A 72,089-nucleotide genomic window follows, 5' to 3' on the forward strand; every position below is an offset into this window, starting at 1 on the left:
AGGGCTTGATCCATCACCGTTATTTAGCTCACTGCCCCATCCCAGCTCAGAACATGGCTATATGCAAATTAGTCTGTCCCTGGCCCAGTGCATCATGGGAACAGGGCAGACCAAACTACCAAGCCAATTCTTCACCAGAAAGGATACAAGCTACCGGGGACCGGTTTCTGGCATTTCAGCCTCGTCATTGCTCATTGCACCATCAGGATTCAAGCAAGCCGGGCCGACGACGCCTGAAATGGCAGAAACTGGTCCCCGGAAGCTTGTTTCCTTCCCAGTATAAGAATTGGCTTGGTAGTTTGGTTTGCCCTGTTCCCATCATGCTCTGGGACAGGAACAGACTAATTTGCATATAGCCAAGTTCTGAGCTGGGATGGTGCAGTGAGCTAAAAAACGGTGATGGATCAAGCCCTGATCTTTGGACTGGGTAAGAGTGGTCTGCTTAATTCAGGCACTCTGTTCATCACCACCCCCTTTTCTGAATCATTTTGTCCACCATAAGCGTGGAAGGGTATACTCAGATGTGAGTCCCTTGCTCATTGCACCATCAGGATTCAAGCAAGCCGGGCCGACGACGCCTGAAATGGCAGAAACCGGTCCCCGGAAGCTTGTTTTCTTCCCAGTATAAGAATTGGCTTGGTAGTTTGGTTTGCCCTGTTCCAATCATGCACTGGGACAGGAACAGACTAATTTGCATATAGCCAAGTTCTGAGCTGGGATGGTGCAGTGAGCTAAAAAACGGTGATGGATCAAGCCCTGATCTTTGGACTGGGTAAGAGTGGTCTGCTTAATTCAGGCACTCTGTTCATCACCACCCCCTTTTCTGAATCTCTTCGGCTGAATTAAGCAGCATACATCCCCGCCCCTCCCCCCACCCCCCAGCACCTTGAGACCCTTACGGGAGAGTATCGCACTTAAAGTCCCCCGATTTAGTGATTGATTGACATATGATATCCTCTTTCCATCATCATAAAGGAAGCTGACATGTTTGGAGGTATCATTAGAATTCCCTCCCTAGTTACTACACGCTTGTCCTTCTTAAAGAAATTCTTGCTTTTATTAAGCAACTTCCATTTTTTGATTAACTAATTCAAAAAGCAAAATTCAGGAATCTTTCATATTCTCACATATCCTATTTGCTAACACTCATCCTTTACCAACCCGATTCACACCACATTCCAATTAGGGCTTACTATGTATTCCTTTCCGCAACCAATACCAACATGGTTCTTGTCTACTGACCACTTAGAGCTTATAACACACTCACTTGTCTGACCAATGCCAGTGCGAATTTTCGTGAAATCAGTATTATTCCTCCTACTGACCCTCCCTTCATAATCTGCACATGTTACACATCCGCTGTCTCAACCAATACCAATGTGGGTCTGTGTGACGTCAGCACAACTCCTGCTACCGACCCTCCCTTCACAAGGTAATATGATAATGCATTTTCTAACCTTTCTTTACCAAAATTTCTGTTAGGAACAAGGTAAAAACAGTGCTACTCTGTCTGCTCCACTAAAACAAAGAGCATTTTCTTCACTTGCTTCAAACAGAAGGTACTTCCTTTCACTATGAGTAAAATCCACTGTTTACCCTTTACTTAAGCTTGATGAAAACCTGTTACTCCTCTAGCGATACTCCTCCTTTGGGTAAGGCCAAAGTTTCACAGATAGACCCTATGCTATCACTCACACTCTACTCTTATATGACTTAGGGCCAGATGTAGGTAACTTCCATTTAGCGAGTCCTTAATAGCGATTATTACCAAATCGCTATTAAGGACTTGCTAAATGGAATGTAGGTAGGAATCGCTAAAATATTAGCGATTCTATTTTTGGGAAGTAAGGATGGATTTGAGTGTCAAAGATGGTAATATCTGGTTTGGTGATAGAGTTGTACCTCCAAAAACTTTGTGTTTCTCCATCATGGCCTTATGTCATGAAAGCCATTTTGGCATTGTCCGTTCTAAACGCACTGTTAAGGCCTCATTCTGGTGGCCTGGAATGGATGGGGATATTGATACGTTTGTGAGAAATTGTAAATCCTGTCCAGCTGCGGATAAATCATTGGTTACATGTAAGCCTCCCATGGGTACTATGGAAGGACCCAATTCGCCTTGGCAGCACATTGCCATTGATATTATGGGCCCAATAGGGAGTGATCAGAAGTATATCTTGGTGTTAATGGACTTATTTTCTAGGTGGCCGTTTGTTAAAATTGTAAATAGGGCTGACACTGATACTGTTTTGAAATTTCTGGACAAATCTTTCATTTTAGAAGGCATTCCTTCTGTGTTACTGAGTGATAATTGCGTTCAGTTCATGTCAGATAAGGCAATAAAGTACTTTCATAAATTGGGCATTAAACACAAAACTACTGCCTTGTATAACCCAAACAGTAACGGAATGGTTGAGCGCTTCAACCGGGTTATTAAAAACACTATACAAATGTCTGCTTGTAACAAAGATTGGGAAACTCAGGTGTTAAAAATGGTTTGGTCTTATAGAACCTCTATTTGTGAAGCTACTGGTTATCCTCCATTTGTTCTAATGCATGGTAGGAATCCACGTACTAAGTTTACTCCCGGTTGGTTGTTCAAATCAAATGTTGTTAATTGGTCTGAAAATCTTGTTAAGGAGAAAAATTCAGCTTCTCATCTCAAGAGTAAAATTTGGTATGATTCCCAGCACAAGGTGAAAAATATTGAGATTAAGGTTGGACAGTGGGTTAGAGTTAAAAAACCGGGCAAATCTATTAAGGGTGAAAGTTGTTTTTATGAACCTATGCAGGTTATTGAAACTTTGAATAATTCTGTTCGCCTCACTGATGGTCGTGAATGGAATCTTAAAAGGATTGCTAAGTGTGCTCCTCCTCGTGTCTCTAATAACAACTCTTCTAATTTGTTTGATTTAGAGGATTTACCAGTTTCTAATTCTACAAGCTCATCAAATGCAACCAACTTTGATAAAAATTTGGATCTTGATTGCTCCAGAATGGCTATTCCCAGTATTTCTGGTTTATTGCATCATGATGAGTCTTCAAGTGTGCCAAGTTTGGTCAATCAAGATGAGATGAATACCATTAGAAACTCTAGACGTGAAAAGAGGCCCCCTGTTTGGTTAGCTGATTATATTTCTGATAGTTTTCCTTTGTAGAATTCCTTTTTTTTTTTTATTGGAAAGGGGATGACCTTGTCTTCTGTACTATTCTAATTTTGTTTTAATTATTTTACATTTTTGTTCTGTTCCCTGGGGGATGTGTTATGTTGTGTAATACACCTTTAATATTGTACATTCCACATTCCATAGAACCTTCTGCATGTGCTCTCTCTTATGTGTTCTCATTTAGTTCAGTTGATGATTAACCTGTATCCTGCTAGGCTGTGTACCTGCTCGTTGTGGATTAAACCTAATTACAACCCTACAGAAGAGTCTGTCTTCAATACAACAGATTCCTTAACATTCCTTAATAAGAAATTGGTAATTCTGATTCATTATTAAGGAATACCTAGCCATTCATTCCCATGGGCTAGGAGGCCCGTAGGAATAATTGGGAAGAGATTCACTATTAGTGATTTGGTATTACAGAATCGTTAATAGCGGGAGGTATGTCAAGGGTGCCAGGGTGTCCAGAGGACACCCTGTTGCACCCCTGAAATGTGCATGTGTGCACATGTAGCGCACATACATACCCTAAGGGCATGGATGTGTGCCATAAAAAAAGCAATCAAGTGCTTTTTGTAAGGAAATCGCTACTTACCACCAACTTGAAGTTGGTTGTAAATGGCGATTCCTTAAGGCTGAGGTGCACTGTTTTTAGTTGCATTTAAGGAATCAGTATTTATGATTCCTTAAATGCAAGAGCACAATAAGGAATCGCTATGTTGTAATTGTTTATTTTGCATGTAGGTTTAAAGTCACCTACATCACACATGGCTAAATACCGGTCAGTAACGTTAAAATTCACAGAATTTCGTCATTACCGACCGGTATTTAGCCACCTACATCTGGCCCTTAGTCCTTAATATAACACCTACAGCCCTCCTTAGCTTTTAGGTATTATGACAACAGACGAGTAACCTTCCGTAGTGTGATTTCCTTACCACACTTTTCTAAATTCTAGTCCCGGAATACCCAGGTATCTTTGTACCAGTACTTCCAGACAACATAGAACGCAACACTTACTCTTGGTGTTAAACATATAGATAATAATCAATAGTCAGTAATCAATAATCACCAAACTAGTCAATAATAACCATAATCCTGCTACCAGAAAAACTGATCCAGTGGAAAATCCCAGGGATGAACAATTCACAAAACAGATATCCCAATTGGGCCCATGCTCATTTACTCAAATGTTCATATACAATCCCTGGGCAATATATGGAGGATTCAAGTTTTATAATTCACCTAAGTTCTAAACAGTTAAATTCTGTAAGCATACAAAGTTTGTAAATAAACTCAATACCTAACTCATCTTCACAATCTAACACTCTTTCCTCTGGTTGATGGACCATTAGTTAAGGTAGTTGATGGTGTTATTAACAACTATCTAACTAATCCACAGATCCTAGTGAAATAACCACAGACTCTGGGTAGGATTCATAAGCTTTATCTAAGATTTCAGTCATAAAATCGAACGCTCTTTTAGTATAGATTCACAGTGAATACTCCATCATTCTTAACCATGGGAGAGAAAATCTCATTTAGCAAATACATTCATTTTTAGAGACTTCATTCAACAATTCAAATGCAAAGAGTGGATAGATGAAGAGACAAAAGGCACAAAATAAGATACATCTGCAAGGAAATATGCACATTAAAGACAGAATGCCATTTACCAAATGAAATTCTTAAAACCACCCCTCTGGCCAAAGGACTGGTGGGGGTCTCATGAAACAGGATCAGGAGACAAAGAACTATAGGACAGGATTAGGACATGCATATACATACTAGACTTCTCTATAACGTCAGAGGCACTAGGGCGCATCCCTCTCTTACACTCTCTCTCTCTCCTCGATGTTCTTCCAGAATCTTCGACTGTAATCAGGCTGTCTTTGGATCTGAATCCTTCCAAGTCTGTTCTCTCTTATCTTCTTCTTGCAGCTATCTCCTCTCTCTCAGCATCGATGTGTTGATTATCTCTCTCTCTCTCTCTCTCTCTCAATTAACTTAAATCACTCCAGTTAGTCTTTACATCTACATGTCCTACCCTCAAAAGTTGCAAATATTGATGAAATACGGAATACGATTGGACGGGGCCAGGGGAGTTTTCGTCATACCATGCACACATATTCATCTTTACTAAGGTTCTTATTGATCCGCAAACCCTTCCCCTTAACTCATTCATTACTTTTAATTCTCATACATGTATTGTTGAAATATTATTAACGCTCTATACAGGCTCCATCGAAGAGCGATACATATCTTTGTTTCCCCATGTCTTCTGTCCTTGCTCTTTGGCAGTCTTTCAACTCTTTCGGTCATTAGGGTCACATTATGAATTTACTGAGCAAGCGCAACTTCTAGTTGTCAGTCGCCATTTTCTTTCGGTCATGTGCGACAGCAGGCCCAAACGCACAATATTAATAAAGAAATCATAAACAGATGTTAATTTTTTAAATGTATAGTTCTCACTGTTCACAACCCTCTTCTACTCTATCACATGTTATTATTATACTCTTGAGTAAATGCATTAGCAATAGGAGCTTTCTTTTAAGTTCAAGCAAGCATATGCCGGGCATGTGGCTCCTCGAGACAACATATTAGTTCTACTTGCGCATGCGTGAGAGTTTTCCCCCTCAAGCGGGTTATTCATGTTATTTTCTACTTAGTTCTGGTTTGCACATGCGCAAAGCATTTTTCCGTTTTAAAGCGGGTCTTAGTTGTGTTACATTGTATTCCACATTAATAAAGCATGCGAAAGAATTTCTCTCATGTGTTGATTTAAGGTGCATATTAGTCTTGGCTTATCTTTAATTTTAAATGGTTAGTGAAGTTAATGAAGGAGTGCTCCAAGCAAGTTTAGTTTTCTTGAATTCTTGCTCCATCACTAGTATGTACAGGGTTGTTTGAATGCATTTTCCTGCCTCTAGAAAAGCACTGACATACTCATTCAGGTCTCTAGAAACATGTTGACATTTATCAGAGTGATATGACAGGAGTTGGTCTTTTTTTGGCTCAGGCCTGGTATTGTGACTTCTGCCTCTCCAATAAACATAAGGCCTTATGCATGTTTATCGATGCATTACCTCTATTGAAGTCCATATAAGTCTCTGCATACCTGTTCTGGGAGTAGTTCGCAGATAGTAAAGTGTGTACTTCAAATTGATTGAGCTTCTTCTAAGACACATTCAAAAAATGTACCATGTGAAACCAGGGTAGTGTAGTATGTATACAGTTGTTTGAATGCATTATCTTGCCTCTAAAAAGACAATGACACACTTATTGAGGTCTTCTTGTAAAAGAACTAAACACTTTCTTAAAACACTATTATGAGGATTGAAAACTGAGGAAAATGTTGAAAATAAAAAAAAGTTTAACAACAAATCAGAAACAAAAGAGACTTATTATGGTGAAAGAACTTCAAATTATAGAAAAGCATCATATCTGACAAGTGGGCAGAAACAGTATAAGATATAGGAAGAAGAAAATTTAAAAGTAGAGTAATTCAAAATGTATAAAAAAAAATATAAAAGATGAGCACCTTATAAGAAAAAGCAACATATTGAAATTGTAGTAGATGGAGCTTTTGTTTTTTTGTGTTGTATTTCTTTATTAACAGTTTAAAGAAGTCGCATCATGACTGTAGCGATATAGCACGAGTAACCTCAAAAACATCGGCCGCGGATATACAATGGCTGTAGAAACTGATCAGAGAACAACTTGAATGACACATGTTCCTTGTAGACATCTGTGTCAAAAGTATATGTTGGGGGAGTAACATAAAATAGAGGGGAGGACGTACTAGGAGAGGTGGTGGGGGTGTCTGTATTGGGGGGACAAGTAGACAAGAGTAGCTTTGTGGTTGTCCCTAATCTGGGCGGGAGGTGGAGTGGGGTCTATCCCAGCATAAGCTGCAAGGCAGTAGTGGGTCCTGTGGGGTGTGAGAATGAACAAGTGAACCAGTGTGGTAGGGGCCAGAGTGGTCTGGGATTGTTGGGTATGTAAGTGGTGCTTGCCGGAATCTAGGCAATTCCTGAGATCTCTAAGCCATCAAATTATGGAGGCTGGGTTCCCACGTGTTTTTAGTGCTGAGGGGAGAGAGGAGTGGGGGAGGAAAGAAGAAGGAGAAATAGGAGGGGAGGGAATAGGGAGGGATTGTGGGAGATGGAACGGGGAGGCATAGCAGGGCTGGGTTATGGGGATAAGTAATGGCAAGGGTATGGGATAAATATGACTACCGATAGAAAGGTGTAGAGGGTATGAGAGGGAAGGAGATAGGAGCGGAAGAAAGAAGGGGGAAGCGGGGATAAGGAAATGTGGCTGAGCAGAAGATGAGAGCAGGGGAGGGCCTAAAATATGGCGAAGTAGATGCATGAGGAGATATAATGGGTTGGGGATGAGGCGTGGGAGGTACAGTATAAGCTGAATACGTCCGGGCTATATGAGATAAGTGCTTGCGGAGGGGGTTTGATCCTGGATGTGTCCACGTCGAGTCAGTACTGGGGTGGGGGCTGGTAGGGGGAGGGGGTGATGGGAGACGGGTGGGGGAGGAGGGGTGTTACTGATGCACGGGGCAGCTGCTCATGCCGTTTTTCACTCTTACATGTCTAGCTGCCTTGCTGTGGTCAGAGTCAGATCCTCTCTTGTAGTGCTCTCTTTGTTGTCACCCTCAGTGTGTAAAATGGGAGCCCCCACCTGGAAAAACACATCAGATTGGTCCTGGAGGCTGTAGATGATTCGCTCATGAGCGGCTGTGTGAATCATAGCCAATAGCTGGGACTCTTGTGATGGCGGGCTTGGCGCCCACAATTGTCTCAGAATGCATATTTTTGCAATGGCCAATGCTGTATGGAGAAGGTGGCATTGTGGTCTTGAGACTTCAGGGGATTGTTGCAAGTCATGCAGAACAATGACAGTGGGAGTAAGTAGCAAATGCAGGGGCATAGTGATGCTCTGAACTTGACTTACATAAGACCATAGTGGTTGCGCTGAAGGGCATTTGCATATGATGTGAGTCATTTCGCAATTCGAGTTTGAGCATCTCCAGCTATTGGCGTGCGGGTGTAATCCTGCTCTGTGTAGTTTCATTGGCAACCAGTGCCAAGCTTGCACGATTTAAAATAGATAAAGCTTTTGAGTCAAAACAAAAAATATTTATCTTAATATTGAAGAGAATGAGAACAATTATATTTATGAAGGAGAAAAGCAAAACAAAGACTGGTTAATAGAAGTAACTTTTGTAATACTACTACTGGTGAATGGAAGCCTTTTTTAATGAAGAACGCTATTTTCAAGAGAACAAATTAGTAAATGTAGTTGATACAAGTGGTCAATGTCATGAGGTAAAAGATGGATCTCCATTTCAAAAAGAAAAAAGGTAGAAGAAGTCAAAGCTGAAGAAAATCAAGGAGGGCTTATGCAAGGTCTTTAATATAAATTGGATTGTAGCAGTATTTGACATGAGCCTATTGACATATTACAATAACTTTCATGCAAATATGCAAATAAAAGTGTTAAACTGAAGATTATGATATTGCAAGGACTAGATCCATGTAAAATAGGAAAATATACTAAGATGCAGGGTCATTTATTGACTCGTCTTTCCAGAAACGTGTGCCAAAGCATTTTTCAGCCTTTAAGAATGCTTGCTGCACATCACTCTGAAATGCAGAAGTTAGTATGGAGACTTCACTATGTACAATCTCCTGCATTATGTTTAAGTGACATGAATTCAGCTCTTTTGCATGGTTGTGTAGCAGATGTACAGAAAGCTTGTGATGATGTACAGTTTTGTTTTTTTGGTTCTGAAGAGGAGTGTAGAGAAATTGAAGACTTGATAACTTTAGGTGTAGTGGAACAAGACAAAGAGATTAGTATTGGTGATTTTGCAGGAGAAATTAGAAAGTTGATCACTGTTTCCTCTGAAAAACAAAACTATGTATTTGTTCTCGACATACTCACTACAGAAGTCAAACTAGGAATGTAGGTTTATATTTTAAAAATTGAAAGATAAAACAATAATAAGTGGCAGCAATTTGCTCTTTATTTGGGCAGTAATCAAGTTATATGTAAGTACTGTTATAACAAATTAGAAGAATAATAAAATGTCAGCTACACCAGTACATAACAACTTAGGGGCCGATTTCGATTTCGGTCAGTGCCGGCCGGATTCCTTCCCGACCGAGCCATTCCGATGGGCCAGGTCGGGAAGGAATTTGACTCGGATTTCCAGATTGCGGACTGCAAGCTCGGCTCACCTCTGTGTGACCGAGGGAGTACGATGGCAGCTATTCACTGCCTTTTCATGCCGGTCTGTCTTGCACGAAAAGGCAGTCGGAAGTTGTCTCCGGGGGAAGGAATCTGACTTGGATTTCTGGATTGCGTACGACAGACTCGGCTTGCCTCTGTGCGACCGAGGAAGTACGATAGCATTCAAAGATGGGAGCACACTCCTAACCTCTCCGCCGGATCGCCCCTTTGCATTCTGGTACATGCAGTTCGTATGACTTAAACAGTTAGGAAAAAGTTCGTAAGTGTTTCACCAAGGTTGGTGCAAGTAAGTACTTGGTATTTCCAGTATCTCTAGAAACGGCTCGTGTTTCGGGATAATATCCCTCATCAGTAGAGATCAGTTCTGGGGTGGCTGAGAAGGCTGCCAAACAACAGTCACAGGCTTTGTTGTCTCTCGGCGCGAAGGTGCATCTCCAATAGCTCGTCAGCTACGGGCGCTCGCAGGAGCCCTTAAAAGTATTCAAAGATGGGAGCACACTCCTAACCTCTCCGCAAGATCGCCCCTTTGCATTCTGGTACATGCAGTTTGTATGACTTGAAGAGTTAGGAAAAAGTTCGTAAGTGTTTCACCAAGGTTGGTGCAAGTAAGTACTTGGTATTTCCAGTCTCGGGCGATATCCAAAAACCTGGGACATGTAACGGGTCTAGAGATCATCAGTTTTACAAGTACCTACTTGCACCCACATGGGTGAACCACTCAAGAACTCCATGTACCAGATTCCCGAGGGGCGATCCGGAGGAGGGGCTAGCGGTGTGCGGCCCATTGCGATTGCTTATACAAATAGGCTCCCTTGAGCTTTGTGCCGACGGGCTCCTGGACGACGCACCTGCGTGCCGGTTAGGGCATCGAGGCCATTGACGGTTGTTTGGCGGCCTTCTCTTCCACCCCTAACTATTTTCTCTACTGATGAGGGAAGTGATCCCAAAACCCGAGCCATGTCCTGGTGATATCCAAAAACCTGGGACATGTATCGGGTCTAGAGATCATCAGTTTTACAAGTACCTACTTGCACCCACATGGGTGAACCACTCAAGAACTTCATGTACCAGATTCCCGAGGGGCGATCCGGAGGAGGGGCTAGCGGTGTGCGGTCCATTGCGATTGCTTATACAAATTGGCTCCCTTGAGCTTTGAGCCGACGGGCTCCTGGACGACGCACCTGCGTGCCGGTTTGGGCATCGAGGCCATTAACGGTTGTTTGGCAGCCTTCTCTTCCACCCCTAACTATTTTCTCTACTGATGAGGGAAGTTATCACGAAACCCGAGCCATGTCTCGGGCAATATCCAAAAACCTGGGACATGTATCGGGTCTAGAGATCATCAGTTTTACAAGTACCTACTTGCACCCACATGGGTGAACCACTCAAGAACTCCATGTACCAGATCCCCAAGGGGCGATCCGGAGGAGGGGCTAGCGGTGTGCGGTCCATTGCGATTGCTTATACAAATTGGCTCCCTTGAGCTTTGAGTCGATGGGCTCCTGGACGATGCACCTGCGTGCCGGTTCGGGCATCTCGGCCATTGACGGTTGTTTGGCGGCCTTCTCTTCCACCCCTAACTATTTTCTCTACTGATGAGGGAAGTTATTCCGAAACCCGAGCCATGTCTCGGGCCATATCCAAAAACCTGGGACATGTATCGGGTCTAGAGATCATCAGTTTTACAAGTACCTACTTGCACCCACATGGGTGAACCACTCAATAACTCCATGTACCAGATTCCCGAGGGGCGATCCGGAGGAGGGGCTAGCGGTGTGCGGTCCATTGCGATTGCTTATACAAATTGGCTCCCTTGAGCTTTGAGCCGACGGGCTCCTGGACGACGCACCTGCGTGCCGGTTCGGGCATCGAGGCCATTGACGGTTGTTTGGCGGCCTTCTCTTCCACTTCTAACTATTTTCTCTACTGATGAGGGAAGTTATCCCGAAACCCGAGCCATGTCTCGGGCAAAATCCAAAAAACCTGGGACATGTATTGGGTCTAGAGATCATCAGTTTTACAAGTACCTACTTGCACCCACCTGGGTGAACCACTCAAGAACTCCATGTACCAGATTCCCGAGGGGCGATCCGGAAGAGGGGCTAGGGGTGTGCGGTGCATTGCGATTGGAGTACGATAGCAGCTTTTCACTGCCTTTTCGGGCCGGTCTGTCTGGCATGAAAAGGCAGTCGGAAGTTGTCTCTGGGGGCCTCCAGCAGGGCCCCCATTGGTATGAGGCCACCGGATGGTGGCCTGGGAGCACCTATGCTGCCCATCCGTTGATCCCTGCACCAGGTGGCAGGCACCTTGGGATACCGGCCACAGGGTGCAGGGATGAACTGCACCCCTGCTTTCTACATTGCAAGCATGCTTTCCGGTCAGAAAGCATGCTTGCATTGTAAGGTATACGAATGTGACTGAACCCATCGCAGGGCTGTAACCGACGACAGCAGGTCGGTTGGTTACAGCTCCTGCCTGATGTCGGACGGACTTAGATCCGTCCGACATCGGAATAGGCCCATTAGAGTTGGTACCTATCCCTCAGGAACTGGCCGATTTAAATATATATGAGTATATTTTTATACAATCTGTACACCCATTCCAGGCCATAGTTCGTATGGAGCCTAAGCCAGTTTTACAAAAAGGTCTCAAAGGAAGAGTTGTTGCTTACCTTCAGATTTTAAGAATTTTTTTTTTAACTGTTGGTGTAGACAGAGAGGAAAATGAGTCAGTTGGTATTCTCTTTAATGGTGCACCAACATAGAGTAAAACAATCTAGCAAGAGTCTGTAGATATTAATAAACTGCAAAAATGCTAAATTATACCTGGTACAGAACAATATTTTTTATAAGAAAATAAATGTTGAAGAAGTAAGATCCTTTTACAAGATAAAACACTAATCTCAAGTGGCCAAATTGAAAAAGTGGACACATCCAGGAGTGAAGAGATTTATGAACAGTATATCATACATCCTCTCTATTTGAAAGAAATCATAAGAAACACTTTGAATTCTTTGAAATGAAAGAAGTAAAAGGAGCTCCCAGAGTATATGAGAAAAAGTTTAGAAGCTCATTGTTTTACACTGCTATTCCCTACTGGAGAAGGTAGACAATTTGATGAGCAAGCGGTACGGATTGCAGAATTAGAATACCAATCAACAAGATTGTCCTCTGGATATCCAAGATTTTGGCAGTGCATTCCATATATATATATTTCATCTTTGGTTTGAGAGTGGTTTGTCTGCACTTCCATATGCAGTGAACCATACATTAAAAACAGGAATTCATCTGCAACATGTTTCAGCAAAGGTGCTCATAAAGGAAGTTGAAAAAAGAGATGAAAATTTGGAATCTTAGTTAATCAATTTGATCGTGTGTTAATGTGGCACCAATGACTTTTGGTATCATAGTCATGGTGAACTTAAACACATGTTAAGAAACCAGGTACACCTACATGTTTTCGAACACTTAGTTGAAGGAACTAGTGCAGCTGAATTAGCTTGAGAAAGTTCACAACGTAGTCAAAGTTCTGGTCCACTGACTAAAGTTCTACTTAGAAATTACTCCTGTAAAATGACGAGCTGTTTTTAAAGCACTTCTCCATGATAATACAAGGGCATCTTTGGAAAGTATTGGGAATGTAAAAATTTAGTTAAACTTTCAATACAAAGACCATGTTAAGATTATGCGACAAGTAGGTGATGAAGATTATGGAAATATTCTTCAAGACATAAAAATTGGTATGTTGACAGAACAGGTGAACAAGCTTTAGAAAGTCAGCTACAGAGAAACTTGTTTACATCTGAAAAAAACTGAAGCACTAGTAATGTTCACTATGCTGCAAGAGCGTTTTATATTTAATCAACAACTTCTCAGACTGGAAAAACAACAAATTCTGAAAATCAAAGCTATTGACAACATCAAACACCAGGGAGTAACAATTCTTCCTACTGAGAAACTACATGCTAAATTGATTTCTTTGGAACAGTCTGTATCTAAAAATGCAAGATTTGAAAAGTGTTTACAAGTATGTTAAAATTGTTGAGTACTTTTGTGGAGTCATTTAAATATAGAATAAGAATTAGTAAATGGAGCAATGGGAAAAGTTGTTGATATTGTTAATTTTTAAAATAGAGATGGAATAGAGTTTTTGATTATAAAATAAGACCAGGTGATTGAAGAAAGACAGATTGGGCATATTGTTGTACATTGTTGGCTTATAAAGGACTTGTAAGTTTTAAGGCAACACATTCCTCTGTCTCTAGCATATGCAGTAACTATTCACAAATCTCAAGGTTTAAGTATGGACTGAATTTTGTAAATATTGGAAGTATTGTGTTCAAAGAAGGCGTTGTCATTGTTGCATTGTACTGAGTAAAAACATTGAGCAGTTAGTATTTGATAGATTTTGATGAGAAGGTCTGTGCTGATACAAACTGTGTAAGAGAGTACAATTGTTTAAGAATACTTTGTGCTCCTCATTTAGGTGAAAAACGATATTTGAGAAACGTATAGTGTGTCCATAAATGAAAGATATCAAACAGTGAAGTTCTAGATAAGAAAAGCATTAAAGGTAAAGTTGCAGGCAGGAAGTGTTGATGAGATTGTAAGGTACCAGTTGGAAAACAGTTTGGGAATCAAGCCTTATGTTAATGTGATTCTGAACGTGCTTTACCACATCTTCATCATGGAATCAAGGAAACCAGTGAAAAAAAACTTCTATTCTGCCCTACATCATTTATTTCAACAGTTGGTAACTGACAGAAGTAAAATGCATACTGGCTTCAGGCATTCAACATCTTTCAGATAAATGTACCCATTCATTGAAATGTACTCTAAACAAAGAACAAGATACACAAGAATTTCTAATGCTCATGCTTTGAGTATTACAAGATAAAGGAATACACATTGATAACTTATTTGGACTAAATTACAAATGGGACCATAAGTGCAAAGAGTGTTCAATTGCTTCTACCACTGAAATACAAATATAACAATTCCTATTCTTAACAATACCAGACTGCAAACAGTGTCTTTTAACAAAATGATTAAACCAGCAAATCAAAATATGACATGTTTGCATTGTAGATCAGATATGTTGTCTACATTACACATCCAACGATTTGGAACATATCTAATTATGATTCCACAACTCTATAGATCAGATGGAACAAAACTACAAACTGAAATTACAAAATTCAAAGCAGGTCAAATATCTATTTCAGGATGAACTTATACAACACTGGTTACTATTTTTCATGAAGGAGGTGCAGTAACATCTGGTCATTACAATGTGTTTTTGAAATGAGAACATCGGATAGACACAATGATACCAATCTGAAATTCAAATCTAGATTGCCTTCTCAACTAGCTAATTCGTATATATTATTTCTGTAGGTAAAGTTTTAAAAGCATCATTTGGCCTGTTGCAGATGATTTAAATAAAAAACTGAAAGTATTGGATTCTACCAGTATTTGTGATTAGTGTATTCATTATTATTTTGCATAATAGATAAAACATTTGCAAGATTGACTTGAAAAAACAAGTTAAATATATATTTCCTTCAGTACTGTACCAGGTATAAAATCAATGTGGTTTTAAAATCTATTTTTGTTAAGTAGTAGACTTAATATAAGTGGAAGAAAGTATTACAAAACTGTACTAAGTATAATGCATAATGATGTACAATGCATTTTTTTTATGCAACCCTTTGGTTGGTTTCTCCCACTGTTAATGATGATATCATGTTCAAATCACCATGCATGTTAAAGTTATATGAAATCTGGGAACAATAAAAAAGGGAAAATGACACTGCTATCTAATTAAAATAAAACATTTTTTAATGTAATATTACTGGGTTTTTTCATAACATGAACACATTTTCTCTTTCCTCATGGAAGCACTTCAAAAGACACGTCCATTCCTTGCTGCTCTGTATTATAAGGATAAAGTAATCATTGCAGCTTCTTCTCTTCATATATTTACTGAGGATACAATGTGGAACAGACATAGTCTAGCACATATAGGTTGCTTTACATGTGTTATTTCATCTCTACAAGACACTCTAGGAAGTCTAGAAAGATGCTGACTAATAGGAGTGGAAGAGCAATAATGGGTATGGCTCTAACCGGTAAGGCTGAGCCACTTATCAGAGAGAACAACACAACTGCCAATACTGATAATAAATTCAAAGTTAATGCAAAGCGGCGCAATACAATTCATCAATACGAACCTGCCACTAGTTAATAGTTTTTATTTTCAGAACATGATTTAGTTCACTTTTTTCTTTTTTTGCAACAAATTGATTTACGTACAACAACCCACAAGACACCACGGAGATATTTACAAAAAGAAGTTTTGAAAAAATACCACAATGACTAGCCAGCAATTTGGCTTATCTCACAACTCACATCCATACCTATTCAACCATACACCATTACACATTCAGAATTAAGTCACATCCTACAAACATTCACATACCCACACCTTGGTTACCTGAATCCCTATTTTTCTTAAATTAACAAACCAAGGAACCTACACCAAACAAAGAAACAATTTACATCAGGGATTGGTTGTGCACAAAATATAATTTTGATAATTTTGTTTCAAACCCACTTGTTTCAGGTGTTCTCTTCAGGACCAAATCCAGTCACCCACGCTGGAGACATGAACTCATATAACCAAACACATGTCACCTAAGCTGTGTTACACTCACTCACACAATATCTATAGAGTCATACAATCACTGAAATAGTACCTATATGCTCTTGGAATCACCAAACACTACATCTACACTAATTTAATCACACACACTACACATTCACTTATCCTAACACCAAAACACTACTATTTCAGTTGTACAATGATGCTGGTACTACACTTTTATTAATCTAAAAACAGACACTATCCAAGCAGCCATGCAATCACTAAGTCAGTACCCATGTATTGATGCAATCACTTAGATAGTAGCCATATTCACGTCCTGTCCCCCACATACAACCTACACATTTATCTAATCAACTAAACACTAGGCATGCCATCAAACAATTACCTAGGCTCAACTGTTCTACTAATTCAATCATCCAGACAATAGTCTTACACTTATCTAATTACCATGGTGGTGCCCATGTAGTTATTGAACAACCTAGACAGTATTGACACACTCATCAAATTATTCAGGCACTAGTCATGCATACAAACAATGTCGTAGATACTGCTCATGCACTCTTACAGTCACCCACATAATATCTATACACTCACTCAATCATCCAGGCATTAAATGAGCATTTATTCGTTTACCCTGGCACTACTCATCCACACAAACAACCTTCCAGGCAGTAGTCATGCACTCTCACAATCTTTTATGCACTACTTATCTACTCATCCAATCACTATCATATGACTCATACAGTTATACTTCAGCCAAACAGTAGTCACTCAGTTATTCAATAGCACAAACAATACTAATGTACTCATAGAATCAGTAAGGCCCTATCACATCCACTCACATAAACTTTCAAACACTAATCATGCACTCATGACATACACATTTACAATTATAGAAATCACTCTCCCAAACACATTTTTAGTCATCCTATTGCTTTCACAACGTACAATTTTACTATTTTCAACCATAATCGGTGTGTCCATAATAACCTTCTTTTTTTAACTATTTTGTGCCTTTTTTGTATTTTGTAACTATCTTATATTTTTTGGGGTGTTTTTGAGATTTTTTAAAAAAAAATATAAAGTTTAATATTTGGAATGTTGTCTTTATATAAAACTGTGAAACACAATGCTGGAAATCTGAAAAAAAATTAACTTTTATGGGGCATACGTATCAAATACCGTTATTGCGATTCTCAAATAGCGATTTTTTAAGAGAATCGCTATTTGAGAATCGCAAAACGGGATGTAATAAAAAATCGCAAATATTTTGCGATTCATTGGCATTCTTTAATTGTGATTAGCAAATTGTGAATCGCAATTAAGGAATACTTTCCCATTCATTCCTATGGGCCTCCTGGGAAGAAATTCTCAATTTGCAATTTGCAATTAGATCATCGCAAATTGAGAATGCAATTACAAGGGTGTCAAAAGGACACCCTGCTGCACCCCTGAAATATGTATGTGTGCACATGTGGCGCACATAAATACCCTATGGGCATGTATTTGTGCCTCATGGCACTTTGAAAAATGCAAAAAAGTGAATTTTTCAAATAAATCACAAATTACAACCAACTTGAAGTTGGTTGTAATTTGCGATTCCTTAAAGCCAAATCACACTTATTCTGTACTTCATACATTGCAATTAAGGAATCACAATTTGCGATTCCTTAAATGCAATCGCAAAATAGAGAATCGCTAATTTTGAGATTCTCTAATTTGCAATGCCCTTTTGGGATGAGACATCCCAAAAGACCTTTTCCCTTTCGCAATCATGCCGATTCTGGGAATCGGACCGTTTGCAAATGGGAAAAGGGCTTGATACATATGCCCCTATGTCTTTTGAGGAGACTAATGATAGCATCAATCACCTGCTCGCCAACACATAAAATGGTTTTGCACTTTCTACAGTGCACTCAAGTTGTGGTGTTGTAATTACTGCCACACCAGATGTAGAAGGCTGATCTAATTTGCCGTGTGCAGTTTGCTCCCTCTTCCAAGAGCTATAACCTCCCTTGCAAGGTAATGTGGGTGCATTGTCTCCAGGTGTCCCATATGAATAGTTCTTTTCTGATCCTCTGGAGCGCACCTTGCTGCATAGGGTACAGGTGACCTTCCTCGTATTCACCTTTTTCTAGCCTTCAGGTATTTTGAAAAAGGCACAAACAATGCTTTCCTTCCTTTTCGTTTATTGGTTCTTCAACCTCCACAATGTCTTTCAGCTCTTTTTCTTCTTGCAAATGTGCAGATGCCATGTTCTTTTTGCAAAGTAGTTGGTTAAGACACCCAAAAATAAAATAGAATTGGTGCAGATAATACAATAAGGTGACACAGATGCAGGCACTTCCAAAATAAGAAGAAAGAAATAGGTGTTGGATCATCCTTTTAACAGAATGAAAACATAGTTAACCAATCAAAAGCTTTCTTTTCATGTGACATAATGTTGCGACAGAGTCGCGTCCCCATCGTGTATACGTCACGCACCCGTAAATTGTGCTATTTTCATTTAAAAGTATAAATCACTATTAGAATTGATTTAAAGTATTTTAGTGAAAAGTAATTAACTAAAACAAATATATAAAGTTAGCACAGTGATATTTAAAACTTTTTTAAATCATGCCAGCGTCATTACCCCTACACAATCCTGGATATATGTGCCTGGGACTGTGCGCGTCACAATCGCGGTTCAATAACATAACTTGAAATCGCTTTTAATTTAACTTTAAAAAATCCTTAATTTAATTTCCTTAATTTAATTTCACTTATGTAGGTCTAATTGAGCATAATTAAGGTGTTTAAAAACTGTAACTGTATTCAACACAGTAAAAAACTATAAGAGTACGCCACCTCATCCAAAAATAATCATTTTAAATTTCTTAAAAATATTTTACAACTCCACTAATACTCTTGTTTTACATTCAGTAAAAAACATATTGCTTAAAAATATATTTTATTTAGGTGTAAATATGTATTTCGCACTTACCTTTGTATACCTGATTCGCACACTGAACGTGCTGGTATGCAACCGGTGCAAGACACAGCTTTTTAAATTTAAAAAAAGTAGACATTTAAAATAATGACACGACAATACTTCATTTACACTGTTAAAAGTAATCGTAGAAAAAATTATTTTGAAAAAAACATCATTAAAATAATCCCAAAATACTGTATAAAAGCAAAGGGTGGGGTTTTGAAATAGAAACTAAATAATATGTAAGCCTTTGTAGTGTGACAGAAATATATAACTTCTTTAATCCCTGTGGTGGCAATCAGTCAAAGTGTCCCCACATTTAACAAAAATTTATGTGTGTAAAATCCCAGCAGAATAAGATCAGAGTTTAGTATGAAATTCCAGCATCTAAGGTGAAAAGTAAACAAATCTTACTGAGGCTGGACTTGAGAATACAGCAGATGCATGGCAAAATTGCTTCAGAATTTAAAAGAAATAAATTGTACTTTAAATGAAGTACCAACATGAAAAGGTTCTGAAAGGTATTGGTGTTTGATATTGTGCAAATTGGGGAAAAAAGCTACACAAACAGATTTAACTATACCTGGTATAATCTGGTAGGATTATTTGAAAGAACTAAATGCACCCTATACTGCTGAGAGTAGTCCACTCTGAAAATTGCATATTTCATGATACCATAACAGAAAAATATGTAAATTGCTCTAGTAAATCAAATGCCCAATGTTCTGATAAGTTTCCCATGATCTTTTTACAAAATAATATTAAAGATTGGGGTACATTCTTCTTGCCTGAAGCAAAGAATTTTTTTTGTGGGTATACAGAGAGGAAGTATGTTGCTACCTATATGTATCAAGCAGTGGGGAACTCAATGGAGGTCTAGCTTTGGCTGCATGCCTGATGGTTCATTATTTAGTATTGCAAACATATGACACAAAAACAAAAACAAAAGGAAAACATGCCACCACTTAACTGACATGTCCATATTCTTGTAGTTAGCAGTCCAGCAAACAATAAATAAATGCATATTATGGCATATGCCATTTTTTTTAAACGCCATACAGTATAAGGATATTGTAAGCCATCGAGAAATTCCATGATCATATAGAAAAATGAGATCAAAGACAGAGTTCCTTAATACAGTGATGGAACTCTGAAGTTACGTTCTATATCCTTATCATTTACAGCAGGTGGGTACTTTTCAACTGTGCAATAGAGGGCCACATGATTACGATTCCCACCAGCTGAGTAAATCCTTCGTGTGTAGCTATTTTATCTGAAAGTGAATGCATTTTTGAGCATATGAAGAAACTTTCCATGTAATTACGACAATGAAACATGGCAACATCGTTAAACATGTGATTTATTTCATCCATTTATTTAATTACAGGAGTGTTCATTGCGCTGCTGACTTTATTTATTTTACAGGACATTTAGTTCCAGTCCCATCTCCATTGGAAGCTATAGAAAGTAAACAGATTATACTTACCTACTGTTCAACTTCTTAAACGATATTGCCAGGGGATGAACAAAAGTGGCAGGGGTCGCAAGGAGCAAGTCTGTGCTTTGTGGTTGGGGGTCCCTGGTGCAATATTCCTCTGCTGTTCTGATCATCAATCAACTGAACTGTTCTAACTGTGTCAATATGTTCTCTTACAGAGGAGGTCTAGAACTGATGGGGCACTCTGTTCAGCAACAGCACATATCTCTTAAATGTGTCAGTATTTATTCAGAGTCAAATCCTTTGAGGCAGTTCCGAAGTCACATACTGTACTCAAACAATTATTGAAAGTATTGGCTTCTACCAGTATTTGTGATTAGTGTCTTTATTAATATTTTGGATGATTGATAAAACTTTTGCAAGATTAACTTGGAAAAAAAGTTGAATATATATTTATTTTCAGTACTGTACCAGGTATAAAATCAATATGGTTTTAAAATCTAGTATTGTTAAGTAGTGAACTTAATATAAATAGAAGGAAGTATTAGGAAAATGTACTGAGTATAAAACATAATGAGGTACAATGCACTTTTTTTATACAACCCATTTGGTTGTTTTTCTCCCACTGTTTAATGATGATATCATGTTCAAATCACCATATATGTTGAAGTTATTTGAAATCTGAGAACTATAATGCAATGTTTGTTTTTTTATGTAATATTAATGTTTTTTTCATAACATGCTCACATTTTCTCTTTCTTTTTCTTCTCAATAGCATTCCTGGAAGCATGAGTCTCTTTCTTAGGCAGGCCTCATGGAAGCACTTCAACACACAGTTCCATTCCTTGCTGCTCTGTAAAATAAGGAGAAAGTAATCCCTGCACCTTCTTCTACATATATTTACTCAGTATACAATGTGAAACAGATGTAGTCTAGCACATATAGGTTGCTTTACATGTGATATTTCATCTCTACAAGATACTAACACACGCATTCATTTGTGGAAGAGAGGAGGACGTGAACCCACGCACGTCGCTGCTGTGCTTCCTGTTCTGCTGAGCCCCGCCTCCCTGCAGCCGCGATGTCCGATGCTGATGTTTTTCGCCGCTCTCTACCGTTCCGCCACATAGAACGCCGACACCCCTGAAGGTGAAGGCGATTCCTGTCACGGGAGTCGGTGGGCCAGAGAGACGCGAGTCTGGAGAGGTTTGGTAAACCCCGGGGACTACTGAGGCCACGACTTAAACCTCGACCGGCTGAGTGGAGTGAAGTGGAGGTGACCGCTGGGCGTGCCTCCTGAGACTGTTGGCGTTTTTCTTTCTTTTTTTTTTTTTTTTTTGCTGTTCCATCCGTGAAAAGCAGCGGTCACTGCGGCGATGACTCAGGTGCACTCGATCTCTGGCACTCGCCCTTTAAGTCTAACCTTGGGCATTACACAGAAATTTCACAGCCGTTTTTTCGGCACAGAACTTGATATTGAAGCGGACATTGAAGTGGTTCCCAGAGGCTCTTAGTTGGGCTCTTAATTGGGCGGAGGCTGCACTTTTTAGCGCTATCAAGCGCGATTATCAGCATATATTCTTCATATATTCTGCCCTCGCTGCAGCAATAAGGGCTTCTCTCTCTTTCCATGTAATAAGGGCTTCTCATTGTTTGGTCTAATTAAGTGGCCTACACACAGCTCCGCACTCGGGCTGCAGTCATGGTGGCTAGAGCTAGGGGTAAACAGGTCAAAACGGACTTAGCGAGAGAGCGAGAGAGCTCTTAAAATCTCCAACAGTGGTCAGACCTCTACCAGCGGCCAAAGGAGGGGAGAAAAAAGGTAGAAGGAAGACACAACAAGAAGTGCCCTAAAGCTTAAAGAGATGGAAGCAGCAGAAAAATACAGACAAAACAAATATAATGCCGTAAATAAGCTAGTTGAGGAAGAGGACTTGGAGGACTTGGAGGAGGAAGATGAGGATGTAGAGACATTACCTGAACTATCAGCAGAACTGAGTCTATTGGCTGTTGGAGACAAGGGTGAGGGGGACGGGGAGAAAGGGTGGATAAGGAGGTCAAGATGGACAGTACTGGCAACACTCCTAACATCGCTAATATTGCTAAAAATTTAGCTAAGGGGGCTGAGAGTCAACCAAGTCCCATGCAGTATCCCCTTTTCTCCAAACCACTGCTCCAGGAGCGTTTTACAAGTACACCAACGCGGGAAGAGACCAACCAAAGGGGGCAAAAGGTACAGTGGAGCAAGAGGATTCTAGCGAAAGGAGCATAACATACCCAAAAATACTAACAGCAGAGGCAGATGCAGGCTTGGAGGATACGTCAGAGGCAGTGCTAAATGCCAGCCCGCCCCCCCATACAATTCCACCACAATCAGTACAAAATTGGGTTTCTTCAACCTCCTGTGCCTCCTCATCTTGGGCTACATCTCAGCCCCACCCATGCTCCATACCGCAATCCCAACCTCATCACAGTCCTGCCAAGATTAAAAAGCCTGCTCAATTTGCAGTAAAAGCGCCACCTGTGAATACCGATTCCCTACCACCCCCCTTTTACGAGGCAGACCTGGGCCAAGGTGCACATTCACATGCGACCCAAGAAGACGAAGCATGCGCTCCCCCTAATGTCTCTAAAGTGCCTCTATAGAGGATATGCTTGCAACTATACTTAGTGAATTGAGGGATCTCAAAATCTCCCAAGCTCACGTGATATCACAACTTCACAACAGGCTCACAAAAATGGAGGAGTACTTTGGAAATCTCCCTACAAGGGTCTTGGGGGCCAAAGTTCGGGTCTCGACCCTAGAAGATACCTTAACTACGATCCAGAAAAACCTTCATGCAGCAAATAAAGAGAAATCTCAATTAGCGGAAAAGCTGCAGGACTTAGAAAATTATAATAGACAGTCAAATGTACGCTTAGTAGGTATCTCCGAAGGCCTGGTAGATAAGGATGTGGTAAAATGGTCAGAGTCCCGTTTAAAAAAAGCTATACCAGAGTTGCAAGGTGACTTAACGATTACAAGAGCACACAGAGTGCTACAGAGTGCTTGCGCATAAACCCAATAATCTGAAATACCCTCGGACAATATTACTTAACTTCTCGGACTATAGGGTGAAAGAGAGAATCCTAACTACAGCCTTCGCTAGAAGGTCATTCAATGCTGATGGAGTAAATGACTTTCGGATTTTCTCGGATATGTCAGAGGCATCTGCCCACAGACGCAGGGACTTTGTTAAGATGATCGACTCCTTCAAGGATAAGGGTGCTCAAGCCATGATCGTTCAACAGTCCAAATTGAAGGTGTTTGTCAAAGGGAGATTCTTCATTTTTACAGATCTGCAAGAAGCCCAGTCATTTCTAGGAGGCCTCTCTGCATAGTCAGACGTTGGATATTTAAATGTTTTTTTTGTTTGAGAAAGAAAGGGGTGGCTGCAAGGGGGGACAGGAAGCACACAAGAATGCAATAAAATGGCATCCACAAAGAAGAAAAGGGCACAGAGAGAGACGGAAGTGGGACACGGGGGTTACCGTCCACTCTAGGGGGGGTTGGGAGGGGGGTAGGTGAAGGGGTGTTGCAGGGGGGAAAAAAGAGAGTTCATATATTAAGACTTTATTTGCTCAGTTAGGGACACAGCCACGGCACGGGAAAATTTAGTAGGAAAATCAGTAGCAGTAGCTTGTTTTATGTTAATTCACTTTTTTTTCTACATGGGAAGGTACTTAAGATCTGAGATGAGGGGCTCTATTATAAGCACTGATTGGAATAATGTTTAAGTTATGGCAGCTTGTCTTAGATTGAAAAAGGTTGTAAGGTCTTACTTCTGCGTTATTTGCACTTTAATTGCTGTCTTTGCACAATGGTCAGATATAGAAGTTTATAGACTGTTGTCAATACCAGTGTTGTTTTTAAACATTCTTTTACTTCTGAGCTAGTATCTCAGGGTTCGCATATGCTGCACGTTTTCTGCACTTTAAGTGCTGGATTTCTACATTTGTCTGCTGCTTTTGGAATAGGTGATCTGCATATTTTGCAAAAAAGGTCATTTTGCCCTTTGAACTACAGACATGTTCTTTGCACTTTAAATGCTGATTTTTCCACAATTGCCTGATGCTTCTTGGAGTATTGGGTTGCGTATTTTGCACAAGGGGAGGTTTAAATCCTTCACTAATTTTTTTTCATATAATCCTTGTTTTAAGTATTATTATTAATGAGAAACATGCTGAAGTTTGTCTCCTTTAATGCAAATGGTTTGAATAACATTCGCAAAAAAAATGCTATCGAATGTTGGTTAAAAAGGCTCAACCCGGATGTTATTTATTCACAAGAAACCCATCATAGAGTCCAGGCCGAATCTGATAAAATTTTAAAGGGCTGGGCAGGTCACAGAATTTCATCGGTAGCTGGGTTGGCACAGAGGGGAGAATGCATCTTAGTAGGAAGGCATGTAGGCTTTTCTTTGGAAGGGTCACTTACAGACCCTAGTGGTAGATGGGCGCTCGCGTATGGTAAATTAAACCATGTGAATATAATTTTTGCCACAATATATGTACCAGTGCCAGATAACCCACTCCCAATTTTACAACTGAAACAAGCTTTGACAAGCATACCCGGTCAAATAATATGGGGGGGGGATTTCAACTTTTTACAGAATCCTTTAGTTGACTCATCTAAAAAAGATCGTCGCCAGAATAAACCCCAAGTTGCCATCGCCATACAAAGTTGTAAACTAGATCTGGATGTCATCGATTACTGGCGATCTTGTAATGCCCTCAAACGTGAAAATTCTTGCCATTCCGCGTAATATAATTTGTCATCTAGATTAGACTTCTTCTTAACATCATATGGGTTAGAAGTTCATAAATGTGCCCATCTACCAAATGCATTTTCAGACCACGCAGTACTCTATATGGAGTCAATAATAGGAAATCAAGAAACAAAGTCACCCAGGAGATGGTATTTTAATAAATCGATCCTCTCAGATGCACAATGGTGTACAGACATTGAGGAAGAGATGGATGAGTTTTTTGTGCGGAATAGCGGGTCAGCTCCAATCAATACGATCTGGGACGCATTTAAGGCCACTCTGAGGGGAATAATTACCTCCAAAGAAATACCGAAGCAGAGGGCAAAAAGGGAGGGGAAAATTAAATTACAGTCAAATCTTGTACAGGCGAACCAAGAACATTGTAGGGTGAGATTTTCAGTCTCGGGGCAAAAGGTAGCAGTAGCAAAGAGAAAAATGAAGGATTTATATTATGACTTAGGCGACATAAATAGTAATCTTTATGCCCAGAAGCTCTACGAAGAGAGCGAATACACAGGAAAACTCTTGGCATGGCAAGCCAAAGAAAATCAAGTCCGTAACAGGATAGAGCAACTTTTTGACCCCGTTACCAAAGTCCAGGTGAAGACTACAGCTTCTATTGGCGAGCTGTTCTTAAAAACATTATGAGGGAGTTTACCAATCTAGTGAAGGGGTTGCATTAGAATCTATTAGGGAATTTTTAGGGACACTCCAAATACCCAAATTAGGACATGAGGAGAAAAAACTGCTGATTAAGGACTTCACAAAGGCAGAACTCGATGAGGTAATTCGCTCTCTTTCTAGTGGCAAGGCTAATGGCGAAGATGGGCTTCCTGTGGAGTTTTTTAAAAAATTCGATGTAACTTTCCGTAAAGAGTTTTTGTTATTAACTAACTATTTATTACAAGGAGGATCTCCTCCGGACTCTTTTCACACGGCAGTGGTCGTTAGCATCCTAAAAAAGGAAAGGACAAGGAAAATACGAATTTATACAGGCCCATAAGTCTCCTAAACACAGATTATAAAATCTTTACGAAACTTTTAGCGAACCGATTAAATGAAATAGTAGGGTCTCTTATAGGCCCCGATCAGTGTGGCTTCATAGCAGGAAGGCATCTCCACACGAATACATTTTTATTGGAGGCACTGGATTATTTTAAGATTAATAAGGAGGAAGCACAAGTTTGGCTTTTAGATGCCGAAAAGGCTTTTGATCTGGTATCATGGGACTGTCTATTTGCGATCTTGCACAGTTTTGATTTTCCGTTTGGTTTTATTTCCCTCCTGAAACAACTTTATGAGAATTCTAGGGCACAGATTATTATTAATAATATAAATGTAGGGACATGTCAAGTTAACAGAGGCACGCGTCAAGGTTGCCCCCTATCGCCAATTTTATTTGCCCTATTTATTGAACCTTTGGCGATTGCAATTAGGGGGATAATGACCGACACAGTACCTGTAGCCGGAATGACAAATATAAAATTATATGCCGACGACATTGCCCTTTTTTTAAATTCAAAACCTACAAGTCAAGTAGAAATTTTAAAAATTGTCTCTGACTTTCAAAAGTTAGGGGGTTATAAGATAAATGTTAATAAAACGGAAATTATCTTAGCCAACTGCACTGTAGACACTTTATTGCCGGAATTTAGGCAGATTTATAATACCCGTCCAAAGAGATATCTGGGAATATTTATCTCTGAAATTTTGTAAGATTTATATTCATTAAATGATATTCCTCTGTTAAAAAGGGTTGGTTCGCAATTAGATCGCTGGAACCTACTGCCGTTATCAATAATGAGACGGGCTGCCTTAATTCGTATGTCTATTATACCTCTTTTTAACTTTCTTTTTAGTGCAGCCCCTTGCGCAATCCAGGTATCCCTTTTTAAAAAAGTGGATGCCATGATTTCCTCGTCTATGGGCAAAAAAAATTCAGAGACTAGCACTCAGCACTTTATATCTTTCATCTGCACAAGGAGGGCTGTCCCTCCCAAACATTAGAGAATACTACCACACTACTTTTGCGCATCACAGTTTTAGATTTTTTTTTTAGACGATCACGAAGCAGACAATTTTGGATTTTTTTTTTAGACGATCACGAAGCAGACAATTTTCTTATGAGGAAGATGTTGTTGGAATCCAAAATTACTGATCCCGTAAGAATTACGAAATACCCAAAGAAGGTCCGCTATAAGTCTCTACAGTGGCTATTTAAGCAGAAAACCCAACTCCTGAAATAATATGATATTTTTAGAACAAGTAGTTCAAATGATTTAATCAACTTCAGTATTGTAGAGGGGGGTCACCTGGACAAACATACTGCGAGACTTTGGAAGGAGAATGGCTTTGTAAAAATCCAGGGAATAGATGGAAATCCTGGGAGGAAATCACTAGACAGATCCACCATTCGAATATTATATTGAAATGGTCCTTTATTACGCTCAATGCTGAGTTTAGAGAGCTAGACATAAGTAATTTATTTCACAAAAGCAATATATCGGCAGCGTTAAATAGCCCAATGCAAAAGAAAATCAGCATTTGGATTAAAAAACTAAAAGATGACAATTCAATCGAATTGTATAATAAGGTCAGAGAAAGGTGGAAAAAGAGGGAAGACATTGAAATTAATAAATTAACGTGGGACAAAATTAATAAATTCAACAAATTCATTTTTCGAGGGGCTAATTTAAAACGAATGCAATTTTACAGTAAATGGTTAATTTACAGAACTCCCTCGTTTCTCCACGGTATATATCCCCAAGTTGATGATAAGTGTTTCCATTGTGAAGAAAAGGGTACTTGGAAACATATAGTTTGGGAGTGTTCTAAAATACAGGAGTTTTGGAAGGAAATAGGAAAATATCTCAGTAACATGATTAAAGTTAAGATTTCATTCGAAGAATTAACCTCTGTCCTTGGCTGCTCCCCGAGCCCTACTCCCCATGATGAGTCCCTCTTTATAGCATCACTGGTAGCTAAATCACTTATTTTGCAGTGTTGGCAATCAGAGACAGTACCAACCTTACAAGCATGGAAGGCAAAACTATCCAGGATTCAGGGAAGGGAAAGAAAATATGCACTGAGATCAGGGGTTGTTAGGAAATATGACAAATACTGGAGTGAGTGTTTGAATGTTAAACTGCTTTTGCTGGATACTGATTCTAACTACTTCCTCTTTTGATAGTCTGATTGATTGTTAAGATAAATACACTATGCACATTGCACTTTATGAATAGTTATTAAACTGTCCGAATTTGGATATGTTTTGATATTTACATTTTTTAGTGTCCGTTTTTTTTGGTTTGTGTTTCTTTTTTGTTTTTGTATATATACTGCACTTTGCACTTTGTTAACTCTGCTGCTGGAAGTGCCATGTATTGCTTATTCATTGTCTATGAACTCTCAATAAAAATAATAATTAAAAAAAGGTACTAACACACACATTGAGGTGTCTAGAAAGATGCTTGCACAAATAGGAGTGGCATGGGAGGAGACAATATTTAATTTTAGGTCATGTCTGACACTGTGAGTTCCATCTCTCTAAGGAAACAGGAGAGAAATGCAAGGTATAAAACATGTTACCTACTTTATTAACCTGTAAACTATTCTATATATTTCTTGTCAAATGTACACTGGAAGTGGCCCGTAAATAATGATGTATCTTCTTCAAACTGAAAGCATATTCTTTTAAGCTTCAATATGTGACTGCGACCATGTCTCAGGTACTTCTCCTGATACTGTGATATTTGCCCAGCACCTTATGATCTTATCTTAAACACTATACAGTTTCTCATTAGCTGTATACAAATATTGTTCAAGTTACTTCAGCATTCCATCCTACAATCAACGATCTCTTAGCTATACAGACCTTATAGCAGGACTTGAAAACACAGTTTCATACCTGTGTGCTCTGTATATTAATAAGAAACTGAAACATGCACCTTCTTATAAACACATTTAGAGAGCATATGGTCTCAAACAAAAGAACTAGTGGCTGTAGGCTACTTTCTATGGGACAAGTAACCCATAATACACACTCACACACTTATTGAGAACTCTGGAAGCATGCTGACTCTAATAAGGATGACATGCCAGGAGTTGCCCTTTCATTTTGGGTAATGCCTGTGCCTGGCAGCTCTGACTCACTAATAAAATTCATCGACAAATCTTAAATTTGAAAAATTATCTCAAGTCTATTAACCACTATCACAGTCCATTTAACTGTCTGAAAAGTTAGATTGCCAGTAGGCTGCACATAGTGATATGAGTGCTTGAAACTGAAAACATATTCTTTTAAAATTGATGGTCTGATTGCTACCACGTCTCAGCTATATCTGTACTACTACGTTTAGTATCAGACACATGGTGCAGCTGCTGATTGTAAGTTGGAAATTCAATGGTCTATGATACTCCTGAGCAAATATTGACAGAGCTATTTTATCTTTCAGTCCAAGAATCATATATCTCCTCTCTAAGCAAGCTTGTGAAAGAACTTCACCAAAAATCTTCATATCCCACTACCTTATGTAATAAGCAGAAAGTCATCCATGTGGCTTTTTCTAAATACATTTACTGGGGGCTTGGCTTGCCATGCTGCGGAATGGCTGCTCTGTGAGCGAGCTCCACTGGGCGGGATATTATCCTTTATTTATCTGCGCATATGCCAGAGTTACAGTCTGTAATTTCTGTGCATTTTGAAGAGGAACAGTAGAGGCACCGACTGATGTGGTTCACGACTGCTGGCGAGGAGTGAAGGGCGGCATTTGAGCCCCCGACTGTGGTACACGGCTGACCTAGAGGCAGAGACCTAGGTGGGCCATGACGTGATCCTGAAATTGAGCCCGAGGTCTCGAGTGATCCGCGGAGGTCCAGATAGGAGCGCAGCCCCTGGTGCTTGCAGGGCAAAATTAAGAGAGGGAAGGAAGAAGTGCAGCCCGTCGTCCTCCTGGAGCTTGTGTGTGAGTCACCGTTTTCCCGTAGCGGGATTTGTGAGGCTGAAAGAGAAGCGCGATTAGCTCCTGACGGAGAGGTGCCATTTTAGCAGCCGAGGAAGAGTGTCGTTCTGGACTGCCGCGATGTGCCTGTGCATCTTTTCCTGGCTGGTGGTACTGATGCGGGTGACTTCGGTGCACTACCAGTGATGAGCAAACTAGCCTGTATTTGAAGGGGGCACACGGTTTGGATAAGCACTGCGCCTGCTGTTGAACCTGCGTCAGTGGTCGGGGCAGCAGGCAAGGGGCGACTGAATCTCGGATCTCTAAGCTACAACCCGGCCCATTGGCATATGTTGTCCTGCGCCCAGCTGGCCCTGCTAATGCTGGACTGTGTGAATTGACCATAGGCCTGGATGGGGGCATGTAGTGTTCGCAGGAGTGGAAGAACCTGACCATAGCCTGCGACAGGGCATAGAGGCGTATTGAAGTAGGCCCTGTCGCCTCTACGCCCCCCGGTGCTGTGCTCTATGTGAGCAATTTGGCTGGGTGTAAGAAGAGAGGGACGCAACAATAACAAAATAGGCATTGGTGAAGAACTGGAGGTTGTTGGACCTGAGACCTGTGTCGGAGTGTGGGGAGAGCAGGAGGACTGACATTACTGATCTCCTATGTCTCTACTGTAGTGCGCACAAGATAGAAGCACCATGGGCAATCAAGATATCAAGCAGCCCAAAATTAGCTTCGAGCAACGTCGCTCAACCAGGAAAATGGAGCTGACTTGGAATCTGCCACTGGGGGATCTTCAGATGGCCCGACCAGCGATCTGCGAGAGGACATCTGGTCGCTTATGCTGGAGAAGCGCTCTAGCCTTCGCACAATCGACGCTAAGCTAGATACATTATCGGCCCAAATGGACTCAGTGAAATCTCAGATTGGGGTCCATGAACACAGGCTAGATGTGCTGGAGAATAAGCAGACGGAATTCCATGAATTTCAGTTGGAGAAGAAAGAGCAAATATCAAACATGGAGAAGATCTTGGGAGTGATCCGAGCAAAGAACGAGTATTTGGAGGCGAGTTCGCGTCGCAATAACCTACGAATTACAGGAGACGACAGCAATCACCAAAATGAAGACGTATGTTACTGACCTGCTGTGAGACCTCTTTGCTGCGCACCTTTTGCCAGTCTTCACGGTGAAACGAGCTCATCGGGCGTTGGGCCCCAAACCGCCAGTTGGAGCTCCTCCCAGACTTATATTGGCCAGAATGATGAACTATCAAGACCATGAGACAGTACTGTGACAGGCATGATCATTGGGGGAGATCACACATCAAGGGAATCGGATTACTGTCTTCCCTGATTTCACTCCTGCGGTATAGGCAGCCAGACAAGAGTTCCTTTCAGGCAAGCGGATCTTGTTGCAGGCGCAAATTCCGTACTCATTGTTATACCCTGCCAACATAAAGGTTCCTATGATGGGTCTGCACACTTCTTCACAGATGCTAAATCTGCCCTGAAATTTGCGAGACATGTGGGTGGACAGCCGAACAAGAACAGTCCCAGGACGGGGAAGGCAATGGAGAACCGGATGAGCAACAATGACTGAGACATGAGAGATCTAACCACTGTTGTTCCCCTAAGAATGTAACTTTGGTCGACTTTGCTGTGGAGAAATTGAAGAGTGAACTGTTCTGCATATGTTGGCACTCTTACTTTAATTGTTCTTTGGGTGGGGGTTTTTATCAGGGTGACCTTTTTTATTATGGTTGCCTTGCTGTGGGTAGAACTTTGGGATTCTGCTGGAATTCGAGACTTGGGTTAGCGGGGTGGGGACGTGGTGCGGATCCTGGGTTGTTCAACGCCTTGATAAATGTGCAAGGGCACATCTGTTTGATGTTCGCATGCCCTTGGGGATTTGGAGTGGGTCCCTCCTGATTATTCCTCGCAGCAGGCAATCATGGAAATTATCACTTTGAAAGCGCTTCAAAGCCCTGCTTGTTCTTTACTTCATCATTATGTTAATGTGATGGGCAGAAAGGAGGCAGTACGGGTGGTTTAACATGATGGGAACTGAGGATTATGAAATGTATATTTCTGCTAAACACTCTGACTGTTGAACTGATTGGTAGCCGGTTAGGTTCCATTTTGTTTGTTGGGATGCAGCCTTGACTTTTGGTAGTTCCCCGGCCACCCTGCTGTGGTAGGGTAGTAGGCCGGTACGCACTCACCCCCATGGGAGACTTCCCGTATCTATGTTGCTGCATGTTGCTTTATTGGGGGGTACTCTTCAAACTGATTGGGGGGTTGGTGGGATGGGCAGTTTGTTTGTTGAGTTTATGGTGTATCGCTTTCTTAGTGCAGGGTGGGTATTCTGGGACCTGTGTGGCCCGGGTGCGCTGTGAGGTGGAGAAATGGCACAGTTCGGGGTTTGCAGAATGTAACATGACTAGCGTGAAAAAAAAATACATTTACTGAGTATGCAGTGTGAAATTAAGTTAGTTTGCTTCCTACAGACTACTTTTCATGTGATACTTCTCCCCTAAAACACATTAACACACTTTTTGAGATCTCTAGACAGATATTGACAGTAATAGCAGTGTATGAGATGACTCATTTTTGATTTAGAGTTAGGTCTGACACTGTCTGCTCTGTGTCACTTATCAGTCATCGGCAAATCTGATGGTTAAAACATCTTCCCAAGTCTACCAGTAGTTTATATAATTTCAGAACGGTACAGTGTAAATAGGTTATAATCGTATATAGTCTGGCACATCTTGCAGCTAATGTAACATGAAAACTCAATTGTCTTTGCTTGTAACTGGAAATGTATTCTGTCAAGTCTGAATGTCTGACTTCTACCATTGTTATGTGGCCCTTAGGGTCATTCTCTGCATTGCTAAGTTAGCATGAGCCCTGCTGCCATGATGCTGCTTTTACGCATGTTACTACGTGACTTTATTTTGCAAGACTCTGTGTCTTTCACATGAGAACGGTCTGCTTTTTGCATTTTTTGCTGTTCCTGGAGTTTAGTCTGAACATGATGTGCCCGGGAGCCCTGTTGGTTTATATCTGGGGGTCAGCTCATTGTCCGCGGCCCCACCAGTGCAACTTGCCGCCTGAGAGTCAGGGAGTCATATCGCCAGTGCCCCCATCCCGGGACTCCAACTCCCAGCAGCCCCATCGGCGTGCACGGCATCCACTGCACACCTGGATGGTGCAAAACTATCTTAAACTGAACGGGGAGAAGACAGAAGTCTTGGTCTTTGGAGACAGCCCTAACATCTGGTCGCGGGAGTGGTGGCCCGATGTTCTGGGTGCCTGTCCTATCCCAGTATCGCATGGGAAGAATCTGGGAGTTGTGGTAGATGTCTCCCTTTCCATGAATCTGCAGGTCTCCAGGACAGTGGCCACCTGCTTTGGGCTTATCCGGATCATAAGGAAAATCTCACGGTTCCTTTCACTGGAAGCTCGGAAAAAAGTGGTGGTTGCTTCAATACTGTTCAGACTGGACTATTGCAACGCCCTTTATTTAGGCATCAATAAAGGCCAGCTGCGATATCTACAACTGGTGCAAAATGCTGCTGCCAGGTTAGTGATGGACATTCCGATACATCATTCGGTCTCGTCCTCCCTTAGGGTGCTACACTGGCTCCCGGTGGACAGTAGAATCATGTTTAAAACTCTCTGCCTCACCCACAACGCATACTATGGCCGGGGCCCTTTGAGCTTAAAGACCATTTTTAAACAGTATGTGCCCTCCAGAAAATTGAGGTCTCCAACAAACAATTTCCTTGTTGTTCCTATGGTTAAAAAGATGAGCTGGGGCGGGCGGGCCTTTTCATTTGCTGCTGCAGGTGCTTGGAACTCTCTCCCGAACTCTCTCTCAGGGCAACAGGAACACTCACTCTTTCGTAAAGCCCTCAAGACATGGTTGTTCACCCGAGGATCGGTTTGAGTGGGAATCGGTCTTGCCTGCATGATGTCTGTTCTTAGCGCCTTGATGCCCTTGATCTAAGTTCGCGCTTTAAAAGTTGCACATTCATTCATTCATTCATTCACACGACGGAGGCAGCACCAGGAGGCGCATATAATCTGCATAGGGCTCCTGAATCGCGCGACGCGCGCCGGGAGCGCCGGACGAAGCCCAGGTCAAGGGCGGGCCCGTCTGTGCCCGTCCGGGACCGTTCGAGGCTGTGCTGTGCCACCCCCTTTCAATTTTACCACTCCGTAAACAGCTGAACCCTGTAGTTGTGAGAGGGATACTTTTTGAATATATATTGGACGTTTGGGGCATACAACATTATGGGTAAACGTAATACAAGCATTGTAGCACGTAATACTACGTCCATAGACACTATGCTGGAGAGGGCTATGGACTTAGTCAGCACTGAAATTGAGCTGATCGAAAGACGTTTGTCCCTAGGCCCCATAAAATCCCACCCTCCAGAATAAACTGAGATTAGTGATGCTCAAACAACGGTACTCGGTGAGGATGACCTTCACGCACATCCATTAACTGTAGAGAACATATTGAACGTGGAAGGGCCTGGTCATACAGGAGCAATAGCAGACCCAGACCTTGTACTTGTGAGTTGCCCGAATGATGCACTAGCTCTGGCTACTCTGGCCATGTCCCCTAATCCAGAAGTAAGCGGGGCGAAAAGGAAAAGGAAGGCAGTGAAACCAGTCTACTCCAAACGGAAACAACCAGCACGCCAAAACTCACAATATGCAACATTAAACAACTGGGTTAAGGGCTTGAAGGCTGTAGCAGATCCAATCCCCAGTAATGACGCAACCAACCTAGTCTCATTGGACATTTCAAGTAATTCTGCACATACCCAGACGGAATCCACACAGACGGCCTTCTCTAATTTTTCACTCGGGGACACCACTATGGACATCATCATTGATACACTGTATGAACGTGTTAAGGGGCTTGTAGATGAAAGTTTTGTAAGGCTATGGCAGCGTTTAGATCACTTGCAATCTTTAATCACCAAGGTAAAACCACCCTGCATGAAATCCAAACAACCATCCCAAGAGGCCAGTCGCCAGGAAAATGTAGTCCTGAGTGGGCAACTAGCGCCCCAAACTGCATAATCGCCATCTGCTCCCCGTGACACTAATAGTAAAACTAAAAACTCTACAGTCTCTAAAAATCGCAGCGGATCTGCCAATACCCAAAATTTAACCCCTAGTGATGCCCAGGCTGCCCGACAGTCTGCATGGGTACAGCCGACACTTGTACCAGCGGGGACATGGAGCCTAATAAGACTGTTTTAAATCTACCCCCTGCCTCTTGTTCGTATGTTTTGATTCTTGTAAGGGTACCCCCTTTAAAGAAAAATACATTAGAATCCTGGGACCAAATACGGAACAAATGTATGGATTGGTTGGCTTAATATAAAGGGTATTAGAGGTCTGACATAGAGGCAATCATAATGGTACGACAGGTAGGATGGGTGGGACCAGCAGAAAAAAACATAAAGGGCGATTGTATTGTCATCAATTTCCGTCACCCAGGCATTGTTAGATCAATACTGAATATTAGAGAGACTAACTGCCCCTTACCCATAAACATTTGTGTATTATCTCTTGGTTTCTTCTATAGACCACCACATACACAATGCCCATTCACTAGCCCACTTTTCCAGCTGACAAACAGGTTCTCTGCCATTTCAGATCTAGATACTCTTGATTGACCTTTACCGCAACCCCAACCGATTGACTTCACTCTCATTGCTCCCATGGAGATTCCTATAACTAATATCGATAACAGGGTGGAAATTATCTCTTGAGATGATCGTTCTGACTCATCCTTATTACGGGTGCTGAGCTGGAATGTGGCTGGTCTGGCCTCTAAATTAAATATTGAAGAATGGGTTAACAGGATGAATCAGTTCGACATTCTTATGCTCCAGGAGACCTGGGCAACTAAAGAGTTATACCTCGAAGAATATGAGTGTTTCAATAATATATCTCCTCATCCTAAGCATAGCAGACCTTCGGGTGGTTTATAGATTTGGGTCAGAATTATTTCAGGCGGTAGAGTGAAATTAATCCCCAACAATGCTAACTTCCAAGTATTGGTCTACACATGGGGTATCTCTATCTGTTTTATTAATTTTTATAATAATGCCTTTTTAACTTCACCTAATGTTAATTTTGTTAATCTTTTTAATTTTATTACTGGCATGGATAACTTGCTGGAAAAATATAAACCAGTTGGGATATGTCTGGGTGGTGACTTCAAAACAAAAATAGCAGGGGGGAAACATTGTGAGCCCCACCGAACATACCTCAGTCAATCCATGCGAGAGAGGACATGAACTAATATCCCATTTATCAAATAGTAGTTTTTTAAATGTCATGGATATTGCAGCTGTAAATAACGAGGATAACCTAATACCTACTTATATAGGTTCCGGACGAGCGTCAACTATAGATTATGTTTTTATATCTGCTCAGTTGGGAGATCATTTAATTTCAGCAGAGGTCAGGGCATCAACTTTTGGGGATCACAATCCTATCTTAGTTTCTTTTAGGGCAGCTCCTAGACCCAAAATTAGAAAGGAGCCAGAGTCTGGTAATTTAGTCATCTCTACTGACAACCTAAAAGTTAAATGGAAGGGCATGGACTGCACGAAGGTGTTCCAACAGATGGTAAAAACCTATCCATCACTTTGTGAGACTTGTCTCTCATTTGCTGATCCTAACCCAGCAGCAGTATCTGCTTTTACTTCATTATGTGCAAGCATCAAAGAACTAATTTCTAGACCCATAGCTATAACTAAATCTGACCCTAGGTGGTTTGATAGCATTTGCTCCAGGGCTAACAGGGAACTCAGAGCTGCCCTGGCAGTTTCCCTCAGAGACCCTGACCTTATTAGAGTACTAAGGCATACTTATAAAAGCGCAGTAAAGCATAGGTGAGACGTGGTTTTAAAAGAGCATTGGAGTAACCTGGCTTGCGCTGCCAAGCTTAACACTACAAAAGGTTTCTGGTCAGCCACTAAATCATTAAGAGCGTTTGGCACTGTATCTACCCCGTTAAGCTGTAATATAACATGCGAAACATGGGTAGTTCACTTCTCAAAAATATATGCCTCCTCATTTCAATATGAAGACATCTTTGAAAATTATAATCCTGCCAAATTCAAATATCTCTGATAGAAGTTGAGGATGCAATAGACCAGAGCTTGGGAAATAAAGCCTGGATGGGTTTCCAATCGACCTTATACAATCTAGGCCAGAGTTTTGGGCTCAATTGCTACTTAATGTTTTTAACAATTTAACAACAACAAAGATCCCAAACACCTGGTCCACATCTGTAATCGTCCCCATTTTTGAAAAGGGAGATAGATCTAAACCAAGTTGTTATACACCAATCTCCCTAATTGATAATACTCGTAAGGTATTGGGGAGAGTTTTATTTAATAAGATCAGAACCTGGGCAGAGGATGCAAACATACTAAATAAATGCCTGTTGGGTTTCCGAAGTCATCTTGGAATGGTGGAACAGTGTCTGAATCTTAATTTAATTGTAGGGAAATATACCATCGCCCGACACAGTCCCCTTTACCTGGCATTTATGGACCTCACATCCGCTTTCGATTTTGTTAATCGATCCAGGCTCTGGCAATGCCTTTTAGATTATGGGTTGGACAAAGATATGGTGTATTTTTTAGCATATTTGCATAGGGACCTCAGGGCTCGGGTGAGAATAAGCAAGGACGGGGCAGTTTCAGGGGACATAGTAGTTGGTAGAGGCGTTAGACAAGGATGCGTCCTTGCCCCACTTTTATTTATTTTATACATTAATGAGTTACATAATGTACTGTCCAACCAAACTACAGATGTCCCAATAATCAATGGTAATAAACTGCCCTCCCTACTATACTCAGATGACGCTGTTTTAATGGGGTGCACACCCAATGCACTACAAATTTTAGTCAGGGGTTTTGTAGCTTTTATGAATAGTCTGAACCTTTGTACACATTTTAAGAAATCTTTTTTAATGTGTTGTGGCCCCAAAAAATGTTCTATTAACATTTATTTCACGATATACCTGGATATACTTATTACTCTCCACCTCATAAACGGTGCTCACGAATAGATCTGGCTTGGCCATCGGATGAAATTATTGATTCAGGACACATGGAGATCTTCCCAAGGGTCCCATCCGATCATAGTCCTATACTTCTCATATTTAATATTGTTCAAAGGGTACCTGAACTCAGAACTTTCACGTTCCCTAGATATTTGTTAACAGACTTAGTATTTGTAGCTAAGCTTAAGGAACATATTAAAGAATGTATTGAAATTAATATTAATACTGCTAATCTCCTATCAGTTTGGGACGCTTGTAAAGCTTCTATCAGGGGAGTTGCGCAGCAATATGTATTCAAACAAAATTTTATGCATAAGAAAGAGACTAAGGCTACCCTAGCTAATATTTTATTACTTGAAAAACAATTAGATGATAAACTTAGAGCTGATGAGATGAGTGCGCAAAGTATAGCTCAATTAGAAACTAAACTTGTAATTCAGCGCTCAACTTTTAAAAGCTCTTTTAGGGAGAAAAACAGTCAGAAAATTATCAAATATAAACTATCCCAATATGAATGCAGGGATAGAGTTGGGAAGCTTTTGGCCGATAAAGTTGCAGATGATAGTGCAACAACCCTAGTTAAATCCATAAAGGGTCCCCATAATATTTTATATACTCAATCAGCACAAATTCTGGGAAAATTTGTCTCATACATTGAAAATGTATATACCCCTGAGTGTAGATGCACTGAGGTTCAGATACAATCTTATATTAATAAGAATTTGCCTGTAGGAACATACTTGGAACAGACATGCATTGATCAATTGGAAGAGGAGGTTACATTAACAGAGCTTCGTCTTGCTGTTACCTCTCTTCCATCTAATAAAGCGGCTGGCGAGGATACACTTCCCATAGAGTTATACAAAACTTGCGCAGACGAACTTTTACCACTTCTCTGCTTGGTAATTAATTCAATTGGTGCTACTGGGAAGGCCCCGCATTCATGGAAGACAGCTAAAATTATGTTCTTCTTAAAAAAAAAATAAACCTCTTGTGGAGTGTGGGTCTTATAGACCTATATCTCTGATAAATACTGACGCTAAAGTTTATTCTAAACAACGCAAATAGCTCCTCTTATGCCCCAATTGGTAAATGATCAACAGCATGGCTTTGTTGTTGGGAGGGACACCACCACACATGTCAACATGGCTATTACTGCTTTCGATGTGGCTACAACTAATCTCACCCCACTCGGTATGATACTTTTAGACGCAGAGAAGGCATTCGACCGAGTGGGGTGGGGTTATTTGTGGGGAGTCCTAAGACAATTTGGTTTTAGAGGGCGTTTTTTGAGAAGTATACAGGCATTATATAAAGACCCTAATGCTAAAATTAGTTATGCTGGGGCACTCTCATCAACTTTTTCAATTTTGCGGGGGACGCGGCAGGGATGTCCGCTATCACCCCTGCTTTTTGCTCTTTCCATGGAGCCATTTATTAATGCTTTGGAAGCTCAATCCAAGATTGTCCCTATTCTGCATGAAGGTAAAACTTTAAAAATTACCGCATATGCGGACGATCTAGCTATTTACACTACCAATGTCGTGGATGCACTAATAGGGATAACGGCAGAAGCTGATAATTTTGGGACCAACTCAGGCTATAAATTAAATATAAATAAAACACAAGTTATTATGAACTATCAGGCCAACTTACCAGTGCAAGGACTCTGTCAATCTGCAGTATATCTAGGGGTAAAGATATCATCTAAGATCGCTCATATAAATTCATTAAATTACAATCCTCTATTAAAAGAAGTGACCAATCTTTTGAAAAAATGGCACAAGATCCCATTAAACCTCCTAGGTCATATAAATCTGATCAAGATGAATATTCTGCCGAAGTTTCTATATCTTTTCCGTTCCATACCTTGTCGCGTTAATAATTTATCTTTAAAAAATTAGACGGCATTTTAAGTAGTTTCATTTGGGGCTATACGAAGGCTCGAAGGTCTATGACAATATTAAAATTTCCATTTGAAAAGGGAAGTTTGAACTTCCCTGATTTCAGAGCTTATTTTTTCGCTTCCTTCTTAGGTAGCCTATTTGCCATTACCAATCAATATTTTTTTCACCAATTCATGCTCGGTGGTCATTCAAAACAATTCCTGGCAAAAGTACAAGACCCACATTACTTTAAACGTGTAAAATTTAAGACTGCGAGATATGCAGTATTTATATGGAATCTGATGTTGACTAAGTGCAATACTTCCTTTTTCCATAATGAGCTGCCGATATGGGAAAATCAAGGGCTTCCAGATATTTTTAGAGATAAAATTGGTCGAGAATGGGCAAATTATGGTATTTTTTTGAATTTGCAACATTGCAACTTCTGTACAAATTGCCTGAAAAAATGAGATATAAATACATTCAAATTAGGGACTACTTAATACGTAAGATGAATTTGATAGAAATTACCAGTTCAGATATATGGACTTGTTTCTACTCTGCGAATAGAAAATCATTAATTAGTATGGGATACAAGTGTCTCAGTCAAAATAGTTCCGACGAAGCCCCTAGATTGGCGCTAAAATGGACTGTTAGCTTAGGATCTAATGTGACAGCCCAGAATATCTCAGTTGCCTTAGTTAATATCAGCAAAGTCGTCCAGTCTTCCAGTTTAAAACTTCAATCGTACAGGACGATTAGTCAATTTTACTATACTCCATCAAAAAATTCAAAATGGTCACAAAATAACAACAATAATGATCGTACTAAATGTCCTAAATGCGGTCTGGTGGCAGCAGACCTCATACATATGATTTATTTGTGCCCATCACTAGCTAAGTATTGGTTGGACATAGAAAATATTTTAACCCAAAATCAACTGATTAATTTTCCATTAACTGCAGCGGTGGTACCATTGTCCATATACCCGGTTAGTTCTATCTATTAAGATTTGCTAAATATTGTCTTGGCTTGTGCTAGACTGGTGATTGCGAGGGCATGGATCTCTCAGAATCCTCCTCTTACGACCGAATGGTAGACATTGGTTCATGAAATTTATACTATGGAAGATGCTATTGCTAGGAATAGAGGACTTAAAGCAAAAGCAAATGGGGTACATTTTTGCAATCTTTGTAACGATATGGATCATGGATGCTTTTTTCTGTTCACAATGTTATTAATTATTAATGATTTGTACTGACTAGGAATTACTTCTCTTACTTTTGCTTGAGTCTTTTTTAATATGAACTTGCACTAAATTGAATTTGATTTATTTTATTATGTTGATTCTGTATTTGGAAAATGTTAATCTCCATGACTATAAAAAAAAAACTCTATTATTTTGGGCACAGATTCTTTGCTATGCACTCGCATTTTTCCGTATCTAGGCTTACAATTCTCAGATAATGGGTCCTAGACACCGCACCTGGCATATGGACGAACCAAAGTTTCAAAAACAATAAATTCAGTTACAAGCCTCCCCCAACCAAAAAGAATAGAGGTGGTACTGTCCCTACTTAAAATCTATGGGACACAATGTATACCAGTTATGACTTATGGGGCTAAAATCTGGGGCTATATAAACATGAAAAGTGTCCAGGCTGAAGAAAATAGATTTTTCAGGAGAATTTTAGGTTTACCGATTTCATCATCCACTTTTATCTGTCATAATGAGCTCAGATTACCTTATTTGGAGGACTATATTAGGTCCCGCCCTGCCATGTTTTGGCTAAAAGTCTGGCAAAACCCAGCAGCAACATTAACAAGGGAAATCTTGGCTGATTGCCTAAAATGTGACAGGGGTTGTGACATACCGTGGATTGCTGAAGTACAGGCAAATTTGACAGCTGTTAACCGTAGCCATATTTTTTACAACCCCGACCAATGTTTATGTTTATGTTTATGCGATTTTTATAGCGCGCAACTACCCAAAGGTGTCTCGGCGCTTACAATACAGAACCATCGCTGTGGCTGAAAATTTATGCTGCAAAGAACCAGGTTTTTAGTTTTTTTCTGAAAATAATGAGGGTTGGGGCGGTTTTGATGTGCAGGGGTAATGTGTTCCAAAGTTTGGCTGTGGAAATGGTGAAACATTTATCACCCCAGTTAGCTTTTTTTGTACGTGGGACTTTCAGCAGGTGAGCTGAGGATGAGCGTAGTGTTCTTGAATGGTGGAGCGAAGAGAGGGCATTTTTAAGGAACTGTGGGCCTATATTATTGATGGCTTTGTATGCAATGCATAGTGCCTTAAATTTTGTCCGGCTCCTGATTGGGAGCCAGTGCAGCTGTCGAATGTAAGGGGAGATGGAGGTGAACTTGGGAATGCCCAGTAAAATTCTGGCGGAGGCATTCTGGACTAACTGCAATCTGTTAAGGACTTTTTCTTGGGCATTCAGAAGAAGGGCATTGCAGTAGTCTGTTTTTGAAAAGACCAAAGTACTGATGAGGGTTTTGCCGGCCGACGATGGAAGGTATGGCATAAGTTTCTTGATTTTTTTCAGGATGTAGAAGGATGAGGATACCACAGAGTTGACATGTTGCTGGAAGGTCATTTTGTTATCAAATATGACTCCAAGGTTGCGAACCGTGGTGACAGGTTGAGGAGGGATTCCCATCTCGGGTGGCCACCATTGGGGGGACCAGGTTGGTTCCAGTTTCCCGAATGTCATCACCTCTGTCTTATCAGAGTTTAATTTAAGACAGTTTGATAACATCCAGGAACTGATTGCCCGCATTCCCTCTTGGAAATTTGCTGCAACCGAAGTACCATCGTTGTGTACTGATAGCACCAGTTGAGTGTCGTCAGCGTATGTTGTAAGGGCAATACCGTAAGATTTTATTACCCTCGCTAAGTCCGAAATGTAAATGTTAAATAATGTCAGACTCAGTGAGGAGCCCTGTGGTACTCTGCAAGGAAGTGTGAAGGTGCGGGAAGTGAACTGGTCCATTTTTACTGTCTGTGGACGATCCATCAGGAATGAGGCAAGAAGTTCTTTCGCCTTATTCTGAATTCCTATTAATGAGACACGGTCGATCAAGGTGGCATGATCGACCGTGTCGAAGGCCGCAGAAAGATCTAACAATATTAGTACTGCCGCTCCTCCCTTATCCATCGTCGTTCTTATTTCGTCAGCTGCTTTAAGTAGCACGGTCTCGGTCCCATGACCCTGTCTAAACCCGAATTGGGTATCATCCAGTAAGTTGTTATTACCTATGAATTTAGACAACTGTATGTTCATTATCTTTTCAAAAATTTTTGCTGGGAACAGAAGACATGCAATGGGTCGATAGCTGGCGGGAAGGAGGGGGTCGAGTGTAGGTTTTTTTAGGAGGGGTTTAATGATGACTTCCTTCCAGACTGAAGGGTATGTGCCTGTTGTGAACATGGCATTGCATATGTTGGTGAGAGCAGGGGAAATTGCTTCTGGAATGAGGTTAAGAATAGCGGGAGGACAGGGGTCTAGGGGTGATCCTAACTTTGTACTGGAAACAAGTCGTTGGATTTGTTCCTCCGTGGCAGCTTCGAAAGTTAAGAAGCTGGGTGCGGTCCTGAAAGGAAGCACCGTGGTGGTGGTGGCAGGGGGTGGGTGAGTGAAGGCTGAGAAGATAGCAGTTACTTTGTCTTCGAAGAACTTGGCAAAGGAATTACAAAGCTCCTGTGATCCTTCAAAACGGGGGACGGGAGGGCTAGAAAGGTGAGTAACCACCTGAAACAGTTCTCTTGCAGAGTTGTTTGCCTGATTAATTTGGGCGGTGTAGTAGCGTGTTTTTTCTGAGGTAATAAGTATTTTATACTTGGAAAGTGCACTTTTATAGGCAATTTTTTCTGAGGGATTGTAGTAGCGGCGCCAGTGTCTCTCCAGATTCCTACAATGTTGTCTCTGCAATCGTAGGGTTTCTGTGAACCATGGAGCCAAAGGGAGTTTTCTGCTGCGATGGGAAATTTTAAGGGGAGCTAGGTTGTGACAGGCTTCGTTTAGACTGTTAAGAGAATTTGTGGATGCTAGAGAGGGATCCTATTCGTTAGTATTCAAAGTAGCGAGCAGCGTAACTGCTAGTTGAGGGGGGTCGATATTTTTCCAATTCCTGAAGGACATAGGCGAAAGTGATGTGGAAGAGAGTGGAGGGGAGTTACGTTTTATTGAGAAACAAACATCTGGGTGATCAGTCCAAATAAGAGGGATAACAGTCGTGACCACAATGTGAGGGTTGCTGGTGAATAGACCATCTAGAGTGTGTCCCGCTTTGTGTGTAGACTGTTTAACCATTTGTTGGAGACCGGCAGCTGCTAGATCATTTATTAACGCCGAGGTATCAGGGTCGTGAGTTACTTCGAGGTGGAAATTGAAGTCTCCTAGAATGGTGTAATGTGGGGTTCCTGCTGATACCTCGATTACATTGTAAAGATTGTTGAGGAATTTCAACCTGGACCCGGGGGGGTGATAGAGTAGCATGCCTGTAAATGATTGTTTGTCAGAGATGCTGATGGTAAAAGAGAGAGCCTCGCAATCATTGTATTTAGAGTCCGTGATTTTAACTTTGAGATGGTCCTTGTGTATGATGGCTAACCCTCCTCCCTTTCTTTTTTTCCTATCAAGTCTGCAAGTGAAGTAGTAGGAGGAGTTGCTGCTTTAAAGTCTGGGCCGGAGGAATCGTCACCCCAGGTTTCTGTGATGAATAGTAGGTCTAGGTTATGTGATTCTATGAATTCAGAAATTTCAATTTTGTGTTTAGGGACCGACCGCACGTTGATAAGTGCTGCTAGGACTTGGAGAGTGGGGATCTTAGGAAGGGTAGGGGTCGTGCACATTGCACATTTGTGAGGGCCTATGGTGGGATTCGTGTAAAGCGGATGAGGAATGAAGTGTGGCAAGTCCGCTGAGGTCATGATTTCTCGGAGTTGATCGGATGAATATTTGAAAGTATGCGCTTTAGGCGCGGAATAAGGCAGTACGGGGTCAAGGGGGATGGCCCTAGGCCCGGCCTCAGCGCGGACGAGCGCAGACGAGCTTGCCTTATGCGTGCCTTTGGCGCGCAATCAGCGCGCCCGCTGCGCTCGTCCGCTGCGCGTCCGATGTGTGAGCATGTCAGGAAAAGGGGCGTGGCCAGCGCGAGTGGGCGTGTCCTATTGAGCCAGGGATGGCGGCGAGATAAACTGACACTGACCTGCAGCAGCGTTTAGTCGGCTATGCACGGTGTCAGATTAGCCAAGGTAGAGAGTGCCCAGGGGGTAAGTGACGTTTAAAACATACAATTCTGCTCAATTTCAGTACAATTTAAAACAATTATAGTTCTCGATATGGCTCCCGGCTTTCCGCCTCAGGAGTGGATCTGTAGAGCGACGCTATGATTTCAGCGCACTTTAAGTAGGGAAAGGGGGCGTGGCCAGCGCGAGTGGGCGTGTCCTATTGAGCCAGGGATGGCGGCGAGATAAACTGACACTGACCTGCAGCAGCGTTTAGTCGGCTATGCAGGGTGTCAGATTAGCCAAGGTAGAGAGTGCCCTGGGGGTAAGTGACGTTTAAAACATACAATTCTGCTCAATTTCAGTACAATTTAAAACAATTATAGTTCTCGATATGGCTCCCGGCTTTCCGCCTCAGGAGTGGATCTGTAGAGCGACGCTATGATCTCAGCGCGCTTTAAGTAGGGAAAGGGGGCGTGGCCAGCACGAGTGGGCGTGTCCTATTGAGCCAGGGATGGCGGCGAGATAAACTGACACTGACCTGCAGCAGCATATAGTCGGCTATGCAGGGTGTCAGATTAGCCAAGGTAGAGAGTGCCCAGGGGGTAAGTGACGTTTAAAACATACAATTCTGCTCAATTTCAGTACAATTTAAAACAATTATAGTTCTCGATATGGCTCCCGGCTTTCCGCCTCAGGAGTGGATCTGTAGAATTAGATAGAATCGATGGAAAGACTATTCGTAACATTTTATATAAACATTATGGGGACATAAGACATGCCCAGGAGTTTACTAAAGTGGGACTATACATAACAATGGCAGAAGAAGGCGGACCTCCATCCTGTTTACCTGCTAGTTATTTGTTAAAAGATACTACTCGCTGGGAGCGAAGCCTTCTTTTTCACCTTAGATCAGGTACAATAAAATATTTGCTGTGTTTCCCCTTATATATCATTCCAATATTGATGATCTGGCTTGCCCATGTGGCAATTTAGGAAAACAGTCCATGCTGCATTTTTTGTTTTTCTGTACCTTTTATCAAAATTATAGTATGCAGTTATTGATACCGTTTTTTAGGTCAAGGGGTATAACGGACTTTAAGGTTGCCTATAAAACAATGCTGCAGGTTAAAAATGATGATTTTTATTTTGTTTTATTTTTTTATTATTTTATTTGTAGCAGTTTAGTGATCCAAGTTACAACAAGTACATAGGTCCCTCTAACACTCCCACTCCCTCCCACCACCCTCCCGTAGGCCATAAGTGCAGCGTCATATAGATCATTCTTCCACCGCTATCTCCAATAAGTACACAGCCATTCAGCCAACAACCCCATGAGTAGGGCAGGAGGCGTTTTAAGGGCACCGTGATATTGATACACACATAGCACAGATTGCATGGCAGCAGTAACCGGTTTCCACATCTCCCAAATTCCATAAACAGACCCATGAGCCAGCTGTTGCTGCAATTCTCGCACTATCCAGTTTCCCCGAGGGTGTCCTGCATCCCCTCCTCCAGAGCTGAGACCGCGCGGGCTGTTAGATATGTATGGTACAAACCCCAGAAATTTCTCGGTCTGCTGGTAGGGGGTAGCAGTTCGCTATATAACTCAGATTGTGTACACGCGTAAAGCATGTCATGCGACCATCGTTTAACAGTGGGGATGGGGCCCCTCATCCAGCAGCATAAAAATGATGATTTAATATACAGAGTATGCACCTTTTTGAAAATGGCTATCCATTGACGCTCTTCCATGAATCCTTGAATGTTGGACCAGGTCGCACTTTATATATACTTCTGGATTGTCTATTTAAATTGGGGAATATGTAATACAATGAATATGCGGGTGCATATTTGCACACTGCACCCTGGCACTTTAGTATTGCAGCTGCAATTGGCTATGTGTGATATCCTTGTAATATTTTATTGATTAGTTATAGAATTAAATCCGGGTTTAAAATGTTATTGATTAAGGATTATGTAAGTGACTATGAGAAATGTTTAAACGATAAGCTTGTAATATAATCAATATTTAGTTACAACCTTCTTATTGATGATGGATTATGTCAAATGTGTGTACTTGTATGGATAATACATATCCGAATAAAGATAAATGATTGATTGATGATGTGCAAGGTCAATACATGCCCCTTGTTATTCTGTTCTGGTCAGTCCCTATTACCTAGACAAAACATGCTACACACAACTGCAATGCTAAAGAGCTTGTGCTTTCATATTACGGTGTTGCATGTGGTTCACACACACATGGAGGGAAACCTTTCCTTGGAGAAGAGCTATGCTGTTCCTATGATGTAAAGCAACCATCTAGGCTCTAAGGTATGGGGTCTGCTGACAAAGCCCAGAGATCTTCCTTTATATAATAACCTCAACCTACCAAGGGGACGGCGGTTAGGCCTAATGATCCTTTTTCCACGGTCTATATATTATGACATCCTCCTTTATATTCTATGCTATCTGTGCTAGGTCTGTGCATTTTGCTTCTGGTAGTAGCTCGTGTACTGCATTAACGAGCACAACTGTTAAAATAAACATTTTGAACTATACAGTGGCTCTGAATATCTTTATTGTGGACGAGTATGAGTGAGTGAGCAAATGGTTATGTCTTGCTACCGCAAATCCTGAGAGAGTCAGGAGTGTTGTGTTCTGGGATTTCTAATCATTTGTAGCTTTGTGATTTTGTTGGAGAATATATTAAACACTATAGCTAGTCAGTTCTGGGATTTTGGGGGCTAAGGTCGTAGGAAGGTACAGCCCCTATACACTGAGGTCCTGTTTTCTTGCGCATAATTCTGTCTATGTGCACAATCCCTGCAACACCATGAGTTCAATATGACTAAACTTGTACATCAATGTAAGACATGTTGGGTACCTATTAAGTATTCACCCATCAAAACACTGAGACAGTAATTATCCAGTTAGAAAATTAGTTAATCAAAATGTACATATCTTAGAATTACCTTTCTGCTACTTGTGCATTCTTTCAACAACCCAAACACTACTCATGCAATCATCCAATCAAAAATGAACAATTAATGCACTCTCATACTATCTGTCCATGAATGCAATCACCCACGCTGGAGACATGAACTCATATAACCAAACAGATGCCACCTAAGCTGGGTTACAATCACTCACACACTATCTATAGAGTCATACAATCACTGAAATAGTACCTATATGCGCTTGGAATTACCAAACATTACATCTACACTAATTTAGTCACACACACACTACATATTCACTTATCTTAACACCAAAACACTAATATTGCAGTTATACACAGCGCTGGAAAGCAGAAAAGAATTAACATTTATGTCTTTTGAGGAGATTAATGATGGCATCAACCTCCTGCTGGCCAACACATAAAATGGTCTGCCACTTTCTACAGTGCACTCCAGGATCTTCTAGTTAAGGAAAGACCTGCGGTTGTGGGGTTGTAAGTTCCAGATCTAGAAGGCTGATATAATTTGCCTTATGCAGCTTGCTCCCTCTTCACCGAGCTACAACTTACCTTGCAAGGTCAGTCAGATGCATTATTTCCAGGTGTCTCACATGAATACTTCTTTTCTGATCCTCTGGAGAGCACCTTGCTGCATATGGAACAGGTGACCTTCCTAGCATTCACCTTTTTCTTAGCTTCGGGGATTTTTAAAAAGGCACAAACCTTGCTTTCCTTCCCTTCTTTTATTGGTTCTTCAACCTCCGTAATGTCTTTCAGCTCTTTATTCTTCTTGCAAATGTGCAGATGCCATGCCCTTTTCGCAAAATAGTTGGTAAAAACACCAAAAAATAAAATAACATTGGTGCACATAATACAGAAAGGTGTCACAGATGCAGAAACACCCAAAAGAAGAAGAAAGAAATAGGTGTTGGATCCTCTTTCAAACAGAATGAAAACATTTTTAACCAATCAAGAGCTTTCTTTTCATGTGACTTAATGTTGTGGCAGAGTCGCGTCCACATTGTGTCTACATCATGCACCCGTAAAATGTGCCAATTTTATTTAAAAGTATAAATCACAATTAGTAAGTTGATTTTTTAAAGTATGTTAGTGAACAGTCATTAACTAAAACAAATATATAACGTTTGCACAGTCATATTTGAAAAGTCATGCCAGCGTCATGACCCCTACACGATCCCGGTACTATGTGCTGGCATGGTGTGCGACACCATTGCGGGTCTATGATATAAGTAGAAATCGCTTTTTATTTAACTTTAAAATATCTTTAATTTAATTTCCCTTCTGTAGGTCTAATTGAACACAATTTAGGTGTTTAGAAAAATTATTTTAACTGTATTCAACACTGTAAACAACTATGGGAGCTAGCAACCCCCAAACGATGATTCCAGGCAGCCACCCAGTCTAATAATATCCATCTTAAATATCTTAAAAATATTTTACAACTCCACTTATACTATTTTTTTACATTCAGTAATAAACATCTTCCTTAAAAATATATTTTATTTTGGTGTAAATATGTAATTCACACTTAGCTTTGTATAACTGATTCATGCACTAAACATGCAGGTCCGCAACCAGTGCAAGAAACGTATACAAAGAAGACATTTATAATAATAACACAACAATACATCATTTACACTGTTAAAAGTAATTATAGAAACAATTATTTAGAAAAAAAGTCAATAAAATAATCCCAAAATACTGAATACAAATGTTCCATATCTAAGAATAATTCTATCATATAATAACATACTCTACAACATTATAAACAATACTGAAACTTATACAGTTTCTAAAAAGTGTAATCTTTCAAATAAATAATACTATCAATATGTATTCAGCGGCCTTAAATGTATTTTAAATACGTGATCATAATGTTATAATGTCATGAGTGATGTAATATGTGAGGTCTTAAGCAGTGCATTGCTGGGGTGTGCGTTATAGTTAGATCAGCTGACTATGATGGCTGAATTTCTCTGGTTTTGTACGAGTGAAATGTTAGCCTAACTATAGCGTTTCTGTAACCAAATACCTACTAGCAACAGCCAGTAGGTAATTATAGTTAGGACCAAATTTTCCACTGGACGAATATTCTTTATTTTACCAATAATTTTGGTGCTGCTTAAGTAATCTTCACAAACATTTAAAAAAGTATACTTTATTCGATTCAGCTTCTATCTTGAAAGTATGCAAATGCTCTATCAAGGGGAGCTGAGAAAGATGGGGAGTCCCAAAAATGTGTTTCCCCCATTTTATGTCTATGGGGATTTTGCACTCTTTGACCAAGACTACATCCCAAATTGCTAAACGGAATTGCACCAAATTTGGCAGAAAGCTAGATTTAGTTACACAGATCACGCTTTTACTTCTTTGATGTATATTCATTTAGGACCTTTAGAGATATTTATGATAAAAAAATATAGCCATCTAGAAACCTGGACAATTCATGGATCCATCTGGATGAGGATCCGAAGGGGAAAGAAAGGCTCCGATTGGCTGGCCACAGCTTCAAAGAAAAGTTGCAGCTGTCATTTTTTTTCCTCGCATCATCCCAGTGCACAGAAAATAGACAAATACAAGGAGTCAGGATATATATATATCCTGAATCCAGAGGATATTCAGAGGGTCCCTGATGACCCCTTATTACCCAAACATTGCTTTTTTTGTTTTTCTTAATTAAACCTAAAATCCACAAACCCTCCTCTGATTTAGGGCCCAGTTGGAAATAAAATAGAAATTCACTGAATTAAGGCAAGGGTTACAGAGTTGTTAAAGTTAAGCTAATATTTTACCCATACAACCGATAGAAAGTTATAGTTATACTTATCTGAAGAAACTATAACTCATACCATTAAGTGACTTAAAGCAACAGGACTAAAGGCAATGATACATAGCGGATGCGGACTCTGGGACACACGCCGTGAGGGCAACGGCCAGTTCCACCTACCTGTCCTTGCAAGCAGATCACCATCTACTCCCACTCTGTGCCGTGAGGGCATCGGCGGCAGCTCCTTCCACGCCGGACCGGGCGACAGCGGCAAACTACACATCCCAGCTGCCCCGGGGCCCGGCGCTCCACCACTGACGTCAGCTTCGTGCCCGGAGGCGCTACAAAGTGCGAGGAGCGACGAGAGTGCCTGGGGGACACGGACTCTGGGACATATGCCGTGAGGGCAACGGCCAGTTCCACCTACCTGTCCTTGACAAGCAGATCACCATCTACTCCCCCTCAGTGCCTTGAGGGCAACGGGGACAGCTCCTTCCACGCCGGACCGGGCGACAGCAGGAAACTACACATCCCAGCTGCCCTGGGGCCCGGCGCTCCACCAGTGACGTCAGCTTCGCGCCCGGAGGCGCTACAAAGTGCGTGGAGCGTCTCCTGCCCCACGGCATACGCGTGGGACGTGCTGGGTGAAGCCCAGGCAAAGGGCGGGCTGTCTGTGGCCGTCCGGGGCTGGACGAGGCTGGGCTGGCCCCCCCCATGGCTTCTGGATCTGGGATATCTGGAGGCCGTCCAGCCGGTGACATGTGATTAGGGGAAGCCCAACATAACAGAAATCTGTACTGTCAAAGACTCACTGCAAGCGAGTATAGGAGGGATTTTGAGGATCTAGGGCCACTGGTCGTTGGTACGGGGTTGGGTTCACCCCCTTACGAGTGCTAGTGTTTTGGGATAGTTAATTGCTATATGATACCCACCATGGCAACTAAAGTAAATACCCGCGCTGCCAACGCTAATTTAAACATCCCTTTGTCACCAAGGATTGTAGTTAGGGACCCTAAATCGCAATCATTTCCCACTCCGCAACCGACTGCAATCGATCGTATGTTGAGGAAAGCATTAGGTGCAGTTTCGGACGAAATAGAGCGCACAGAGAGAAGGCAGTCAATAACACCAGGGATTGCTTCCCCCTCCCTACCACAGGAAAACAATATAGAGAACATAGTGGTTACCCATTCCAGCAGCACCGATCTTTCCACTCAGGATATTCCTTGTGCACAGTTGTCGAGTGGTGATGCACAGGTAATACCCTTGTTGAACAAGAAATTCGAGGAAAAGAAGTGTTCCTAAAAAGGTCCCAGGCTCCAGGAAATATAAACCAAGAGAGAGATTTCCACAGATAGCACAGCCGGAAGCTGAAGGTCGTGAAGCTCAAGTGGATCAACAGCTATTACCCCCAAGTTGGATGGAAGAGATGGTTCAAGAGCTAAAATCCTCCCTAGAAACTTTCATAGCTAGCCAGATCAAACCGCTAGTCAGTAGATTGGACACAATTATAAATGAATTATGCAAGAGGGGAAGCGCACCAGGCAGTACTGGATTTTCTATCCCTACTGCCACAAGTCCGAATGCACACACCATTGTAGCTCCCGAGCAAGGCATACTCTCTAGTTGTATTATAAGAACTCCATTGGGGGCAAAGCAGGACCAACTTCCGCCAGCTCTGATGACATACACTAGCACAAGATCTGATAAGGTGGGGGGTACATCGACTATTGCCAGAGGGACCAGTACGTGCATTGCACAAACACAAAATAATAATCCCCTGAATAGTAAACTAGACGAGATAAAACAAACCACTCACATAAATAATCCACTAATACCTAACCCTTTACCAAGTATTAATCTACCGCTGGAGGCATGCCCCTATGTAATGGTATTGGGGGGAGTGTCAGCCTTGAAGCCAGACCAGACAGAGTCATACCCTGAACTTAAAAACAAAACAATAGCCTGGCTTAATAAGCATAGACCATTATCAGGGAATAATTGTGGCGAAATTTTGCTCGTTAGAAGGGTGAATTGGATTGGTAGATTAAAGAAAAATCAGGAGGGGAACTGTTTAATTATAAACTTTAAGGACACAAACTCGGTGGAGGATATATTATCCCGGGGGTGGATGCACTCGGAAAGTAAAATCAGAACGCTACCGCCGGGTTATTTTTATCCTATACAAAGTGCCACTCACGACACAAGGTGGTTTCAGGGGAGCCTTAGGAAGAGTCTCACCTCACAGGGGCCGCGAAGCTGGTGTTTGAATGCACTCATGGCAATACGCCAAGATGATCCCCTTTGGGCAAATATATTTCGCCCCCTTATGACCCTAGAAGACAACGATTGACCACGAACTATGGTAGATGAAGTTGTGGTGACCATCACGAGGGAGCCCATTAACACAGGTAGCCCAAATGAGGTAGAGCAATGTTTCCCAAACTGTGGTCCGCGGACCCCCAGGGGTCCGTGACACATTCCCAGGGGGTCCGTAGACAGCAGTTTTAAAAGCAAAGAAGTTTCTTGTGTAATTAGCAGCTTTCCAGCAACAATAAAAGTGTCAAGCTAATGCCAGTGATTAATGTACCTGCTAGAGAGTGAGGCGAGTTTTGTTCAGTGGCAGATTTGACTTAACTAATGTAGCACAGAGGGTTAATGTGCCTACTGCAATGAACGTGTAACATGCATTTTTAGAAAAGCAGTATTTTATGTGCATAGGTTTGTGGTTACTGCTTTTGTCACAGAGATTATTTTGTTACTGTGCACTTCATAAGTGGCAATCATAATCTAGCAGAGGGACCTATAAACTGTCATCAAAGAGCTGCTTGCAAACTGCATGGTACCAGTTAGTAACTTATGTTTTTTCCCAGTTATTCATTATCCTGATGCTGCTAAAAAGATTTGTTTGGGCGGAAATACATTTTTAATGTTACTAGCCACTGTGTTATGTTCTGTATCCTGAGTTTGTGCTTTTCCAGACCAAGCACTCTTTAAAAACTGCCTACTAGTATGAATGACATGTGTACCTTGTAGTCCCCTTTACCTTATGTAACATTTTATATACCCACTGATTTACACGTATGATTCAATGTCTCTATATGTGTGTGATGTAAAGTGCTCTGACATCCTACAATGGTATGAGAGATGCTATAAAACAAATAAAATACATGTGACAGAGGGGCTGTTCCTTCAATATAAAATACTAAGGGCCAGATGTATGATCCGTTTTTATATGCGCAAATGGGTTCGTGAACCCATTTGCGCATGCAAAAACCTATTGGGCCATGTACATAGCCTATTTAGCGAGTCGCAATTTGTTTGCGACTCGCTAAATAGGTTTTGCAACTTGCTATTTGGAAGGGGCATTCCCTTCCAAATAGCGAGTCTCAAAACCATGTACAAATGTTTTTCGGTCACAAAACACTTGCAATTACCACCTACTTCAAGTAGATGGGAATGTATTCGCAAATGGGAAGGGGTCCCCTTTGCAAATGCATGCAAAATTATTTTTTAAGGGTAGGCAGAGGGACCAGGGACCTCTGCCTGCCCTTAAAAAATGAAACTAAAACGTTTCATTTCTTTTTTTTTTTTAAATGCATGGTAAACGAGCTGCATTTTTTTTAAAACTGCTTTATTTAAAAGCAGTCCCAGACATGGTGGCCTGCTGAGCCCAGCAGGCCACCATCCCTGGGAGGGCGGGCATTCCCAATGGGCTCGCAAATTGCGAGAGGCTCATTAATGTTAATGAGCCCCGCAATTTGCGACCCCATTGGGAATCCCGAACAGTGTTAAACACAATGTTGTACATTTCATTTAGCGACTCGCAATTTGCAACTCGCATTGTGTCGCCAATTGCGAGGCGCTAAATGAAATGATCGTACATATGGCCCCAAAATCCTTAGTACTTTGAGTATTTGTTTTGTGTGCACATGTGTGTTTTTTTTTTATTACTGTTTTAATATTTGAAATTTAACTCATGCAAATTGCTTGGGGGTCCCCGGCTTCCAGTGGTGACTCAATGGGGGTCCTCAGGAATCAAAAGTTTGGGAACCACTGAGGTAGAGAGAATGAGGAGGGTAACAAAACCGTCTGTGGAGATGCAATCCCATACAAGTCATGTATGTCCTGCACTAGTAAGTCAAGGCAGGAAATGACTACAAGTGGAGGAACCTCCATCTAGTTCCCCTACATCACATGTTATGGGAGGAGCGCTGAGGGTCCCTGAACCCGTATTACTAACACAGTATCTTGGGCCTCAAAGCAGCCCCACAAGGCCAGAAGGAGGGAGAAGGGCCCAAAGCCAGTGTAGCGGACATCCCAATAGGGCAACGCATGCGATGGGAGAGTTAAAGTTCATCTCATGGAATGTCGCGGGTTTGATAGGAAAACTGACCAATAACGAATGGAGACAGTATATTGGAGGGTTTCAAGTAATTAGTTTAAAAGATACTTGGGCAGTGGATGGTAATCCCCTTCACATGGCAGGGTACAATTTTTTTTGTGCCGGCTCAAAAATCTAGCTCAGGAAGAGCGAGGGGTGGTCTGTCAGTATATGTCGACCTAAATTTGGAAGGGGTTTGGAGTAGCGCCTCATGGTCCTCATATAATATTCAAGCAATAGGCTATAGTAGCCATGGCCATAGGTGGACTTTGTATCATTTATATAATGCAGGGCCCACAAAAGGTAACAACCAAATATTTGAAGAGTTAGAATATAGATTGAGCCAGGAATTAGCTCATAGGAAAGGGGCGCCAGAAGTTACCAATTTGATAATGGGTGATTTTAACTTTCACCTGTGCCCAACTTTGTTCCCCCTCACTGCAGACTGGTCCCTGTGCCCGATTGAGAAAGGCCCCCACTTTGAACATTCCGCAGAGGGAATAGTCCTGAGCAACCTCCTCAGGAACCATGATCTGGTACACACTATCGATCTGGCCCGCCTGGAGTACGATGGGTCACTCACCCCGACCTTTAAGGGAAGAGGTTGTCAGTCCTATATAGACTACATGTTAGTATCCAGACAGGTGAAAAATTGGATTAGCACTGTGGGGATCCACTGGAGCGCTTTTAGCGACCATAATCCCCTAACGCTAAGCCTAGTAAACCCATGCCGCCCTAGGATCCTCCCTCAGGTGGACAGTGTGATGGAGGCTACCGACCAGGGAAGACGGATCAGATGGTCTAAGATCGATGGGGCAGTCTTTTATAAAGATTTAATGGCAAAAGGGAAAACACAGATTGATGAGTGCCTCAACCTTAAGATAGTGGGGAGTACCTGGGTTAAGGCGTTTAGCTCAGTGACTAAAATAGTTGATGGGCTGTTAAAGACCAAAGCCCCCTTGAGGCACACAGCGCAACCAAGGTGTTTGACACCAAGTGTTCCCGAGCCCTGAGAGACCTTAAAGCTAGTTTAAAGATCAAACCTAAGGACAATTGTAGAATAATCCAGTGTAGACGGACCTATAAACAGGTGTTAAAACAAAGGAAGACTACTCTCCAAAATAAAGCATGGGCTGACTTAAGGGAGGCAGGTGAAAGAAGGGATATGAGCCAATTTTGGAGGATTATTAACAATCCTTCCTTTCAGGATAGTAACATTCCAGAGATTGGAACAAATATTCTAGCGGAACAGTGGGTATCTCATTTCCAGGGTTTATACAATCACGACCAAGAGTTAGTGCCGGAATGGGGGTGGAAAAATCCACTCGGGCCAGCTATTGAGTTCTCCTTAACGGAAATCACACAGGGGATCGAGGGACTCTCTCGGAACAAAGCTCCAGGCCCAGATGGCACTCCACCGGACTTATATCTGAGTAATGTTGATCTCTGGGCTCCTATTCTCACCAGAGTGCTAAATGCGGCAGTCCAGACGGGTCTACCACGTTCTTGGTCAACAGCAGTTATTATCCCCATTTTAAAGAAAGGTAATAGGGACAATCCACAATGTTTTAGACCAATCTCCCTGATAGATGTACCTGCCAAAATTCTGGGCCGTGTAATTTTGCAGCGATTGATGGAATGGACAGAGGATAATCATATAATCACGGATATCCAATACGGCTTTAGAGCCGGAAGGTCCACTAGCGACCAATGTCTTAATCTTTATATGCTGGTCACAAAGTACACTAAAGCCAGTAATGGACCTCGCAGCTGCTTTTGATAACGTTAATAGAAATAAGTTATGGTGCCTGATGAGGGACATGGGTATTGATTTGGGCTTGATTAAGATTCTTAGGGAGCTACACCGGGACACGACAGCCAAAGTCCGTTATAATCTAGAGGGGGAACACCAACTCATTCCCTTGCACGAGCGGTGTGAGGCAGGGGTGCATTCTTGCCCCCTTCCTATTCTCGTTATACATTAACAACTTAGAACAGGCTCTGTTAGATTTAAATATTGACTGCCCGAGAATAGGAACGCACCAAATACCGGTGCTCTTATACGCGGATGACGCGGTGCTGCTTGCCCGTACCCCGAGGGGCCTGAAAAGTCTGTTAGATGGATTTGTGAAATTCATGGACACCTTGGGATTGGCAGTGAACTTGAACAAGTCCTTTGTGATGTTGGCAGGTCCCAAACCCTGCAAGAGGTTTGTGTATAAAATTGGGAGCCACCAACTGGAAACAACTCCCTCTTTTACTTACTTGGGGTTGCTTTTAGATGGGGCACTCAATTTTATACCCATAGTGGAGGAACGATGCACAAAACTAATCTCCACTAATTGGGCCATATTGAATTATGGCCGAAGGCTGGGCTGGTGGTCCCCAGAACAGGTCATGAACCTGTATGGTTCGATCTGCTGGTCTAAAGCCACGTATGGCTCAGACGTTTGGGGTTATGTTAACGCAGAGCAATTGCAGCTGGGGGGAAATAAATTTATGCGGAGGATCTTAAAGGTCCCCCGGAGTACCCCTGCTGTAATTGCACACATGGCATTAGGGAGACCCTTTCTAGAGGTCGAACTCAAGTTAAGACCGATTATGGCCAGGCTAAAAATCTGGGCCAACCAAGAGGCAGATTTAACTAGGCAAATTCTGACAGATTGCCTATCCAGGGACAAGGGACTACAAATACCTTGGCTTAATTATGGTAAGGTAACCCTGGAGGGCATTGACCAGAGGGATCTTTTTACTAATCTTAGCTCTATTGTACCTTCGGATAAACGGAAAATCAAATCGCTGTTGATGGACCAATTGTACTGTAGTTGATTATAGTTCCATCAAGAATACAGAGGGTATGGAGCCATACCTTTATGTGATGTATAATGCCCAGGATAGGTTTTTAATGACTTGTTTGAGGCTCAATCTTTTACCTCATATACTGGCAGTTCCACCAGGTTTTACACGGACGATTGAGCAGAAGGGTGCCTGCGGCTGCGACAATTTGTCTCCGCAGGACACCCTTCATTTTGTACTTTTGTGTCCTTTTTTTAAAGACCCTAGGCGTAGATTTCTGGTAGAGTTCCTAAAAAAAGAGAAGTTCTGTCACGCTAAAATGGCTTTATTGTTTTTACAAAGAGCACAGGACCCATGGTCACTTTGTTGTATCATGAATTTTATTAGAACTGCTGTAAAGTTAAGAAACTCAAGAGGGGAGGGCTCTTGAGGGGACCCTTGTAGTGTATACTGTTCACATGATTGCATATTTAAATCCGTGATAGTCCTATTTATTGTAATGTAATTCTTTTTTAACCTGTATATATGTGTACTTTTATGATGTTTTTTAACTATCGAATAAAGAATTACTGAACTGAACTGAGTCATAGTTTTTTAACATAAATTTAACTATAAATATAGCTATAACTGAGGAATTTGAACAGTTTAATGCAAAGACATGCATGTAAAAAGCATTTGTATGGTAAAGACTTGTGTGGTAAAGGAACTGTGTGGTAAAGGCATTGTATGGGAAAGGACGTGTGGTAAAGGCACATGTGGTAAATGCATGCGTTGCACTGAAATACACCTACAGAAGTTTAGTTTCCGAAGTTCACTCTGCAGTTATCATTTCCCATTCACTGTCTCCTGTGGTGTGGAAGAAAGGTGCTGCAGTGTCCAGCTTTGCTCATATCTGACGTTTGATACCCCTGCAGGACAGAGCTCTGAATATAAGGCATTAGCACACTGACAAAGAGGACATTGTCTGCTGTTCTGAGGCATCACATGTAGATCCTAACACAGGGGTGTTTATCCTTTGATTGAGCAGGCTGGAATCCTCAGATTTTAAATGAAAGCATCTTTTGAGGGTGCAGGGCTGGAAAGAGGAAGACAGATGGGATCTGTGATGGCAAGAGCAAGGGGTGGGGTCTTGAAATAGAAACAAAATTAAATGTAATCCTTTGTAGTGTGACAGAAATATGTAACTTCTTTAATTCCTGTGGTGGTCATCAAAAAGCTAGTCAAAGGGCCTGCAAAGTTAACAAAAATGAATGTATGCAAAATCCCAGCTGAATAAGAAGATCAGATTGTAGTATGAAATTCCAGCATCTAAGGTGAAAAGTGAAAGAATCTTACTGAGGCTGGAATTGAGAATACAGCAGATGCATGGCAAAATTGATTCAGAATTTAAAGGAAATACATTGTACTTTAAATGAAGTACCAAAATGAAAAGGTTCTGAAAGGTATTGGTATTTGATATTGTGCAAATTGGGAACAAAGGCCCCCATTAGGATGGACTTTGCCCGCCCTTCACCCTTGTGGAAAGCAAGACAGCCCGCGAGCTGAGCGGTGGTCCCGCACTGCATATTAGGATGCGCCCGCGGCGGGCGCATCATGCATTTTTAACATTGTGGCGGGCGGTGCTCTCAGCACCACCCGTCAAAATGCTAAAAATGCTTGTATGCATTTGCATACAAAAAGTGTCAGGCACTGCGCGGTGCCTGCCGCATAATGTATGGAAATGCAGGGGGGTGCCACAGGTACCCCCATGTGCACCCCCCACCCCTCCTTCACCATGGGCGCCCGCAGAGGGCCCCCGAAGTGAAGACCGCATGCCTTTCATCTGTTTAAGCCCATCATATTAGGGCTGTCGGTGTCTAATAGACACCGCCACCATATTAAACGTTTTCTGCCCTGGTTGCCTTGCAGCGGTCGGTCTTTCCGTTCACCGCGGTCCCCCCTGCCATCCTAATACGGCGGGGGGGAATTTAGGTGTGGATGGCGGGCGGATTGCCCCCGCCAGCCTGGCGGGGCAAGCCGCCTGCCATCCTAATGGGCCCCAAAGTCTCCACAAACAAACAAAACTATACCTGGTAAAATCTGGTACAATTATGTGAAAGAACGAAATGCAACCTATACTGCTGAGAGTTGCTCACTGTGAAACTTTCATGTTTCATGATACCGGACCGGAAAAATATGTAAATTGCTATAGTAAATCAAATGCCCAATGTTCTTATAAGTTTCCCATGATCATTTTACAACATAATATTAAAGATTGGGGTAAATTCTTCTTGCTGGTTCAAATAATGTTTTTTGTTGTTATGCAGAGAGGAAGTATGTTCCTACCCATATGTAACATGCAGTGGCTAACCCAATAGAGGTCTAGCTTTGGCCGCATGCCTGATGGTTCATGATTTAGTATTGCAAACATATGACCTAAAAACAAAAGGAAAATATGCCACCACTTGATTGTGATGACCATATTCTTGTAATAGGCAGTCCAGCAAAAAATATGTCATACAGTATAAGGATATTGTAGGCCATCGAGAAGTTCCATGATCATAGAGAAACATGAGATCAAAGGCAGAGTTCCTTATTAAGGTGATGGAACTCTGAAGTGACATTCTAGGTCCTTATTATTTACAGCAGGGCGGGTACTTTTCTACTGTGCAATACAGGGCCACATGATTATCTTTCCCACAAGCCAAGTAAATCCTTGGTGTGTAGCTCTTTTATATGAAAGTGAATGAATTTTTGAACTTATGAGGAACCTTTCCATGTAATTACGACAATGAAACATGGCAAATTATTTTATTTCATTAATTTATTTAATCATAGGAGTGTTCATTGTGCTGCTGAATTCATTTCATTTACAGAACCAAAAGTTCCAGTCCCATCTCCATTGGTAGCTATAGAAAGTAAACAGTATATACTTACATACTGTTTAACTTCTTGAACCATTTTGCCAGGGGTTGCAAAAGCAGTGCCAGGGGTCGCAAGGAGCACGTCGGTGCTTTGTGGTTGATGGTCCCTGGTGCAATAGTCCTCTGCTGTGCTGATCATCAATCAACAGTTCCGACTGCGTCAATATGTTCAACATGTTCCTTACAGAGGAGTACTGGAACTGATGGAGCACTCTGTTCAGCACCAGCACATAGTTCATAAATTTGTAAGTATTTCATTCAAAGTCAAATCCTTTGAGGCAGTTCCAAAGGCATATAATGTAGTCAACCATTTATTTTGCCTCTAACCAAGGGCGGAAGAATGAAGCAACCCAGTTTGGCTGGGAGTATGTATGATGCTGTAGCATGTGATAGGTATTGTTCTGCACCGCCCTTGGCTGGTGTCCAGTCTGTCTTTGCTAGCCTCATCCTTCCCTCCTTCACAGCACATGTTATCCTATAAATCCCACACACTGGTGAAGACGTGATTCAGAAACTACTGCCTGAACCATAATGAAGACTGTAAGTGTCATCTAGCTCCTTGTCACACTCCCTGGGCTCTGGGAGTCACTTCCAGTGGTTGAAGGTGAGTAGTCAGGGATCAGGTCATCAGTATCTGACTGCACAATTCATCAGAGGGGTTGTCTCTCTTTCTGGAGAATACCTGAAGAAATACCTGAATAGTCTTGTATTGTGTGAGAGACACACCACAGTGACAGACAAGTCTGTATAAACATGATTTAGACAATGTGTGTCTTATTACTTGTTAGGAAGGGTTTGAGTTGGAAGAGTGAGTGTTAATCACATGTGGGTGTAAACTACATTTATTAAAGTGTTTTCCTTCAGCGGTTGTACACTTTCTATTTTACTGGATAAAGACTCTCTCACTCAACGTTCTTTGCATGTTGATTAGTTGCAAGGTCTCAGGGGACCCTCTACACATTTTATAAGGGCAAAGTGTAGCCACTGCTTTCCTTTATGCCAATGACATGTGAATTATTACTTATAGATTCCTCCAGCATCAAGCTAAGCCGGGATTGTCTGAATCCATTCTTGAATTGCCCGCACTACTCTGAGCACTGGGGAAATGTTCATGCTACAAGACAAGATAGAAGAGATCAGAGAGAAGTTTACACAAATTTTGAAGATAGATCTTGTGAAACCCAGCAATCCTTTGTCCTACATTTTGACTTTGGAGGCTCTAGACTCTTCCAAATCTAGAATATCATATATGGAGGCAGCCCTCAATAAAACTGTAAAGGCCAAAGCTATAAACCAAATCACCAATACTGCAACAAGCCCCAACTCCACTCCTGCATCAAAAATGGAAGACCTAAGGGCATTGTTGTGCCACTTTTCCTCATATGAGCAAAATTCTCGCTCAAGAGGAGAAGACGTTTTCAGCATGAAACAAATGTAATTACTTTGCAACATTATGTCACTTTCCCTACTGCACCATAGCTTCTTCAACAACCTTAGAAATTAAGACATGGATGACGATCAAGAGAATGATTGCGCAATATGTGTATTCCACACCATAGAATAAGGAATAAAAACAGTTGCCCTCAATCCCGAAGTCAAGTGCCAATAGGTAGGCAGATAATAATATCTCTGATTGATACTGGTACATCAATAAATGTTATAGCAAAGGATTAACTTTAGTTCCCTCAAACCTCTAACCAAAGGCAAGCCTACAAAAGTCAAGATGTAGGCTTGCAGCATCATTTTTTTTTAAATCTATGTGGCATCTTTACAACCAATTTGAATCACAGGTAGTCTGTAGTAACAACAATGTACATCACTCAAAAGGATCAGGTACCTTGATAAGCTTCCAAACAGCAGTCTGAAGAGTCACATAGAGCATCCAAGCAAATGATTTAGACAGCCCATTGACAGAAGTTGATAATCTATTCAAAGGCATAGTAGGCATAGAAGACCAAGCTGTAGGGCTACCTATTTACCAGCCCATCCAGCCATTGACACTGAACTAGTGATGATGACTAGGATTTCTCTTGAGATCCGAAGTAGAAACTAAACATATGAAACCTGGAAAAATTGACATCATAGAATGTGTTGATAGGCCCACCCTTGGGATTTTAACAATCGTTGTTGCAAAAAAAATATACCTCTGCACACCAGTTTGATGATGTGCGCAAAGGTGTAGATATCTACCTCCAGAGTGCCTCAATCATTAAGAAATACTGCCTCACTTCAGCTATATATGACCTGCTATCCATAGTGAATGGGTCCTGATGGCTTCCTCAAGTCAATTTAAATGCTGGTTATCACCAGCTCCTTCTGGTTCAATCATCAAGATATATCACCATTTCTCCTTCTCATCGTGGCCTTTAATTTTTCCACAGATTCCACTGCGGCACATTCAGCAAAGCCCAAGTATTTCAGAACACAATTAGAGGATTATCGATTGGACTTAACTGGCAATATCAATGTCAGTAATGACATTCTGGTACACTCCAAAACACAACAAGAAAATTACACTTGACCTTAGTGTGGTGTTTGAGAGACTACGGGCAAGATGTACGACCATTTTATGTGGTTGTAAAGGGGATTTCAGCACATTTGCTAACTCAAAATAGGTCAGTCCAAAGTACCAACCCTATTTTGCGAGTCGCTAATGAATTAGTGACTCGCAAAAGAGGGCTACCGACTCGCTATTAGGAAGGGGCGTGCCAAGGGTGTTCCTTCCTAATAGCGACTCCCAAACCTGTATATGAATGTTTCTCAACCGCAATTGCGGTTTCATAACTCTTGCAAACGGAAAGATGTCCCTATGGGACCCCTTCCCCATATGCGAATTGTTTTTTAGAGCATGCAGTGGTCCAATCGATGACTGTCAGCCCTTAAAAAATGTAACTGAATAGTTTCATTTATCTTTTTTAAACGCATGCCATTTTCTTTTAAGGAAAACGGGTTGCCTTTAGTAAAAGAAATTGCATTATTGACAAAACAGTCCCAGACATGGTGGTCTGCCACCATTCCTGGGAGTGCCAGCCAATTCAAATGGCTCTCTTTCTAATGTACCTCTGCACTGGTCAGTTCCCAAGATCCTAGGACTACCAACCCTTATTTTATAAGCATGTGTATTTTGGTCTGAGCAAATTGTTCCCTAGCTTTTGAAACATATTGTCAGATGTTATACTGTAAAGAGGAGTGTTTCTGATTCCTTAATGTTTATTGAATTGTGCTTGGCCTGTTCTTGTTTTAAAGTGACGTGTGCAAGTCCGCTTTTCGGAAAAGTTGTTTTTTTGCCGGGTCTAAAAAGTTTACTCCTGGACATTCTAGAGAAATGAAGGCACCACCCAACCAGCCAATAACTGCTTGCCTGTAGTTGCGAATGTTCAATTTCAGGAAGGCTGGCTTGAAGAGTATCTTCGTTTGGACCATGACTGTTGGGCACATACACATGAGGTGACTGGTTGTCTCTAATTTATAGCCGCATAGATGGAAATTTAGATTTTGCTTCCAGCCCTTCCGTGTTGGTAGCAAATCTTTTGGAGTAAAAAAAACAAGACACTAAAGCATCAAACTCCATTTGAAGGCGGGATGAAAATGTGCAGTGACGTATGCTTTTTATAGGAATTGATCACTGCTCAGGCATGCCGAAACTTTGCAAGTATGTTCTTATTATGTAAGTGTGACTTCTTTGATGAAAAATTGCTTATCTGGGTGAATGCTGTTATTTCTATCTTGCTATCCCATGCTTCTTGTATCCCTATTTCTACTAAAGCTCTCCCAAAATAAGCACCCCACGATTTTGCTTGTTTTTTCTAAATCTCTTAAGCCAAAACAGATTGGTCAAGGTTCTGCTCTCTAAAGCATGGAGGGTCCAGCACAATTTCACAAAGTAGTTCCTTTTTTGGAATTTACGATTTTTAAGACAGAAGTCCAGACACACCTGGCCTGGGGAGGATGCTTTAGGCAGACTGAACACTGCTTTGTAAGCCTATGCTTGTAGTTGAGTTGCCCTAAGTATCCCCAAGTATAAAAATATCACAAAAAGAATATCGATATCTATATATAAGGAAAAATATATTAAATATTAAAATTAACTTCATTTTTTTATATTTAATATACATTTTAACAAATATAAGAAACAAATGTAATTAAAAAAAATTTAAACATAAATTCATTCCTTGTGCCTTATTATTAGCGGCCAGCCCGTGAGGTTGTAGGCCCATTCTTGTATTTTTCTATGCTTGCTCTAATAAAGGTTTTTGGAAAAAAAAAAAAAAAAAAAAAAATGTAAACATACATACATAAAACGTAAAATATATGTTTATTTTAAAACAAATAAACTATTAATTTTAATTTATTTTAAAATGTGATAAATATATTCAAATTTACAAATACATATATATATATATATATATATATATATATATATATATTACCTACTGGCGGTCGCCAGTAGGTATATATAGTTAGGATTTTTTCTCTATGGGTTTTTTGAAAATTCTATGTCTAATAACTTTGGCGTTTGTGGACGGAATTGGCTGAAATTTTCAGGAAAATGGCACATTTTGTTTCTGAGCAGCCCTTTAAAATTTGGGGGGGGTTCGTCCAGTGGGGGCCGAGAAAAAAGGGGGGTCCCAAAACGTGTTTTTAACATTGAGTTTTCCATAGGGCGGTTGGCCTCACTTTTAGCCCGAACGGCTGAATGGATTTGCACGAAACTTGGCAAAATTGTAGGGACTGGTAGCCCGATGTGCCTTTTGTAGGTCTCAATATATGTGCTCCAGTGGATTTTGAGAAATTAACGTTTAAAAAAAGATATATATCTGTAACAGCGGACCGGGCAGCGCTCTGGTTCGCGGACTTTTCGCGCAACGGAGCTTTGTGAAGCGAAGCTCATTGGTTCTCCGGCGTCTGTCAACATTCCAAACAGTCCGTAGCGGCCGCCATCTTGTCTCTCGGTAGGATCGAGAGACAAGAGGAGGCCGAAGCGAAGGGGCAAATGACCATAAGGGGGCATAGTACATTGTCGCTCACCCCCTAGGTTTGATGTGGAGGTTTTAAAAGGGCCCCGCGGGGCAAAAAAAAATAAAAATAATAATAATCGAACAGCTGAATGGATTTGCACGAAACTTGGCAAAATTGTAGGGACTGGTAGCCCGATGTGCCTTTGCTAGATCTCAATATATGTGCTCCAGTGGATTTTGAGAAATTAACGTTCAAAAAAAGGTATATATCTGTAACAGCGCACCGCTTCGCGTACTTTTCGCGTTACGGAGCTTTGCGAAGCGAAGCTGATTGGCTCTCCGGTGTCTGTAAACATTCCAAACAGTCCGTAGCGGCCGCCATCTTGTCTCTCGGTAGGATCGAACAGCTGAATGGATTTGCACGAAACTTGGCAAAATTGTAGGGACTGGTAGCCCGATGTGCCTTTGCTAGGTCTCAATATATGTGCTTCAGTGCATTTTGAGAAATTAACGTTCAGAAACAAGATATATATCTGTAACAGCGCTCCGCTTCGCGGAGATAAAATTATATGTGTATTACCTAGCTGTTGCTAACACCAGTTAGCGACGGCTAGTAGAAGATAGCGACCATCTTGGGCCCCACTTTGCATGTGAGTGATATTTATCACTAATGACATGCAAAGTGGGCATGCCAAGATGTTAGCGACTGGAAACAGTCGCTAACATCGCTATCTCCTATTATCAACTTTTGGAAATATTCGAGATAAGGGCGAATATCTCTAAAAGCTACCACCTGCCCTGAGCAGTTCTTAGCCATGTTATCCAATGGGAGGTGGATAACATGGCTAAGAGCATTAGCTCGGTAATGCATGAATATCGCTGAGTTTTCAGCGATATTAATGCATTGCGGTCGTTTTTTATCGTATTTCCGATAAACCTTGATAATAGCAAGGTTTATCTGCGATAATTTCTGACGGTAAAAAAATCGTTGCTAAGCATCGTTAGGGATAAATATCGCTTAACTTTGGTAATATGCCCCAACGTCTGTTAACGTTCGATTCGAAGGAAATCAGGAAGTGTTGAAAAACATTGTCTGCGCCATCTTGTCTTTTTTCAAATGCCACACTTTTGTCGTGCACGGCAGCCATTTTAGATGCCTTGACCAGACCCACTCTGTGCACGCTGTCGATCCTTAGCATGGCTCCCCACCCTCGCAAACATCTCCCCCAGGCAGTGGTCACCCCCGCTCTCTGTCTTATGCATGGGTAATAAACCTCCCCCATCTGCGCTGCTGTTCCCTGAGAATCACACCCTGTGCCCGCCCGACACCTCCCTTTCGCCCTATTCACTACCGCACCCTCTGACACTCCTTTTCCTCTGTGTCCGATTGTCCAGGCTGGTCCTAGGGTATCAGCTAGCCCTGCAGATGTAGTTTATGGCCACAGCTGTAAAGAATCACCCCTCTTCAAAGGAGTTATAGTAGATCAAGGCCCACACTCGATGAGATTCGTCACAGCAGAAGCGTTGCTATTATCTGAAAACCATCCTGTATTGTGATTGGGGAGGGGACCGAGCCTGAAGCGGAAGATTCCAGGGATGACTGTTTGTACATCAAAGTTTTTACAATTATGTGTCACATTAAAAATATATAGCACTCCGACAAAGTAGTAAGATTATAAAACTTTAATAATTTATAAATATATACAAGAAAACAAAAATAGTAATAACATATAAACATGTTTAGGGAAAAACAACGAAGTAGCGGTCGGCTGTGCGAATAGTCCCAACGCAGCACAACGTCCAGATTTCCGGCGTGGGGCGTCGCGGGGGGTGGGTCATCAGTAGCAAACTGTTGTGCGAATAGTTCCAAGGCAGCAGAACGCGTTGAAATCTAGATGACACGAAAGTGATGTCTAGTAAGTTGCCACCCAGCAAATAACGGCATGGGGCGTCGCGGGGGGTGGGTCATCAGTAGCAAACTGTTGCGCAAATAGTTCCAAGGCAGCAGAACGATGGCACCAAGGTGATGTCCAGTAAGTTGCCGCACTGGTTTTGGTATCCTACAATGCTGCTCCGAATAACGGCGTGGAGCGCCCCGGGGGAGGCGGCGTGAACGGGCCTCTCCAGGTGGAGTGTCATCTGTTGTAGTGGGTCGCCCCTTTACCGTTTCAGTTGCCATTCCGTCCGTTTTTGGTCCACTGTGTCAAAAGCCGCAATTCAGCTGAGTTGCGCCCACTCTTGCGGTGCAGCGATAGGCGGCTGTCACAGGACTCTCAAAATGGCGGCAGGCTGTTTCCTTTTTGGGCCTGGTCCACTGAAATGGCCCTGGGACACCTTGGAAATCGGACGCTTGTCTGCTAGGTCTTGGACCTCATTTTCGAAAGCGTCCCCTCCGCCTTGAGAATTCATCAAAAGTTTTGGGGGCTCCGACTCCTGCAGGCTTCTGGTGGGGAGCGGCTGCCATGATTGCTCGCGGAATGACCACGACTGAGCTACGAGATGGTGGTGCTTTCATGCTGACGCCAGCTTCAGTCTGAAACATCCAGAAACAAGGTGGGGCTTTCATCGTTTGGGGAAAAAAAAAAGTTTTCATCCTATGAAAAGTGTTGTTTTTAGGTCACATGATCAAGCCTTCCATCATTAGGAAACCAAAAGTAAAATGAACCAATGAAAAGTTTTATAAACAAGTCACATGACCTGTTATGCGGCATAGGGTGTAAAATTAGGAGAAAATACGTTGGCACGTGAGGCGGCGTCAGTAGCGGACCGATGTGCGAATAGGCCGAAGGCAACACAACGCGCCAAGATCTGGATGGCACCGAGGTGGTGTCCAGCAAGTTGCAGCACTGGTGTGGCCATCCTACAATGCTGAAAGTCGGCGTGGGGCGCCCCGTTGGCCTGTGAGTTTGCGCCAGTAGCGGACCGATGTGCGAATAGGCCGAAGGCAGCACAACGCGCCAAGATCCGGATGGCACCGAGGTGGTGTCTAGTAAGTTGTCGCACTGGTGTGGCCATCCAACAATGCTGAAAGTCGGCGTGGGGCGCCCCGTTGGCCTGTGAGTTTGCGTCAGTAGCGGACCGATGTGCGAATAGGCCGAAGGCAGCACAACGCGCCAAGATCCGGATGGCACCGAGGTGGTGTCTAGTAAGTTGCCGCACTGGTGTGGCCATCCTACAATGCTGAAAGTCGGCGTGGGGCGCCCCGTTGGCCTGTGAGTTTGCGTCAGTAGCGGACCGATGTGCGAATAGGTCGAAGGCAGCACAACGCGCCAAGATCCGGATGGCACCGAGGTGGTGTCTAGTAAGTTGTCGCACTTCTGTGGCCATCCTACAATGTTGAAAGTCGGCGTGGGGCGCCCCGTTGGCCTGTGAGATGGCGTCAGTAGCGGACCGATGTGCGAATGGGGCCAAAGGCAGCGCAACAATATTTTCTGATTTGAAGACACCACAAGGCGCTGAGATGCCAAGATCCGGATGGCACCGAGGTGGTGTCTAGCAAGTTGTGGCACTGGTGTGGCCATCGTACAATGGTAAAAGTCAGCGTGGGGCGCCCTGTTGGCCTGTGAGAGGGTGTCAGTAGCGGACTGATGTGTGAATGGGGCCAAAGGCAGCGCAACAATATTTTCTACTATATTTTCGGAGTAGAAGACACCACAAGGCGCTGAGATGCCAAGATCCGGATGGCACCGAGGTGATGTGTAAGTTGCGGACGGATGTGCGAATGGGGCCAAAGGCAGCTCAACAATATTTTCTGAAGAGAATACACCACAAGGCGCTGAGATGCCAAGATCCGGATGGCACCGAGGTGATGTCTAAGTTGCGGACCGATGTGCGAATGGGGCCAAAGGTAGCGTAACAAGATTTTCTGTATGGAAGATACCACTAGGCGTTGAGATGCCAAGATTCGGATGGCACCGAGGTGATGTCTAGGAAGTTGTGCCACTGGTGTGGCCATCGTACAATGGTAAAAGTCGGCGTGGGGCGCCCTATTGGCCTGTGAGATGGTGTCAGTAGCGGACTGATGTGCGAATGGGGCCAAAGGCAGCGCAACAATATTTTCTGACTGACACCACAAGGCGCTGAGATGCCAAGATCCGGATGGCATCGAGGTGATGTCTAAGTTGCGGACTGATGTGCGAATGGGGCCAAAGGCAGCGTAACAATATTTTCTGTATGGAAGATACCACTAGGCGTTGAGATGCCAAGATTCGGATGGCACCGAGGTGATGTCTAGCAAGTTGGTGTGGTCATCCTACAATGCTGAAACTCGGCGTGGGTCACCCCATTAGCCTGTGAGATGGCGTCAGTAGCGGACCGATGTGCGAATAGGCCGAAGGCAGCACAACGCGCCAAGATCCGGATGTCACCGTGGTGGTTTCATAGTTGAGAGGCACTTCATCTGCAGTGGGGCGCCGAGATCCGGATGGCACCGAGGTGATGTCTAGCAAGTTGCTGTACTTGTGTGGTCATCCTACAATGCTGAAACTCGGCGTGGGTCGCCCCATTAGCCTGTGAGATAGCTGTTCTTTGGATTTGGGCCTGGTCCACTAAAATGTCCCTGGGACACCTAAGAACTCGAACGCTCGATTTTTTTTTCCTTTCCTGTACATGCAAAAAAAGGTAAATGCCCGGTATGTTACACGCTTCATCTGCCACGATGAACTCTCCAGAGGAACCGAAAAAATATATAGTTGTGGTAACTATACCATGCATCGTCATATGGAGAGGTGGCACCAATTAATTATAGTGCTGCATAAAAGAGAGATTTGGAGGAGAACCCCTGACCTGCTAGTACATTCATCAAAGAAGTGGCACTGAGAGCTTCAGAGGCAAGGGAAACGGTCCCAAATATTTAGAAGAACTTTGGAAAGATTAAAATGACATGTTTAGATTGTGGTAAATTAATTTCATGTGGGCAGATGAGTGTTACTCTAATAAATACAGCATATGAACATCATCATAGTCGATGGTTGGTAGAGACATTTTGACTATATCCTGGACCTGCCCGTCCTCGCCCAAAATGGCGCCGGAATAAATGGGACTCGTAACTCCTTGTTGTGTACTGGTTGCAGAACCTTGAAATCACGAGATACGTATGCAGTTTTGAAGCACATGGCGGGCGGGGACGAGAATTGATTGAATATTTCGACATCCCTATTGATATTAAGTTCTGATGTGTTATTGATTACTGTACTGTTGAAAATTCGAATTAACGTCACCCATGGTACTTGCCCGCAAATGTATATCTAGATAATTTTATTGTAACTGGCCCTGTCGTATTTTAATTATAAAATGTACGTCCACCGATTCCGTAACTGTTAGACACCTTAGTTTTTGCAACCTAATGGCCCGCCCGTTACGTTCCTCTACAGTGTAAATGTCTATTCATCATATACGATTACAGTTTGCTCCGTGGCAGGCCCACGTGGTTATAGGCTCGTATTTGTATAATGAAATTTTCACAATAAAGGTTTTTAAAAGAAAACATGGTAGTAGTGTATACATTGGTAAAGTTTTTAATAATAGTCACTGTTTTAGAATCATTAAAAGGCAAGTGAAATAAAGCAGACCAATTACATGAAGGGTAAAAGGTATAATACGAAGGAACGCAGTAAAGATAAATGGTCAAGGGCTGTTGTGTTTTCTATTCCTGCAACATAAAGTGATCGATAAGAATCTCATATTCAGGCGTATCGGCGACTAAGACAGCAGGTCGACCCTCTTTTGCTCAACGGCTCCGTCATGGGACGAAGAAACGCTCTTTTTCTCGAAAAAAGAATATATTTTACTTGCA

The sequence above is a fragment of the Lissotriton helveticus genome, chromosome 6 (genome assembly GCF_964261635.1).
Source record: "Lissotriton helveticus chromosome 6, aLisHel1.1, whole genome shotgun sequence".
In the NCBI taxonomy this organism is placed as follows: Eukaryota; Metazoa; Chordata; class Amphibia; order Caudata; family Salamandridae; genus Lissotriton; species Lissotriton helveticus.